Raw genomic sequence first — 58657 nt, forward strand, 5'->3', positions numbered from 1 at the left:
TAAGCTCCTAGGAGCAGGGTGTGCATTATTCTGCATGCCCTCAGGAGCAGTCTGTATATTATATATTAGATTGTAAGCTCCTAGGACAGGGTGTAGATTATTCTGCATGCCCTCAGAAGCAGTCTGTATACTGTATATTAGATTGCAAGCTCCTAGGAGAGGGTGTACATTATTCTGCATGCCCTCAGGAGCAGTCTGTATATTATATACTAGATTCTAAGCTCCTAGAAGCAGGGTGTGCATTATTCTGCATGCCCTCAGGAGCAGTCTGTATATTATATATTAGATTGTAAGCTCCTAGAAGCAGGGTGTGCATTATTCTGCATGCCCTCAGGAGCAGTCTGTATATTATATATTCGATTATAAACTCCTAGAAGCAGGGTGTACATTATTCTGCATGCCCTCAGGAGCAGTCTATATATTATATATTAGATTGTAAGCTCCTAGAACAGGGTGTGCATTATTCTGCATGCCCTCAGGAGCAGTCTGTATATTATATATTAGATTGTAAGCTCCTAGGACAGGGTGTACATTATTCTGCATGCCCTCAGGAGCAGTCTGTATATTATATATTAGATTGTAAACTCCTAGTAGCAGGGTGTGCATTATTCTGCATGCCCTCAGGAGCAGTCTGTATAATGTATATTAGATTGTAAGCTCCCAGGACAGGGTGTACATTATTCTGCATGCCCTCAGGAGCAGTCTGTATATTATATATTAGATTGTAAGCTCCTAGAAGCAGGGTGTGCATTATTCTGCATGCCCTCAGGAGCAGTCTGTATATTATATATTAGATTGTAAGCTCCTAGGAGAGGGTGTACATTATTCTGCATGCCCTCAGGAGCAGTCTGTATATTATATACTAGATTCTAAGCTCCTAGGACAGGGTGTACATTATTCTGCATGCCCTCAGGAGCAGTCTGTATATTATATATTAGATTGTAAGCTCCTAGGACAGGGTGTACATTATTCTGCATGCCCTTAGGAGCAGTCTGTATGTTGTATATTAGATTGTAAGCTCCTAGGACAGGGTGTACATTATTCTGCATGCCCTCAGGAGCAGTCTGTATATTATATATTAGATTGTAAGCTCCTAGGACAGGGTGTACATTATTCTGTATGCCCTCAGGAGCAGTCTGCATATTATATATTAGATTGTAAGCTCATAGGAGCAGGGTGTGCATTATTCTGCATGCCCTCAGGAGCAGTCTGTATATTATATATTAGATTGTAAGCTCCTAGGACAGGGTGTAGATTATTCTGCATGCCCTCAGAAGCAGTCTGTATACTGTATATTAGATTGCAAGCTCCTAGGAGAGGGTGTACATTATTCTGCATGCCCTCAGGAGCAGTCTGTATATTATATACTAGATTCTAAGCTCCTAGAAGCAGGGTGTGCATTATTCTGCATGCCCTCAGGAGCAGTCTGTATATTATATATTAGATTGTAAGCTCCTAGAAGCAGGGTGTGCATTATTCTGCATGCCCTCAGGAGCAGTCTGTATATTATATATTCGATTATAAACTCCTAGAAGCAGGGTGTACATTATTCTGCATGCCCTCAGGAGCAGTCTATATATTATATATTAGATTGTAAGCTCCTAGAACAGGGTGTGCATTATTCTGCATGCCCTCAGGAGCAGTCTGTATATTATATATTAGATTGTAAGCTCCTAGGACAGGGTGTACATTATTCTGCATGCCCTCAGGAGCAGTCTGTATATTATATATTAGATTGTAAACTCCTAGTAGCAGGGTGTGCATTATTCTGCATGCCCTCAGGAGCAGTCTGTATATTGTATATTAGATTGTAAGCTCCCAGGACAGGGTGTACATTATTCTGCATGCCCTCAGGAGCAGTCTGTATATTATATATTAGATTGTAAGCTCCTAGAAGCAGGGTGTGCATTATTCTGCATGCCCTCAGGAGCAGTCTGTATATTATATATTAGATTGTAAGCTCCTAGGAGAGGGTGTACATTATTCTGCATGCCCTCAGGAGCAGTCTGTATATTATATACTAGATTGTAAGCTCCTAGGACAGGGTGTACATTATTCTGCATGCCCTCAGGAGCAGTCTGTATATTATATATTAGATTGTAAGCTCCTAGGACAGGGTGTACATTATTCTGCATGCCCTTAGGAGCAGTCTGTATGTTGTATATTAGATTGTAAGCTCCTAGGACAGGGTGTACATTATTCTGCATGCCCTCAGGAGCAGTCTGTATATTATATATTAGATTGTAAGCTCCTAGGACAGGGTGTACATTATTCTGTATGCCCTCAGGAGCAGTCTGCATATTATATATTAGATTGTAAGCTCATAGGACAGGGTGTGCATTATTCTGCATGCCTTCAGGAGCAGTCTATATATTATATATTCGATTGTAAGCTCCTAGGACAGGGTGTGCATTATTCTGCATGCCCTCAGGAGCAGTCTGTATATTGTATATTAGATTGTAAGCTCCTAGGAGAGGGTGTGCATTATTGTGCATGCCCTCAGGAGCAGCCTGTATATTATATATTAGATTGTAAGCTCCTAGGACAGGGTGTACATTATTCTGTATGCTCTCAGGAGCAGCCTGTATATTATATATTAGATTGTAAGCTCCTAGAAGCAGGGTGTACATTATTCTGCATGCCCTCAGGAGCCGTCTGTATATTGTATTTTAGATTGTAAGCTCCTAGAAGCAGGGTGTGCATTATTCTGTATGCCCTCAGGAGCAGCCTGTATATTATATATTAGATTGTAAGCTCCTAGGAGCAGGCTGTGCATTATTCTGCATGCCCTCAGGAGCCGTCTGTATATTGTATTTTAGATTGTAAGCTCCTAGAAGCAGGGTGTGCATTATTCTGCATGCCCTCAGGAGCAGTCTGTATATTATATATTAGATTGTAAGCTCCCAGGACAGGGTGTACATTATTCTGCATGCCCTCAGGAGAAGTCTGTATATTATATATTAGATTGTAAGCTCCTAGGACAGGGTGTACATTATTCTGCATGCCCTCAGGAGCAGCCTGTATATTGTGTATTAGATTGTACGCTCCTAGGACAGGGTGTGCATTCTGTATGCCCTCAGGAGCAGCCTGTATATTATATATTAGATTGTAAGCTCCTAGGACAGGGTGTACATTATTCTGCATGCCCTCAGGAGAAGTCTGTATATTATATATTAGACAATTAACCATATATTCATCAGGTGCATAGTAATAAACCACTCTACCCAAGTTTGGGTCCCAAAATATGAGAAAGTGGAAGTATATGCCACTCCATACGATAAATATGCATGCTACCACAAACCACAGGAGTTTTGTTGGCAATAATAAAAAGGCAAATATTTTATTAAACATATACAAACATAGGACATACAAGAAGGAACAACCCGGCATGAAAAGTGGGGCTGCATAAATACATATATGTAGATACACCAATCATAAAGAGTAAAAGTAACAATGGATAAAAACAAGTGCCGCAATATTGAACCCTTCGTGGGATAGTTGTCAGAGTGCTGTATACGGTAAAAGTCTAAAGAAAATCTAAAGTTCTAAAGAACATTTTGTATATTTAGTGTAACAAATCGTATAAGCACATAGACTCCTAAGATCAAAATTCAAATCATGATATTGCACGCTTACCCATTGTTAAATAGCAGCCACACAAGAAAAAAATCCCCAACGCACGTTTCGCTTTGAGTATTTGATCGCTTCCTCGGGGGGAATGCAAAAAAGGACCTTCCATGCCGATTTAAGTATGTTCAGGACCTGCGATCACATGGTCACAATGGACCAATCACGTAATGGTATATCGGCGCATGCGCACTGAGCCGTGTGCGTCAGCCGCACCGCCCACGGCTATCAAGGCAGACTGCACGTGTCCGGAAGAGCAAGGTGAGTAACCATAGCTCCCAGACAACAAACAGGCTCCATACAGATGCCGGGGGCGGAGCGGGGACAACAGACAGCGCAGTACACACGCGCACACCATTCAACACAGATTAATGGCAACAACTAATACATATATTTGTAGGAGAAGGCACCAAATGACAATTGTAAATCCAGTCAAAGTGGTATGAATTCATAAATTGAAGGATGATGCCAATTCATGATGCAGGATAATAAATCAAGCTATGGAAGAAAAAGAAAAAAATAAATATACACAGGACAAGTAGCATAATAAAACATAAAAAATGTGGAAACATAAAATAATAAAAATGAATATACCAAAGGGTTACTGTTGTTCACAAAAACGGGGCGAAGCTTAACGTTTCGTTAAGACCATTGGGAAACATAGTTCCCAGTTCTATTATCCATTTGGCCTCTCTCTGAGCTAGAAGTTTTTTTATATTGCCTCCTCGGATGCCACCATGGATGGCCTCAATTCCCCGTACCATGAAGGTTTTGGGGTTACTATCATGATGTTGCCTAAAATGGCGTGGGATAGTTACTACTTAAAACCTATGGTGGAAACCTTACCGTCATTTGTTAGGGACACGACGGACGTGCTGGGAAGGGTGGACGGGATCTTTGTGGAATCAGATATGTTGTTGGTTACTGCGGATATTGAATCCCTTTACACCTGCATTGACCATGAAGATGGCATTAGAGCGGTCCGCTTCTTCCTGGGGAGTTCAAACTGGGACAGCCAATTGGGTGATTTGGTCCTTGAGTTGCTCCGGTTTGTGTTAACACACAATTTTTTTGTTTTTAAAGACACTTTCTATTTGCAGAGACGCGGCACTGCCATGGGGGCGGCCTGTGCGCCCGCGTACGCAAACCTTTTCCTTGGTTTTTGGGAGAGGTGTTTGTTTGGTGATGCGGGGGCGCGGGGCGCCGACCATGTGCAGTGCTGGCTAAGATATATCGATGATCTTTTCATTATTTGGCAAGGCACCGCCTCTGAGCTGGAGCAATTCATGGACCAACTTAATGACAACCCCTTTAACATTAAACTGACCTTCCAATATAGTGCTAAAAAAATTGATTTTTTGGATATTTCCCTTGAGGTAGACGAACAAGGATATATCCAAACTGATGTCTATCGTAAATCCACATCAGTGAATGCATTATTACATGCCGATTCAGCACATAATGTTTCTACAGTCAGGGCTGTCCCAGTTGGTCAATTTCTCAGGATGAAGCGGATTTGCTCTTCTGAGGCTAAATTTGAGGAACAGGCTATGGACCTTTTCCAACGGTTTGCGGAGAGAGGCTACAGCAAACGTTGTGTTAAACAAGGGTATAGGAGAGCGAGGGCTACCTCACGTAATAAATTGTTAGGCCCCATTATTAAATCAAAGGAAAATTTTGGACCACCTACATTTATCTCCACATATAATCAAGACTGGTCACTTATGAGAACAATTATGCAACGACATTGGTCGATCTTATTGACTGAACCTTCATTGGCTCCGTATATTTCAGCATCTCCTCTTATGACCTCCAGGAGGTGCAGAAATATTAAAGATATTCTGGTTAAAAGTCACTATGTTGCGCCTAGACCTAATCCTTTTGGGTCAAGGGGACCAAGAAAGGGATGTGTGCCATGTGGTCACTGTCTGGCGTGCACCATTGTCTCTCGCAGTACTGAGTTCTCTAACTCCTCGGGAAACCGCAACTATAAGATTAATGAATTCATCTCATGTGGAACCTCTAATGTTGTATACCATGCAACCTGCGGGTGTGGAAAAATATACATCGGACTCACATCTAGAGAAATGCGGGTTAGGATTAGGGAGCATGTGAGAGACATTGGTGCAGCAAGGACGGTGACAGACATCCCTTCTTTAAAAACTATCCCACGCCATTTTAGGCAACATCATGATAGTAACCCCAAAACCTTCATGGTACGGGGAATTGAGGCCATCCATGGTGGCATCCGAGGAGGCAATATAAAAAACTTCTAGCTCAGAGAGAGGCCAAATGGATAATAGAACTGGGAACTATGTTTCCCAATGGTCTTAACGAAACGTTAAGCTTCGCCCCGTTTTTGTGAACAACAGTAACCCTTTGGTATATTCATTTTTATTATTTTATGTTTCCACATTTTTTATGTTTTATTATGCTACTTGTCCTGTGTATATTTATTTTTTTCTTTTTCTTCCATAGCTTGATTTATTATCCTGCATCATGAATTGGCATCATCCTTCAATTTATGAATTCATACCACTTTGACTGGATTTACAATTGTCATTTGGTGCCTTCTCCTACAAATATATGTATTAGTTGTTGCCATTAATCTGTGTTGAATGGTGTGCGCGTGTGTACTGCGCTGTCTGTTGTCCCCGCTCCGCCCCCGGCATCTGTATGGAGCCTGTTTGTTGTCTGGGAGCTATGGTTACTCACCTTGCTCTTCCGGACACGTGCAGTCTGCCTTGATAGCCGTGGGCGGTGCGGCTGACGCACACGGCTCAGTGCGCATGCGCCGATATACCATTACGTGATTGGTCCATTGTGACCATGTGATCGCAGGTCCTGAACATACTTAAATCGGCATGGAAGGTCCTTTTTTGCATTCCCCCCGAGGAAGCGATCAAATACTCAAAGCGAAACGTGCGTTGGGGATTTTTTTCTTGTGTGGCTGCTATTTAACAATGGGTAAGCGTGCAATATCATGATTTGAATTTTGATCTTAGGAGTCTATGTGCTTATACGATTTGTTACACTAAATATACAAAATGTTCTTTAGAACTTTAGATTTTCTTTAGACTTTTACCGTATACAGCACTCTGACAACTATCCCACGAAGGGTTCAATATTGCGGCACTTGTTTTTATCCATTGTTACTTTTACTCTTTATGATTGGTGTATCTACATATATGTATTTATGCAGCCCCACTTTTCATGCCGGGTTGTTCCTTCTTGTATGTCCTATGTTTGTATATGTTTAATAAAATATTTGCCTTTTTATTATTGCCAACAAAACTCCTGTGGTTTGTGGTAGCATGCATATTATATATTAGATTGTAAGCTCCTAGGACAGGGTGTGCATTATTCTGCATGCCCTCAGGAGCAGCCTGTATATTGTATATTAGATTGTAAGCTCCTAGGACAGGGTGTACATTATTCTGTATGCCCTCAGGAGCAGCCTGTATATTATATATTAGATTGTAAGCTCCTCTTGAGCAGGGTGTATTTTTCTTTTCCTTCCCACCCAGGGTCGGCTCTCCTGAGCTTATAATACATGCAGATATACAGCAATATGCAGCAGGACAGACGTGATCCAGGGAAATATCCGATTGCCATAACTGGGGTCAGGAAGGAATTTTTTTCCCCCCTGAGGCAGAACTCTCCAGGGGGTTTCTTCGCCTTCCTCTGGGTCTTTGGGTCCAGTGGCTCTCAGCCGGTCCTCAATGACCACAGCCAGTTCTGTGGTCTCTATGGGGCCTGACCTGAGAGACATTGCGATCATAGTTTAATTTCTTAAAGGGCCAGTAATATTTTTATTACAATGTTGCTTATTGCTATTCCAATAAAAAATAAAAAGAAAGAAAATGAAAGTGTCATGTGAGTTTTTTTGTTGTCTTTTTCTTTTACACAGTTACAATGATGGGAGTGATCATTACTACCCTCAATATTCCTCAAGTAGAACCAGGAATTATGGGGGGGGCATTTACAGACAGCAGACCACATATATCTCCACCCATTGTGGTATCATAATGTCAGCTCCTGTCCCAAGTTACATTACAACTGTTATGGGGGCCGATCTCTGTGATGGGGGCAGGGTACTAAAATAGTATATGTGCTACACAACAAACTACCCGAGAGAAGACTGAAGACCGGGACACACAGCGGCCGAAGACGAGACACAAGCAGTGTCGGACTGGGGTGCCAAGGGCCCACCAGTAACCAACTCCAGGGCCCCACTCTTCAGCTTCATGCAAATGTCACATTATCCTCAATCACAAATGTATATAACAATGAACTGGGTAGATTGTTAAATTAATAAAATGCTGCCTTTGGCCGTACATAGTGAGTCAAGTATATTGTGCCAAGTGCTGATCATATAAGTGGGTGGTGGCTAATCTTGCACAGTGGCCCACCGGAGGATTCTCCTGTTCTCCTGTGGGCCATTCCAAGCCTGTCTGGAGCTCTCATCTCCAGGTACACCCAATGCTGAATGAGCCAGAAGGCTGTGTATTTACCTTCTGGACTCCACCCTGGAGTGGAGATATGGTGAACAGCCTCCCACACTCTTCATCTGTTCTCTAAACTTAGCCCTTAACATTGCCAATTAACCCCTCTCAGCACTTAGTGTGCTGGAGCATTTTCCTAGGTTCATATCACTGAAGCTAATAACCTCAGTGAAACATATCTCCACTCCAGTACTTTGCTAGTGAATTTGTCATAACTGGTAAACATGAACAGCACAATAATTGCATCCATGTATGGCACAGGTGTCTTCCACATAGAGACCCAGAAGCAATTGGAAAGTAGTTAAAAATTCGATCTATGTAACCAGGCAATGAAAGCACTAGCAGTCTTAAAGGGAAAATGTCAAGAAAATCCTTTCTTAAGAATAGTACTACAAAATCAAAACAGCTTCTGGACTTAATACACACAGATGTTTATGGTCCAATGAGTACTCAAATTCCTGTAAAGAAGAGATATTTTCTCACATTTATCGATGATTATTCCAGATACACAGTTGTCTATCTGCTTCACAGAAAAGATGAAGTTCCAGAGAAACTTGAAATATAGCAAATTTGGGAGAATACCAAAAATTCTGCGTGCAGATAATGGAACTAAATCTACAAGTAATGAGACATAAAGCATTTTAACGAAAAATGGAATTGTATTTCAGACAACTGTACCATACAACCCTGAACAAAATTTTGTAGCGGAAAGAAGGAATCCAACACATTGTGAAAGTGGAAGAAGTATGCTATTTGATGCAGATTTGCCAACAAGATATTGGGGTGAAGCAATCATGACAGCTTGCTATCTTCAAAACAGACTACTAGGTAAAGCTACTGAGAAAACTTAATTTTAGTAATGGAACAGCAAGAAGCCTGAACTATGTTATGGAGACCCTCTTTGTTATTAGGGAGAACTTTGGAATAGACAGCAAAGGGTCTTCACATTGCCAGTGAGATTCAAATTAACATACTTCATCGATGAAGGGAGAGAGACAAAATACATGCGACATGCATTGTCAGCAGGTAGAGTCTTCTGTGTGGCAACTAAGACTCACCACATTTATCAGCTAGACAAAAACTGAACTACAATTTTTAAATACAACTGAACAGGAAACCAAAATAGACAATCAGTGATAACACACGTCCCTTGGCCCAACGTAAAACCTTCTTGTCAGGGAATTCACAGGAAACCAGTATCTTAGTCAGACATTCCATGATGCAAGTTTTTTTAAGCAAAGGCTTTAGACATAGAATAGATTGTTTTCCTAAATAATAATAATGAAGCTAGATATAAAAAATTAACCATAACACCTCCTCCCTTTTTATTATTTTACAAAACAATGTATTCATCAGCTACTTCCCCATGCTATAAAAGCCTGGAGGGGGCGAATCCTGTTCACCGACAAATATCTTGCTTGTAAATCTCATCATATATGTTTATAGGAGAAGTGGTATTATATTTTGCAGGCCTGTGATGCTTAATCTTGCGTGTTTTCTTGCATAGTCTCTTAATAGTCTTAATAGCAAATATACTAATCCTGGCAACTATATACAGTAGTAATATCAAAATTCCTATTTGTAGAATACCTTGTAGGATGCCCATTAGCCATCCACCTATACCCTTGAACCAACTGACAAGATTAAGAAATGAGAAAGTGTCGCTCCACCAGGAATCTTTGTTGACATGATGTTCTTGGAGCCACGCATCCCTCATTTCTCTAACTATCTCTATCTTGGTCTTTACCTGGAAATTTCCTGCATGGTCTATGTAGTGGCAACAGGTAGGGCCTATTATCTGACACATCCCGCCCTCTCTAGCAGTCAAGTAATCTAGCCCTATGGTGTGTTGGTTAGTAACTGCAATTAGTAGTTTCTGTACAATATTAGATGTATTGAGAACGTCAAGAATCTGGAAGATCTGGTCATCTAGATAATCAGTCGCTTCTACCAACTTATCCCACATTTTCATTATGAATGGGTAAATGAATAAGACACTAAAAAATTTGTTAGCCACCCCCCATTTCAACAAGATGTGGTTTACCATTTGGCCTGGGCTTGTCGTCTGCAGCTCGTCTGTACAGTGTGTGTAGAGGGATTGATTTAATATCTACTCTTGTGTGTAGTACTATAAAAGTAGAAGGTGTCAGAAAGGCCAGTGTGCAAACTCCTGTGAAATTGTTGGGTAACCACTTGTAAGCCTGATGTCCACATACAATATATAAACTCTCTGGTGCTCCAGCAACAGTGTTGTTGAACAGACTAGCAATCCATTTAGATAACAAGGTGGTGCTTAATTTTTCCATAATTTTTCCCTGATACTGAGTGTCATTTGAGGTAAAACCTGATATTAGATTTTGCAAGTTGACATTTACACAATGAAGCTTAGGATTGAGAGTGGCATCAACCGCTATACACTGCGTAGTAGTGGTAGCAGATCCATTATACTCTGAATAGTCAGCTGAAACGAAAGGAAACCCTCTAAATTTTATCTGAATACAGCTGCAAGAGGTAAAGTTTGGATAACAGGAGAGGTCGACACGACTGGTCGCCCAAGGCATTTCAGTCTGACTTAGAGGCAGACCACTCCTTTTAAACAACAACCATGGCTGTCACCCAAGCAGCTACAGTTAGACCTACAGCCTTCTTTTTTCTTGTAGTTCTTAGTCTAATAGGAAAAGTGTAGTTACTTAAGTAAAACATTTCTTTCAAAGTCACTGGAATAGCTAAATAAGGCATAGTATTGGAGGATATTGGACTATGGGTGCATATCCAACAGTTCTTAGGACGGTCATTAGAGTTCATGTCTTGGAGTAAGACTTTGTGATGCTTTGTCAGTTTGTTATCCCAGATCTCTTTAAGTACTTCATGGAGCGTTAAGGCCCCGTCACACTAAGCGATGCAGCAGCGATCCCGACAACGATATGACCTGTCAGTGATCGTTGCTGCGTCGCTAATACATCGCTGGTGAGCTGTCAAACAGGCAGGCTCACCAGCGATCAGGGGAGCAGCGATATCGTGGAAAGAATCGTTCCAAGATGTCCTGCTCCCGGTTACCAGCTTGCTGCTGAAGCAGGAGCAGGCTCGTAACCATGATAAACATCGGGTTACTAAGTGTGCGTGTGCCCCTAGTAACCCGCTGTTTACCATGGATACCACTCTGCTACCGTGCTCGGGAGGTTACCGTTCACCTTAGCAGAGTCGTATCCATGATAAACATCGGGTTACTAAGTGCGCGTATGCCCCTAGTAACCCGCTGTTTACCATGGATACCACTCTGCTACCGTGCTCGGGAGGTTACCGTTCACCTTAGCAGAGTCGTATCCATGATAAACATCGGGTTACTAGGGGCATACGCGCACTTAGTAACCCGATGTTTATCATGGATACGACTCTGCTAAGGTGAGCGGTAACCTCCCGCGCACCGTAGCAGAGTGGTATCCATGGTAAACAGCGGGTTACTAAGTGCGCGCGTGCCCCTAGTAACCCGATGTTTACCATGGATACCAGCCTGATCGTTGGTCCCGCTGGTCACACACAGCGATGTGTGCCGGCCAGCAGGAGGCCAACGACCAAAAAATGGTCCAGGACACTTTGCAGCGATCAGCGACCTCACAGCAGGGGCCTGATCGTTGCAAAGTGTCACACATAGCGACATCGCTGGTGAGGTCGCTGTTGCGTCACCAAAACCTTGACTCAGCAGAGATCTCGCTAGCGATATCGCTATGTGAGACGGGGGCTTCAGGGCAACGGGTACGGTTGTTATCACCATAGTCCAAACAAACAAGGTCATCATCTTTGCTGCTGCTGGGGTTCAAAACCTTTTTACAATGACTGGCGTGGATCCAAGTGTCCTTGCCTTGAAGCTTGACAGAAGTGGCAGTGGTTAACAGCACTTGGAATGGTTCACTCTATCTGGGCTCCAGTGGTCTCCTCATATGTCTCTTTACCACGACCCAGTCTCCAGGTACCAAAGTGTGTGTTCCGCTGAGGCAATTGGGGTCTGGGACAGAGGAAAGAACATGATTATGAGTAACAGTCAAATGTTTATGCAACTCCAGAACATATTCAGTGGGAGAACCATAGGAGGCCTGCAGCTGCTGTGGGAAATACAACCCTGTGTTAGGGACACTAACAAACAGTATTTCATATGGGGACAGCTTCTCCCTCCCCCTTGGGGCGGTCCTCACTAAATACAATGCAATGGGCAAACAATCTACCCAGGACAAGTGTGTTTCTTCCATGCACTTTTGGATTTTTAGTTTCAAGGTACCATTGAGGCGTTCCACCTTCCCACTACTTTGTGGATGATAGGGAACATGGAAGGCCTGTTCTATCCCAAGAGTGACCATGATTTGTTTCATTAGTTCCCCAGTAAAGTGGGTTCCTCTGTCACTTTATATAGTTTCGGGCACCCCATATCTACAAACCACCTCACTGATAATTTTTTAGCAGTAGTTTTTGTGTTTGCTTTAGTCACCGCCCAAGCTTCTGTCCACCCAGAGAAAAGGTCAATGCATACCAAGGCATAGTTGACGCGCCTCCTGGGCCGTGGGGTACTCGGTAGCCGGGCCGGTCGTTGCTAGGGTAGATGTCACAGTGGCGGTGACCCACTCTGTGACCCAGGGCGGTCAATAAAAGGGGATTTATAGTTTTTATATTTAATGTTCGTGACGCCACCTGTGGTATACGGCTATAAGGAGCCGCCACTGCGGAGCAGTCCTCTGGAGCTGTTGGTAATGCAGCAGAGTTGGTTCAGCTCTCCACAGGTAGATCTAAGCTCCAGGGCGGAGCTGTGGTGATGTTAGATGAGGTAGATGTTGTTGTGCAGTGTGGTGCAGGGGATGATGGCGCAGCAATCATTCACAGAGACAGTGGGGTTCAGTCTTCAGGGTTTTACTCACAGTTGTTAAGTTCCTCAGGTTACACTTACCAGATTATAACCGCCCACGTCATCCTGTGTTCACCAAGGAAGGGGTTCAGCAATCCCTCAGATAATTCAAGAGCACTTAACGGGACCCCTTTCTGTGTGCCTTTCTCAGTCGTCTTCCTGCGCTGGCTCTCACCCTCCTGTCCTGCGCCTCACAATCAGTGTCCCAAGCCGGTAGCCTCGGATCTTGTCGCGCGACCTGCAGTCCCCTGGACCCTTTGTGGCCACCTTTTCGGCGATGTAATTGTGGCTGTGGAAACTGCACCCTAAAAGTACAGAAGCCTCCGGTTTCTAGCTGAATGTTGCAATTCTCACTAGTTAGGGGCCGGTCCCCCCTGCGGCTTGATCCCTCCAAGTCCTGGTAGATTTGGGCGTACGGGTGGCCTCCAGCACTTCCCATACCCCTAGGATCCCCTCATTCCTTCTGGAGCCTTCCTTCCTGCTCCTCTCCTCAGTCAGTCTCACCTCCTGGGCCTCTCAGACTAGGCCCGCTCCGCCTGAGCAAAGCTCCTGCAGAACTCCTGCTCTCACTCACTGTCCGCTCTCTGTTCTCCTCTGACTGTCTGCTCCACACCCAAGATGGCTTCCCTTTATATACTCCTTCTCAAGTGCTCCCCTATTCTTCTTCCTCCACCTACACCCACTACATAGTTCCACCCTCCAGCTAGGGACCAGGGACTGTGCTCTCCCTTAGGAGCAATCTCGCTCTGCCCTCTGAAGTGGAATGTAATGAATGCAGGTGTTTGGGTCCCAGGCAGTACTCCAGCCTTATCTGAGAGTGAGATACCACACCTCTGGGTGAGATGCAGTACCTCTGTGGCGACTGAACCCTCAGGGGCGCCACATACCCCCCTGGTAAAACACAGCACGTCCGCGTGCTGGAACAAAGTAAAAACAAAGTATTTTAAAGACATGCAATTTTTAGATGCATCACATAGAAGAATTCTCAAAACGTTTTCTTCCCTTTATGGGAGGCACATTTTCTTGAACGTTTCAGGTTTCTATTAGCATATTAAACATTATAAAAGCACTTTTAATAACATTCTTCTTCATACTCATAAAACATTTTTCCATATAAAAACTTTCAATCAACTACAGTGATATCTACAGCCAGCTGTCCATTTCACTGGTGTAAGTGCAACATGAGCAACATGAGGGACCTGTCCGAAAACCCTCAACGTAGGCCCTGGGCATGGCTGCAGGGCATAGGTGATCCAGCTGTTGGACCACGTCTTCTGCCACGCCAAACAGGTTTTTGTTCAGTGGTCTTTTAATATAAAACCAATAAGAAGCACCTTAAGAAGTGCTAACTATTTACAGATAAAAGTTTCTGGCTGCTCACAGTCCTCAGCCTGTCAGTTCTGGTACCCTTACCGGGTAGTTAAGTAAACACACACATAACTTTGTTAAACTTTCAGAATTCTGCTATACCCTTCCGGGAAGCTATATACAGTTTCACTTAAGTCACTTAGTAGTGGTGCTCCCTCCTGGGAGACACCTGTCCACTATAGGCTGGCCCAGCCGGGTCATCAGCCTCCAACTGCAGGGGCATGCCCTCCTCCACTACCCTGTAGACATTCAGGGCATACCACCCGCACTCTCCTCGGTGGTGGGTATAGGTGACCCGATCACCAGGGTACAAATACCACTCCGGATGTCCTTGCTGCAAATGGGCCTCCACGTCCCGTCGGTTGACGAATAGGTCGGTGCCAAGTTGTGACTTGCGGATGAACCCCCATCCTCCATCCAGGTCAAACTTGACCACCACTCCTTCCGCACGTGGTTCAGGCGTGGCTGGCTTTGCCTTGCGGGCCCGGGTCTTCTCTTCCATGTTACGGGCCTCAATTTTCTCCCAGCGCACCCACCTGATGCGCCGCTCCTTCTCCAGCTGCAGGAGCTCCCGCCTGCAATGCTCCTCCCGGCGTGCAGCCTCCCTACGGGTCTCCCGGGGAAAACCCATGAGGTCCCTCCCTGGGTTATCCCACAGGATTTGGTCTTCTTCCCCATGGGCAACTGAGGGCACAGGAGTGGGTAGCAACTCGAGGCTCCGGTCTTCTACCTCCGTGGACCAGTCCCAGAGCATGCGCCCGTACACCCAATAGGGTGTAAGGGCAGGGGGCTCTTGCAGGGGGCCCAGGAGCAGGTCTACGTCATCAGCACCCGGGGTTAACGGTTCCGGGCCCAGGAGCAGGTCCGCCTCACCAGTGCCCGGGATGAACAGTTCCGGACCCAGGAGCAGATCCGCCTCACCAGCGCCCGGGATAAACGGTTCCTGGCCCAGGAGCAGGTCTGGGGCGTGGCCGCCTGGGGACGGAGGTTCCTGCAGGGGGACCAGGGACGGAGCAGCGCCAGCCGCGTCCGGGACAGGGACATCACTCCTACCTGCTCCCGCGACCTCTTCAGCTCGGCCTGCCACTTCCCGGTCCGTGCGCAGCTCCGCCGGGGCTGGGGCGCTGCCGGTCACTTGCAGCACTGACTGCTGCCGGGTAATCATCTTCTCCACGAGCTCCGCTCTCCAGGCAGCGATTGCAATTTGTTGGGCCTCCTCCATTCTCCTGCCCAGCTCCTGCACCTCATCACGGAGGAATCCAGTGTCCTCCAGGAACAGTTTCATCAGGATCCCCTCCAGGGCGAGGGGTGATGTGCTCCTCTGCAGGTCACAAGATGGAGCTTCAGGCTGTCCTCTCTCCATCTTGCCTGCCGGGTGCGGTCTGTCCCCTGTCTCCCAGGTTTCTTCTCTCCTCTCCCCTTTCTGGGGCGGTCCCATGGCTGCTTGCTGTCGGCCACACCCGGAGGTAGCTTCCCCAGACTGATTGACAAGTCTAGGTATATGGCCACAGGCGCATGGGGCGGGTTGCGCTTTTGGCGCCATTCTGGGACCCGGCCCATGATGGGAGGTTCCTTGTTGTCCTTGAACACACACATAATGGCGCCCGTTCTTCTGGGGCGGGCGCCACATCCAGTATAGAACACAGTCTCTAGGCGCACAATACCCGGTGATAATGGGTCTGTTCGTATCCTGTTCGTGACGCCAAGTTGACGCGCCCCTGGGCCGTGGGTTACTTGGTGCCGGGCTGGTCGGTGCAGGGGATGTCACAGTGGCGGTGACCCGGTCCGTGACCCAGGGCAGTCAATAAAAGGGGGATTATTGAAAGGAGATTATAGTTTTTATATGTTTGTGACGCCACCTGTGGTATGCGGCTATATGGAGCCACCGCTGCTGTGCATATCCTCTGGAGTTGATGGTGACGCAGCAGAGTTGGTTCAGCTCTCCACAGGCAGAGCTTAGCTCCAGGGCAGGAAGTGGTGATGTGATAAATGTTGCTGTGCAGTGTAGTGCATGGGATGGCGCAGATAATGACCAGTCCACAACTTAATGGTGGTTTCCTCTTATCTTTACTTGCGGTTATTAGGCAGACCGGGGCGTGGGTACGAGCTGGTAGTAGAGGTCAGGGCGGCCTGGAAGCAAGTTGGGAATCCACCTGACCAGGTGAAGTTGGAGGCCTTCCTTTTGCGCTAATCTCTTTGGCCCTGCTGCTTGTAGCTATGCTGCGGCCCTCGTCCCTGAGTAAAACGTCTTTTTGCTCACCCGTATGGCAGGCAGCTCGGGCATTCCTGGAGTGTCGCTACCACGTGGCGGTGCTGGGCCCTATGTGCTGCTTAGCCTCCGGGCGTCTGATGGGGCCAGGAGACCTGCAGTCTCCTGCCCTCCGGTTTCTGCTGCTGGGCCTTCAGTGCCCCACAACCTCGGACTCCGGTGTCCGGTTCTTCTATGCTCCTCTCTGGGGTGAGCTCCCATGCAGCTCCACTCCCCAGGTCTTTCCTCATCGCTGTCCTGTATTCAACTCCTCACTAACTCTAACCCCCGCCTCCAGATTCCAGTTGCTAAGGGGAGAAGCTCCCCTTGCTGGTCTGGAGCCAGGAAAGTGTTGCATGCTAGTATATCTGACTAGGGGACCCATGCTGGCTTCCTGGCATGGCATCAACCTTTGTGAGTGAGGCAATGCCACTGTGGCAACCGGACTCTTGGGGTGCCACATATTCATAATTACCCACCTTAGGTAGCTGTATGTAGTCCACCTACAGTCTCTGAAATGGGTAATCTGGTTTTGGTGTGCATTTCTGTGGGACTCGAATAGGCCTACCAGGGTTATGTCTTGCACAAACTAGACATTCTTGAACATACTTTGCAGCCGTATTCGAGAACCCTGGGGCACACCAGTTTTGTAGCACCCCTGCACACATAACACCCTTGGAGTTATGCACCTTAGAATGTGCAAGGGCAGCCATCATGGGGAACAGGCAGCGTGGAAGGCAAATACGTTTGTTTACCTTCCATACCCCTGATACTGACAGTACGGCGCCCGCTTTGACCCATGCATTCTGCTTGTGGGGGGAAGCCTGGGTCTGGAAGACCTGCAGTAGTTCGAGGTCCATGGCCACTGGGGCCGGTGCAGGGGATGTCTCCTTATTTGAAATGGGGCTTCCTACACTCCCTGACTCTGAGTCTCCTGGAGTTCCCGCACCTGCCATAGCCAGTATCTCTGTCAGAGGTAGTCGTGCTGCTTCCTTAGCTGCCTGGTCGGCCAAGGCATTCCCTACTGCAAGGGGAGTTTGTTCCCAAGTGTGTGCTGACACTTTGACGATGGCTGCCCTTCGGGGAAGGGTGAGTGCTGTGAGTAGCTGCTCTACCGCTTATGCATTCCTTATAGGTTTGCCAGCAGAGGTCAAGAAATTACGGCTTCGCCAAATGGCACCAAAGTCATGTGCAACACCATAAGCATATTGCGAATCAGAAAATTCATTTATTTCTTTACCTTTTCCCAGATTACACGCTGCAGTGAGTGCTTTAAGCTCCGCCTCTTGTGCAGAGCAGCTGTAGTGAGTGGTTCTTGTATCACTGCCTTACCATTGTGGACTACCGCATACCCGGTGATGAATCATCCTTGTTCACTGTCCCAAGCTCTGGAACCATCTACAAAATACTCAGCAGGGAGATTCTTACACACAACGAAAAAAATAACAATACCAAAACTACTGCTCCACCTACTATTGCAATTATTTCTGCATGATCATATAACATTTCCTGAGGTAATCTGCAATTATTAAATAGCTGCTTCTGCAGTTTCTCTATCAACTGGGTTAGTTCCGGGACAAAAAAAGGAAGTCACCCAGGTGGGGGCGTAGTGGTGTGTTTTTACTATCCTGTTCAAAGGTTTTCCTTCTACACCTTGTAAAGGCACTGCGTGACAATTATATCTGCAATAAGTGTTACTTTTTATACTATATGTTTCCCGGTCTGGGTACACAGGCTGAGCAAGAACTTCAACTACTATGATTTTCCCTCTCTTGAGCTTACACAAAACAGAACACAGACACTGAGGACAACGATTCTGATTCATCAAAAACGACTTAACAATACGTCAGTCACTCAATGCACACTGCACAATCGCTGATATTAATCCTCCTGCTGTATTCAGGCTAAAAACTGCATTCAGTTACCCTTTCTTGAGGGTGCCCTTATCAATTTACTGGGAATTCAATACCCTCAGAGTACTACCTTACTATGAAGGATTCTTCTGTTATAGGCAATCACACTTCCCTGATCCTCTTACGGACCGATTTTCCTCTCCACCACATGTGAAGGAACACACCTAATGGGATCCCTTATCAAGCAGAAACCGTGGTCCCTTATTGGTCAATCAAAAATCATTCAGTCCCACATTCAAGGATCCTCATAGTTTACAATATCATACCAAACATTTATGACGTAGACAAAACAAACAACATAAAACAATGCTCCGACTCCTGAAATATACAGGAGAACTGCGGAGGTGCCTAAACCCGACATGCTGGGCAAGGTTGGTTACTCATCACTTCATCCAATTATAATTCAACCGTCAATTATACATCTAAAAACACATTGAAACATATAAGACAACAAATTCAATCACTGGCAAGGGTTCAAAAATGATTGTCTTCTTAGGATCACCAATTACTAGTGTTGAGAGAGTATGTTCTATTAACCCTTTCGCCGAGTACGCTCGGGCCGAGCTCCGAGGATTTATAGCTGCTCGGTGATATGGTTGAATCGCTCCCGTGTGCATGATTTGCAACTGTTTGACAGTTTTATTACATGTGAGGAATGTCTATTTCTTACACATTCCTCACATGTAATAAAGCTGTCAAACAGTTGCAAATCATGCACACGGGAGCTATTCAACCATATCACCGAGCAGCTGTAAATACTCGGAGCTCGGCCCGAGTATACTCGGACAGAACATACTCGCTCAACCCTACCAATTACCTGTCCTGGAGCCCTCTAGGTAGCACTGAATTATTACTAATACAAGGGATTACTTACCGCAGATTTTATTCAGTGATTCCCAGAGAGATCCTTGCTGACGGGTGCAGAGGAGGTCTGGTTGTGACAATCCCGGGTTTCGACACCATGTACTGTTATGAAGACCCTCTTTGTTATTAGGGAGAACTTTGGAATAGACAGAAAAGGATCTTCACATTGCCAGTGAGATTCAAATTAAAATACTTCATCGATGAAGGGAGAGAGACAAAATACATGCGACATGCATTGTCAGCAGGTAGAGTCTTCTTTGTGGCAACTAAGACTCACCACATTTATTAGCTAGACAAAAACGGAACTACAATTCTTACATACAACTGAACAGGAAACCGAAATAGACAATCAGTGATAACACACTTCCATTGGCCCAACGTAAAACCTTCTTGTCAGGCAATTCACAGGAAACCAGTATCTTAGTCAGACATTCCATGATGCAAGTTTTTTTAACCCGTGGTTTGCACGTTAATCACCAGGCCAATTTTTACAATTCTGACCATTGTCACTTTATGAGGTAATACCTCTGGAACGCTTCAACGGATCCACGCTTATTCTGAGATTGTTTTTTTGTGACATATTATACTTCATGATAGTGGTAAAATTTCTTCGATATCACTTGCGTTTATTTGTGAAAAAAACAGAAATTTGGCAAAAATTTTGAAAATTTTGCAATTTTAAAAATTTAAATTTTTATGCCCTTAAATCAGAGAGATAATGTCACATAAAAGAGTTAATAAATAACATTTCCCACATGTCTACTTTATATCAGCACAATTTTGGAACCAATTTTTTTTTTTATTAGGGAGCTATAAGGGTTAAAATATGACCAGCGATTTCTCATTTTTACAACAAAATTTACAAAACTATTTTTTTAGGGACCGCATCACATTTGAAGTCACTTTTGGGTATTTTCTGTCATAAAGACCACTCAAAATGACACCATTCTAAAAACTGCACCCCTCAAGGTGCTCAAAACCACATTCAAGAACTTTATTAACCCTTCAGGTGCTTCACAGGAATTTTTGGAATGTGGAAGAAAAAAATGAACATTTAACTTTTTTCACAAAAATGTTACTTTAGACCTAATTTTCTTTATTTTCGGAGGGGTAACAGGAAAAAATGGACCCCAAAATGTGTTGTGCAATTTCCTCTAAGTACGCAGATACCCCATACGTGGGGAAAAACCACTTTTGGGCGCACGGCAGAGCTCGGAAGAGAAGGAGCGCCATTTGACTTTTTGAATGTAAAATTTGCTTGAATAATTAGCGGACGCCATGGAGAAATTGCCCCATGCAATTTATTATGCAATTTCTCCTGAGCACGCCGATACCCCATATGTGGGTGAAAACCACTGTTTGGGCGCACGGCAGATCTCGGAAGAGAAGGAGCGCCATTTGACTTTTGAATGTAAAATTTGCTTGAATAATTAGCGGACGCCATGTTACATTTGGAGAGCCCCTGATGTGCCCAAACAGTGGAATTTCCCCACAAGTGACACCATTTTGGAAACTAGACCCCTCAGGGAACTTATCTAGATGTGTGATGAGCAAGCGTGTTCTGTTAATCCTTTTGGTGAGCATGTTAGGGTACTCGCCGAGTATTTGTGGCGTGCTCGAATGTTATGTTTGAGTCACTGTGTGTGCATGATTTCCGACTGTTTGAGAGCTTTAATACATGTAAGGAATGCCTAAGAAACAGGCATTCCTCACATATATTAAAGCTGTCAAACAGTTGGAAATCATGCGCACAGAGTGACTTAAACATAACACCAAAGCACTCCGAAGATACTGGGAAAACACCCGAGCATGCTCGTAAATCTAGAGTAACGAGTATGCTCGCTCATCACTAGTCTTAAGCAATCGTCAAGAGCGTGGAACACCAAAATGAACAAAGTCTTATTGGAAGAAGGACTTAAAAGAGGTCAAGCAGATCTGTGTTTATGCACAAAATGTACAGACGGAAAGTGGATGTATATTCTCTTATACAGTGCATTGTGAAAGTATGTGGCCCCCTTGAACTTTTCAACCTTTTGCCACATTTCTGGCTTCAAACATAAAGATATAAAATTCTAATTTTGGGGGGAAGAATCAATGACAAGTGGGACACAATCGTGAAGTGGAATGAAATTTATTGGATATTTTAAACTTTTTTAACAAATTAAAAACTGAAAAGTGGGGCATGCAATATTATTCGGCCCCCTTGAGTTAATACTTTGTAGCGCCACCTTTTGCTGTGATTACAGCTGCAAGTCGCTTGGGGTATGTCTCTATCAGTTTTGCACATAGAGAGGCTGAAATTCTTGCCGATTCTTCCTTGCAAAACAGCTCGAGCTCATTGAGGTTGGATGGAGGGCGTTTGTGAACAGCAGTTTTCAGCTCTTTCCACAGATTCTCGATTGGATTCAGGTCTGGACTTTGACTTGGCCATTCTAACACCTGGATACTTTTATTTTTGAACCATTCCATTGTAGATTTTGCTTTATGTTTGGGATCATTGTCTTGTTGGAAGATAAATCTCCGTCCCAGTCTCAGGTCTTTTGCAGATTCCAACAGGTTTCCTTCTAGAATGGTCCTGTATTTGGCTCCGTCCATCTTCCCATCAATTTTAACCATCTTTCCTGTCCCTGCTGAAGATGGCTGTGCTGGACTTCAGTGTTTGACTGTTTCTCTAGCCTGGTGCTTCGGTGCCTTTCTCTGTCAGTTCGCTTGGTCCTTCTGGGACCTCTAGTACTTTTGTCAGTTTGTCATTTTGTGTTCTGCAACAACTTCTCTGTTTAGGAGGTGTCCCATTTTTGTCCCAGTCCTTAGTTCTTTTTAGGGTCCCCTCCCTTAATTCTATAGGTCTTCGTTCAGACTAGCCGAGGACTAAGGCGGGTCTGTTCGCTAGGAACAGGCAGCCCGCTACATCGTAGGGACTCAGCTTAGTCTTACTGTAGGGACAGCTTTCCCCTATCTTTCCTTAGTTCATGTTGCAGATCATAACAGTAAGTCCAGCCCAAAAAATTAAAAGGAAAGAAATTCGGGGATCAGTATGGTTTCCGTCCAGGATTTCGATCAACGCCTGCAGGGATTGTCTCTGGAGGTGGCCGAGCTTCAGCAACACATGAGTAGCTGTTCTGGAGCGCATTTTGTGGAACCCAAGGTAGGACTGCCTGATGTTTTTTATGGTAAACAGCCAGATTTTTTTTCCTTTAAAAATGCTGGTTTGTTATATTTTCGTTTGAGACCAAGGTCCTCTGGGAATGAATCACAGTGCATTGGTTTTATGTCACTTTTGCGCAATGAACCACAGGGGTGGGCATTTTCTCTCCAACCTAATGATCCGTGTTTAAGGTCTGTTGAAGATGTTTTTTCTGCTATGGGGCTATTATATGATGATCCTGATCGAATCTCATCTGCGGAGGCAGAACTCAGGCGTTTGAATCCGGGGTCAGGTGATGTTGAAAATTATTGCACACACTTCAGGAGATGGGCGTCAGAAGTTAAATGGAATGATCCTGCGCTGAAATGTCTATTTCTTGCTGGTCTGAGTGAAAGGGTTAAGGATCTGCTTATTGCATTCCCTGCACCTGAGACTCTGCAGGATGCCATGCAATTAGCTGTTCGTGTGGACAGGAGGCTGAGGTGCAGGCTGAATGAGGTAAAGACTCCTGTAATGTCAGGTCCTAGTCCCCAGAAAATCAGCTCTGATGGCGGAGAACCGATGGAGGTTGGGGCGATGTCACTCCGCTCTCAGAAAAGAGACCGGAGGTTCGCTGAGGGATTGTGTCTTTATTGTGGTAAGGCTGACCATTTGATTAAGTATTGTGAGCGTCGTTTAAGTAAAGAAAAAAAAAAGGTCAGTTACGCCCGTATAGCTTGTTTACACTCTGCAGGAGTATTTCTTTCTGGGAGTACTACTTTTCAGGGAGATTTGATTGAATTTCAGGTATTTGTGGATTGTGGTTCAACACTTAATGTGATTGATAAAAGGTTTTTGGAAAGCCTTAAATTGAAATCCAAACCTTTGTCATCACCTATTTCTGTGATTGTAATTGATAACACTCCCTTGAAATGTATTACTCACAAGGTTGCTGCATTTCCCCTCACTATTAATGGAGTTCACCAAGAAATTTTGGACTTGGTTGTTTCAGATAATTTACCCTCTCCGGTTGTTCTAGGATTGCCTTGGTTAAAACTGCACAATCCTTTACTGGACTGGTCTACTAATGTGATTAAGTCTTGGAGTCCGAAGTGCCATGATAAATGTTGTAATGGTCGCATTGCGGCTGTGGAAAAAGGGGAATTAGCTGTACCTATTCAAGATTTTTGGAGGGTTTTTTCGGAGGAGGAGTCGCAAGTTTTACCTCCTCATAGGGATTATGATTGCGCCATTGAGTTTGTTCCGGGAGATACTCTTCCCAAGAGTCGCTTGTTTAATCTGACTATCCCTGAGAGAAAGGCCTTGGAGGAATACATACAGATGAGCTTGGCTGCTGGTCACATTAGACCTTCTAAGTCGCCTGTGACAGTTGGATTTTTCTTTGTTAAAAAAAAGGACGGGGGTTTACGTCCATGTCTGGATTTTCGTGAAATTAATAAGATTACCGTATGCAATTCCTACCCATTGCCGTTAATTCCTGACTTGTTTAACCAGTTAGTGGGGGCCAAGTGGTTCTCTAAAATTGATCTCCGGGGGGCATACAATTTGTTATGAGTGAAGGAGGGTGATGAATGGAAAACTGCTTTTAACACTCCGGTAGGTCATTTTGAGAATCTGGTGATGCCTTTTGGTCTTACCAATGCACCTGCATTTTTTCAGAACCTTATTAATGACATCCTGAGACGTTTGATTGGTAAGAATGTGGTTGTGTATTTGGATGACATTTTGATTTATTCGCCAGATCTGGAGTCCCATTGGCAGAGTGTACGTGAAGTGTTGCAGTTATTGAGTGATAATTCACTCTTTGCTAAGCTGCAGAAATGTGAGTTCGCTGTGCAGAAAATTAGTTTTTTGGGCTACATTGTTTCCAGCAAGGGCTTTGAGATGGACCCGGTGAAGGTTCAGGCTGTGCAGGAATGGCCTAGGCCTATTGGTTTGAAATCTATACAGAGATTTTTGGGTTTTGCCAATTATTACAGGAAATTCATTACACATGTGGTATCGCTGCGTTTGTAAAAACCCAATCTATAAAAATATAAAATCAATTAATCGGATCAATAACAAGAAAAAATTATCTAAACTTTTTAAAAGTTTACATAAAAAAAAACCTTTTCGCTCTGACCACCAAACCCCCAGAGTTTAGCCAGAATACTGTTTCATAGAAATCATGAAAGTCTCCTTTTCTGATGATCTATGGGGTAAATGCAGGTAAAGTGTTATTCCTACACTCTACATTTCTCCCCTATAGGATGTATAGGATCGAGAATAAGTAATCACTGGGGGTCTGACGGCTGGATCCCACCAGCTGGATGGTGAAGAGCTCCATCCGGAATAGATGGAAACAGTGCACAGGCCTCCATTCATTGGCTATCGACCTGCCGAGCAAAGCACTCACAGAAGTAGTGGTATGGCTGAAGCCCAATAACAATGATAACCTTCATGTACAGGTCTGATGTGGCGGGTGAAATTCAGCATACAAGCCATATGCAAATCAGGCTAGAAGTGCACAGGGGGCGTGTCAGTGCACTTACACTACGATTTCCAAGGTACCCCAGGAGGAGGATGCTTGTGGCCGCAGTGATTGCCGTCAGGTGATGTAAGGCTGGGTGCCCACGTAGCGTTTTTCAAGCGTTTATGCTGCGGAATTTCCGCAGCGTAAACGCTTGTTAAACGCTAGGTAATCCGCCCCCCATGGTCCCCAATGGGATTCCGCATGTTCTATGCCCATGCTGCGGATTTTTCCGCAGCGTTTATGCTGCGTACAAAAATCCGCAACATGTCATTTAATTTTGCGGAAGTGCAGCGGAACTCCCGCCATTGACTTGCATTGAAACGCATAGAAACCGCGACTGTACATTTTTACAAGCGGCTTCTATGCGTCTCTATGTGCGGATGGTACCCAGTTCTGGAGGAGAGGAGACTCTCATCCAGACCTAGGTACCATTGTACCTGTAAAAAAAGAATAAAATAACAAATAAAGTTATATTCACCTGTCCGGCGTCTTCTCTCTGAATGCTGGCATCGCTTGAGGACCTGCGGTGACGTCACAGTCATGTGACAGCAGGCCCTTCACTGCTCTGTCTCGCGATGTGCCGGCAGCCGGGAACCAGACAGGAACGAGCGCTGCAGCCACGCCGGGGCCTCGGGGGTGAGTATAGCTTTATTTGTTTTCATTTTTACGGTCACACTATATAAATCCATGCCTTTTGCATGGATTTAGGCTGCGTGCCCACGTTGCGGATTACAAGCGTTTTTGATGCAGAATTTCCGCAGCGGAAACGCTTGTAAAACGCTAGGTAATCCGCACCCCATGGTCCCCAATGGGATTCCGCATGTTCTATGCACATGCTGCGGATTTTTCCGCAGCGTTTATGTTGCGTTCAAAAATCCGCAGCATGTCAATTGATTTTGCGTTTCCGCAAGCGGAATTGCCTTTGTCCAATGCATAAAAAACGCAAGGCAATTCCGCATGTGGAAAACGCACGATAAACGCGAGAAAAACGCGCGATAAATGCGTGGAATTCCGCATGCGTTTTTCCGGGAGAGGACTTGCAAAAATGAAGCAGAAATTTTCTGCTTCATTTCTGCAACGTGGGCACATAGCCTTACAGTGTGACCTAGTTGTCAAGCACTTTCCAAGTGATGCTATCGCCTGGAAAGCGCTTGTCAGTCCGCATGCGGAAACGCATGTGAATCCGCATGTGGATCCGCAAGTATTCTGCAGGAAAAACGCATGCACAATCTGCATGCGTTTTTTCTGCCAGGGAGATGCAGAAATGCTGCAGAAATTTTCTGCTTCATTTCTGCATCGTGGGCACATAGCCTAAGGCTATGTGCCCACGTTGCGGACCTTAAGCATATTTTTTACGCTTCTCCCTGGCGGGAAAATCGCATGCGGATATTACATGCGTTTTTCCCGCCAGGTAGAAGCGTTTGTGAGGCGTCTTTGCATGCATTTCCGCATGCGGGTTATCAAGCACTTCTCCAAGCATCACTTGGAAAAGTGCTTGACAACTTGTTCAGAATGGTAAAAAATAAAAAAAAAACCTTTATACTCACCTTCCGATGCATTCTCTGCCCCGTCCGGAGGCTTGAGCGGCTCACGCTGTTGTGTGCAGGACCTGCGGTGACGTCATTGAGTCATGTGGTGGGTCACATGACTCAATGACGTGGCAGGTCCTTCAGACAACAGCGCGACGGAGGGAAAACATCAGAAGATAAGTATAAACTTTATTTTAGGCTGTGTGCCCACGTAGCATTTTTCAAGCGTATATGCTGCGGAATTTCCGCAGCGTAAACGCTTGAAAAACGCATGTATATCCGCACCCCATGGTCCCCAATGGGATTCCGCAAGTTCTATGCACATGCTGCGGATTTTTCCGCAGCGTTTATGCCGCGTTCAAAAATCCGCAGCATGTCATTTAATTTTGCGTTTCCGCAAGCGGAATTGCCTTAGTCCAATGCATAAAAAACGCAAGGCAATTCCGCATGTGGAAAACGCGTGATAAACGCGCGAAAAATGCGCGATAAACGCGTGCGGAATTCCGCATGCGTTTTTCCGGGAGAGGACTTGCATTTATGCAGCAGAAATTTTCTGCTTCATAAACGCTACGTGGGCACACAGCCTTAATGATATTAGATATAATATTGTTTCCACATAGTAACAAACAGTCAAGCGGATTATTCTCTGCGCCCCACAGCGCCATCTAGTGGCCGCAGGCCATGCTCACACTATGCAGGCGCCTCCCAGTGCAGCTGCCGCAGTACATTCTCTCGCTTCCAAGACTAAACAGTCAGCTAGTGGGCGTGGCCATGTTGCGTCACAGCTACCGGAAGAATAACGCTTCTTGATTGGCCGACAGTGATTCGTTGACCAATCATTGGGTGCGGGGGTGGGGCTATGAGGTGACTGTGTCATGAGCGGCCCTGGGACGAGCTTCCATTGCATTGTTTGCGGTTCCCCGGGGCAGGCGGACCACAGGTAAAAGCCGTACATCTAGCACCGGGCAGGGGGTGCGGGGCCTGAGCTGGGAGCCGGTGTGATAGCGGTTGCTGGCCGGGAGTGACGTATATCCGTGGCTGCCAAGGACAAGCAGGAGTGTGTAAGCTGCCCATATGCTGAGCAGCCTGCCCTGCTGTTCCCTCTCCCCTAGATGCGGCTCTCCTGGCCAGAGACCGGGGCTGCCGAGGTGCCGGCGAACGTCCCCATTCCTTATGGAGCAGCCGTAAACAATGAGGCTGCAGTGCCACACTCTGCCGGCAGGGGGAGCGCAGAGCTCTGTGGTACTCGCATCTCTGTCCATAGAAGTAAATGGAGCATGATGGGAACCCTGAGTATACTCCCTGCATGGTGCCCCTAGTGGTGGCAGGGTGTGGTGGGCGATGTGGTCAGCATTGTCCCTGTTCAGTGGTCCTTGATTCCTTTGTGTTTTTTTTTATTTTCTTTTTACTTGTATTCGCTGCCTTTTTTTTCCGGTAAGTTCTTCATGATGTCACACGTAGCTCATGAGATTTGCACAAAGTGATTGTCTATTTTTTACTTTAACCTTTTATTCAGAAACTTTTATAGCAAAAAGTTGAACATTTTTCAAAAAAAGTCACAAAAACACCTTTCGCATATCAGATCACTCCGGACGGGGGCAGAGGAGATTTGCGAAATTTGTACAACTTTTAGAAAATGTGCAAGGGACGAGTCAGGTAAAAACTGTAAACTCTACCCACAATGTAAAAACAAAGCAAACAACCATTGCATTGGCTGCACATTGAGGACCATCCTGCAGTCCTATGTAAAGCTGCAAATAGCCTCCTGTCAGCTCTGCTCCACTTGCATTCATGTGCACATGATTACTCGTGTCCATTCTGCCCCTGCCCGTAGCTGGGGGCGCCCGTGCTGGGATGCAACCATAGATGCCCATGTGGACGCCGGCCCCAGAAGAACAGTCACCTACTTGCTGTAGTTTATCTGTTTTGGAGAATGTTGCAGGTTCTCTGAAGGATTTCTTGTGGAGTCAAGTTTTGGGTTGCTAGGCAACCTGCAAACATTGTGGTTATGTGAACACAAAGGGAAACCTTTTGACAGGTGTCGTCTCACATTGGTGTAGGGTAAGGAGCGTTCCTCGTGAAGGAGCAACAAATGAACCTGACCCTTCACATAGTTGTGTCACATAGTTGCAGAATAAAAAGTGGATATGAAAGTGATATGTGGGTACTGCTAGTGACCAGCATTTGGGAAACACTGCTCCGTCCAGGCAGTTAAAGCCACAGTACACATTTAGACAACTATAATGCTGACATCTGTTTGGGATGTGACTTGTTTGCTCAGAATCTTCTCTTCTCCAGATGTCTACATCTCCTTTTATGCCAGGGTTTGCAGCACAAGGTTACTGCTCCTATACATCCCATTACCTAAAGCAAACATTTCATTTGTGATCAGACTTTGACCTGTACTCATCCACTGAATTGTACAACACCAGGGGGCATTGCTGTAGTGCAGGTTTGAGAGCTTGGTTGTGCTTGATGGCTCCTATAGATAGAAGTAAAACAACTAAAAAAAAAACATAATAAAGCAGGAGCAAAGATTAGAGGTTAAAAAAGCATATTTTTATTTATACAGAGCTGGTAATAGAATAATTAGATACATGATACAAAAAAAGACACAGGTACCAATTGCCGATACTTTACACATATACATGATTTTTTTATCTTAGGAAATGTGTGGGATCTCCCACAGGGGTGACACAGTGATAAGAAGTACCCACAATATGAGTAGCACATAATGATTACTTGTGAATTTGAAGAGACCATCTTGCTCATTAATTAGACCAGCCCAACTTGCTACCAAGAAAAGATATCCCCCCCCCCCCCCAACGCGCGTTTCACCTGTTACATCACTGGCTTGAGAATTAACACCTAGGTCTTTAATTGTGGTCATAAACATAGATTGAATGGTTGGCTCAGCTGTCCATCTAATGTATGTGTGTGTGTGTGTGTGTGTGTGTGTGTGTGTGTCGGTGTCACAACTCTTCACCCAAAGGCAGATGCTAGGGAGAAAGAAGGATCAGGCATATTGTGATCAATATGCCTGATGTACAGTGGGTACGGAAAGTATTCAGACCCCTTTAAATTTTTCACTCTTTGTTTCATTGCTGCCATTTGGTAAATTCTAAAAAGTTAATTTTTTTTCCTCAGTAAAGTACAGGCCGCACCCCATTTTGACTGAAAAAAAACAGAAATGTAGAAATTTTTGCAAATTTATTAAAGAAAAACTGAAATATCACATGGTCATAAGTATTCAGACCCTTTGCTCAGACACTCATAATTAAGTCACATCCTGTCCATTTCCTTGGGATCATCCTTGAGATGGTTCTACTCCTTCATTGGTGTCCAGCCGTGTTTAATTAAACTGATAGGACTTGATTTGGAGAGGCACACACCTGTCTATATAAGACCTCACAGCGCATATCAGACCAAATGAGAATCATGAGCTCAAAGGAACTGCCCAAGGAGCTCGGAGACCGAATTCTGGCAAAGCACAGATCTGGCCAAGGTTACAAAAGAATTTCTGCATTACTCAAGGTTCCTAAGAGCACAGTGGCCTCCATAATCCTTAAATGGAAGAAGTTTGTGACCACCAGAAGTCTTCCTAGACTGAGCAATCGTGGTAGAAGAGCCTTGAGAGAGAGAGGTAAAGAAGAACCCCAAGATCACACTGGCTGAGCTCCAGAGATGCAGTAGGGAGATGGGAGAAAGTTCCACAAAGTCAACTATCACTGCAGCCCTCCACCAGTCGGGCCTTTATAGCAGAGTGGCCCGAGGGAAGCCTCTCCTCAGTGCAAGACATGTGAAAGCCCTCATAGAGTTTGCTCAAAAACACATGAAGGACTCCCAGACTATGAGAAATAAGATTCTCTGGTCTGATGAGACGAAAATATAACTTTTTGGTGATAATTCTAAGCGGTATGTGTGGCGAAAAACAGGCACTGCTCATCACCTGCCCAATACAATCCCAACAGTGAAACATGGTGGTGGCAGCATCATGCTATGGGGGTGTTTTTTCAGCTGCAGGGACAGGACGACTGATTACAATTGAAGAAACCATGAATGCGGCCAAGTACAGAGATATCCTGGATGAAAACCTCTTCCAGAGTGCTCTGGATCTCAAAGTTGGCCCAAGGTTCACCTTACAACAAGACAACGACCCTAAGCACACAGCTAAAATAACAAAGGAGTGGCTTCAGAGCAACTCTGACCATTCTTGACTGGCCTAGCCAGAGCCCTGACCTATACCCAATTGAGCATCTCTGGAGAGACCTGAAAATGGCTGTCCACCAACGTTCACCATCCAACCTGACGGAACTGGAGAGGATCTGCAAGGAAAAATGGTAGAGGATCCCCAAATCCAGGTGTGAAAAACTTGTTGCATAATTCCCAAGAAGACTCATGGCTGTACTAGCTCAAAAGGGTGCTTCTACTCAATACTGAGCAAAGGGTCTGAATACTTATGACCATGTGATATTTCAGTTTTTCTTTTTTAATTTGCAAAAATTTCTACATTTTGTTTTTTTTTCAGTCAAGATGGGGTGCAGAGTATACTTTAATGAGAAAAAAAAATTAACTTTTTAGAATTTACCAAATGGCTGCAATGAAACAAAGAGTGAAAAATGTAAAGGGGTCTGAATACTTTCTGTACCCATTGTATATGCAGAGGGGGCCATAGTCTATAATGGTGCTAACAGTCACCGTGCGCTCTGATGTGCATCATTTTCGGGTGTATGCGTCTACTGGAGGCGGACACTCAGACGTAGGGTAGTAGACTGTGTCTGAGTGTCCGCCTCCAGTAGGTGTATACGCCTGAATATTATGCATATCAGATCACGCGGTTACTGTCGGCACCATTATAGTCTATGGCCCTGTCTGCACATACGCACAAATCCCTTTTTGCAGGGGGGGAAGGGACGAAAATGGGCAAAAACTCTGTGAATGGAGCTATAGGCTGTGTGCCCACGTAGCATTTTTCAAGCGTATATGCTGCGGAATTTCCGCAGCGTAAACGCTTGAAAAACGCATGTATATCCGCACCCCATGGTCCCCAATGGGATTCCGCAAGTTCTATGCACATGTTGCGGATTTTTCCGCAGCGTTTATGCCGCGTTCAAAAATCCGCAGCATGTCATTTAATTTTGCGTTTCCGCAAGCGGAATTGCCTTAGTCCAATGCATAAAAAACGCAAGGCAATTCCGCATGTGGAAAACGCGTGATAACCGCGCGAAAAATGCGCGATAAACGCGTGCGGAATTCCGCATGCTTTTTTCCGGGAGAGGACTTGCATTTATGCAGCAGAAATTTTCTGCTTCATAAATGCAACGTGGGCACATAGCCTTAGACTGTTCATCATCATTGGGACTTCCTGACTAGTTTTCAGCCACTTTCGAATGCAAGATTGGCAAAAGCCATCCTCATTATATATCATTAAGGTCATGATATGGCCCAGGACTATGACTCTTTTTTTAAATGGAAGCCATGATTCAGGTGTGAACAGAGCGGAGGAGACACATTATTGCTGAGCAGACATCGGAATCACTGCATATTTCTTCCGAACTTTCTGCTTTGGTTGGGTTTGGCGTTCTCACTGCTTTTAATATTTCTGCTTTGTATCAGTGAATGGAAATGTGTCTTTAGAGTCAGATGTTTAAAACACAAGTAGATCTAATGCTCTTTTCTCATAGCTGAGTGTTTGCTGCATTGTATTAGGGTGATACTAGACACTGTGGCTGGCTGCATGCATCTGAAACTCTGCCCACTGTGGTCACAAGATTTGGTTTCAAGATCTAGTGACCATCGGCCATCATGGTGGGTGAAGTATTGGATTCATGTAGTATCGCTCTTAGGCTTTAGGGGTTTTGTGCAGACCCATGATCTGAGGGGAAAAAATTGTGATTTGTCCTGTTTTTTGCTTCAAAGTTGCCCATTCAGGTGTGTGTGTGTGTGTGTGTGTGTGGGGGGGGGGGGGGGGGGTTGGGGGGTTGGTTACCACTCTGCCATCACTGAGCTGTTCATGGGAGAAGATCATGGGATCCTTATGGAGGCGCCATGCGGGGGCGCGCGGCCTGGGCCTTATGGAGGCGCCATGCGGGGGCGCGCGGCCTGGGCCTTATGGAGGCGCCATGCGGGGGCGCGCGGCCTGGGCCTTATGGAGGCGCCATGCGGGGGCGCGCGGCCTGGGCCTTATGGAGGCGCCATGCGGGGGCGCGTGGTCGATCTGCCTGTAATTATGGGTGTACTCTTAGACGTAGTGCACATGTTCCCCTCACTCCTTAATGGCTCTTGCGTCATGCCAGTATAAGATATGAAAAGCTCCTAGTCTTTTACGTGTATGTCATATTGTACAATTTTCCCAATTACACAATTTCCCAATATCTTAATTCTGGTTTTGTATTTCAGGAACTAATTAGAACATGTGGCAGAGTGTTGGTCTGACGTTTCTGGTCTTCGTGGCCACATTAATCTGTGTTCTGCTATTTATGCTGTGTGGTGAGTACAAAGTATTTCTTTCTAGTACTGTGTATGATCGTTCCCAGAAATCTGATGGGGTGCGTTATATAATGTGCATGTGGGCTTATTTAAGCCAGGAGATGGGAAAGCTGGGCGGAGGACTTGCAACTAGGCTGTTCTCAGACATGACATATTCTTTAAACAGTAGGATTTAATGTAGAATTTGTTTAACGGATGCGTTAGGAATAGTGATGAGCGAGCGTGCTTGTTTAACCCTTTAACCGAGCATGCTCGGGTGCTTGTATATTATGTTAGAGTCCCTGCGTCTGCATCATTTACAGCTATAAGACAGCCTCAACACGTGCAGGGATTGCCTGTTTGTTAGTCAGCCTCAACGCATGTGAGGATTCCCTAACAGCCATAAATCATGCAGACCGCAGGGACTTGAACATAATTTACGAGCACGCCGAAGATACTTGGTAAGTACCTGAGCAAGCTCGGTTAAAGGGTTAAACGAGCATGCCCCTGATCACGAATTAGGAACTTTTCATGACATAGCTGTTAAACATAAGCCATCTTTAGATCCAGATTTAACCCCTTCACAACATATGATGTATATTTACATCACATGCCTTGTTCCTGACTTTGATGCGGGCTCTTACTCTGAACCCGCATCTTTCCCCGCATATGATGACTGGTTTAATTGTTCGTCATGTGCCTTTAACAGCCGCAGATGAAGTGGTGGTCCGCCCTCTCCTTTAAACCTGCTGTCATGAGGCACGTGTCATTCCATGCCCCCAGTGGCACGCCCATGACATGATCGTGGCGCGGCAATAGGTACTCATGACAGTCGAGGGTCTGCTGAAGATCCCCGTGCCTGTCATTATGATTTCTCCTGTGAATGCTGGCTCGTGGGTGTATAGCACAGGCGATCACAGCTTTAAGGCTGAGTTCACACGATGCGTTTTTCATGCGTTTCCGCGGCGTTTTTGCAGTTGCGTAAACGCATGAAAAACGCATGGTAGAAGGGCAGCAATGTTCCCCAATGGAAATCCGCATGTGCTGGGCCCATGATGCGGATTTTTCCGCAGCGTAAACGCTGTGGTCAACAATCCGCAGCATGTCAATTAATTTTGCGGAAACGCTGCTCTTTTGCCGCCATTGACTTGCATTAGACCGCATGGAATCCGCATCACTGTATATGTTGATGCGCTTTTCATGCGGTCTAATGTGCGGATGGTACCCGGGTGTGGATGAGAGGACTCTCATCCAGACCCAGGTACCAAAAGAATAAAATAAAAAAATATATATATTCTCACCTTCTGACGGCCCGCGCTGCGTCCTGCCGGCTTCCCGGGCACTTCGCGTTTGAATGAAGAAGGACCTTCGCTGACGTCAGAGTCATGTGACGGGTCACGTGACGCTGACGTCGGAAGGTCCTAAAGTCTTCACTGCCGGCAGCCGGGACCGATGAAGCAGGACACCGGGGGCCATCAGAGGGTAAAGTATAGATTTATTTTTTATTTTTTGACATCACACACTATATAAATCCATGCCGGTTGCATGGATTTATATAGTGTGAAGTTGACAAGCACTTTCCAAGTGATGCTAAAATCGCTTGGGAAGCGCTTGTCAACCCGCATGCGGAAATGAAAGTGAAGACCGCTTCATTTCCGCATGTCCCTGGCAGGAAACCACATGTACAATCCGCATGCGTTTTTTCCTGCCAGAGAGATGCAGAAACGCTCAGGAAAAAATCCTGAGCATTTCTGCATCGTGTGCACATACCCTAAGTCTCCTAAGTGGACTATTAAAGAAAAAAAGTTCAAATGCCCCATTGAAAATAAAACAAAAAATACACATTTAGTATCGCTGCGATCATAAAAGCCCAATCTATCAAAATATAAAATAAATTAATCCGATCGTTAAATAGTGTAATGAGAAAAAAAAATATCGAAACTCCAGAATTACTTTTTTTGGTCACCACAACATTGCAATAAGAGGCGATCAAAACATCGTATCTACTCCAAAATGGTGTCAGTAAAAATATCAGCTCAGGGTGCAAAAAATAAGTCCTCACCCAGCCCCAGATCTCAAAAATGAAAAAGTTACGGGTCTTGGAAAATGGCGACAAAAGCAAAAGATTTTTTTTTTTTTTTTGTACAATTTTCAGATTTTTTTTCCACCACTTTAACCCCTTAATTACCGGGGACGTATTAGTACGTACTGCCCGTTCAGTGAGGGCTGCTGCGCTGAGCCCTCACTGAACGGAGCACATGTCAGCTGATTCTTACAGCTGACATGTGCCCGCAACAGCCGCGGGTGGAATCGCGATCCACCCGCGGCTGTTAACATGTTAAATGCCGCTGTCAATCTCTGACAGCAGCATTTAACGCGCGTTTCCGGGTAGCGCGTCATAAGCCCCGCCCATCGGCGACCCCGTCACGTGATCGCGGGTCGCCGATGGGTGGGCATGACAACCCAGGGTCTGCAGCAGACGCCTGTGGCTGTCATGATCTTGTCGCTATGAGCGCCACCTAGTGGTCGGCGCTCATAGCACAGGACCATTTCTGCTGCATGCAGGGGACCTGCTCGTCCCCTGTATGTAGCAGAGGCGATCGGACAGTTGCTGCTTCTAGTCTCCTATGGAGACTATAGAAGCATGCAAAAAGTAAAAAAAAAAAAGTTTTTAAAAATATAAAAAAATATAAGTTTAAATCACCCCCCTTTTGCCCCATTCAAAATAAAATAATAAAAAATAAACCCCACATACACATATTTGGTATCGCCGCGTTCAGAATCGCCCGATCTATCAATATAAAAAAAGAATTAATCCGATCGGTAAACGGCGTAACGAGAAAAAAATTCTAAACGCCAGAATTACATTTTTTGGTCGCCACAAAATTGCAATAAAATTCAATAACGGGCGATCAAAACATCGGATCCACCTCAAATGTTATCAATAAAAATGTCAGCCCGGCGCGCAAAAAATAAGCCCTCACCCAGCCCCAGATCCCGAAAAATGGAGACGCTACAGGTCTTAGAAAATGGTGCTATTTTTTTTTTTTTTTTTTTTTTACCAAATTTTTGGAATTTTTTTTCACCACTTAAATATAAAATAACCTATACATGTTTGGTGTCTATGAACTCTTAATGACCTGTAGAATAAGAAGGGCAGGTCAGTTTTAGCATTCAGTGAACGTGGTAAAAAAAATAAATAAAAAACAACTGTGGTATTGCACTTCTTTGCAATTTTACCGCACTTGGAATTTTTTTCCCGTTTTCCCGTACAGGATATGGTAAAACTAGTAATGGCGTTGAAAAGTACAACTCGTCCCGCAAAAAATAAGCCCTCACATGGCCATATTGACCAAAAAATAAAAACGCTATGGCTCTGGGAACAAGGGGAGCAAAAACGAAAATGCAAAAACGGAAAATGCTCCGGGGCTTAAAGGGGTTAAATAAAAAATAAACTATACATGTTGGTATCTGCATACTCGTACTGACCTGGAGAATCATATTGCCATATCAGTTTTACCATATAGTGCATGTGGTAAATAGCCAAAAAACAACTGTGGAATTGCACTTTTTTTGCAATTTCACTGCACTTGGAATCTGTCCCCCTTTGTCCAGTGCACTGTGTAGTAAAATCAATGGTGTCATTCAAATGTAGAATATGATTTTATTCACCCCCCAACACTTTCTTCCAAAAGGCAGAACCGCCTTTTTTTTTTTTTTTTTTCTCTCCCCCTTTCCCGCACAACCATATTTTGGCTTGCATTATGCGGGATGAGTTGTAATTTTGAATGACAGCAATAATTTTACCATACAATATAATGTCGAAAAGAAGAAAAATAAACACCATTTTCTCTGCCTATTTTTTATTTTGATTGAACAGTGATTGTAGTTTAGGAAAAATGACTTGACAGTATGATTCAAAATCCTGGGAATATGATGAAAAAATGCCAGCGTTATTTCTAAATAAAGTGACACATGTCAGATTTGAAAAATTTGGCTATGGGGTTAAGGCGATGTAAGCCAGCTGACTGATTCCCTTTAACCCTTAAAGACATATGATGTGCAGGATATGTCATATGCCGTCTCCTGGTCTTTGATGCATTGGTAACATAAGCTTTTTCTTTGCTCTCAGGTTGGTACGTTGTGTGGCATCTGTTCTTGTCGAAGTTTAAGTTCCTCAGAGAACTTGTGTGTGACAGCGGATCACTACAAGGAGATAGCGAGTCATCGTCCTCCTCATCATCATCTGTAGCAGAGTCTGAATCTTCATCCACTCCACAAAGAACCAGACCAAAGACTGCGCGACAGAGGAAAATCCCAGCCGATGACGCAACTTAACGATCCACGGACTTCATCATTGGGAATCTCTGACATTAGCATATGCACTGTAGGAAGCAACACTATGACTTTGGTAATAAAAGCCGAGCTTATATCACATCGATCATCAAATCTCTGTTAGAAATATGTATGAATCGTTGTCAATGGGTAGAAATCATTCATCGCATGACCTTAGCAATGGAGACATAACCTACATTGTAAAGCTGCAGCGATTCTCAGACTAGCTTCACTGCATTCACTTGGCTGCTCGAGCGTTCTCTGCTCTTCATCTACAAATGCTGGATTATTTAGTATGTCAGAGCGGTCTGTACGCGCCTCCATTGGTACCTTCTGGATTACCAAACACCAGCCTAAGACGCCTTGTATTGAAATCATTGATCAGTTCTAGAGCCATGATAACAGAGGGCGGCCTCCACCATACCGGTTTATGGTTTACCTGGCTGCTATTTCTGCCTTGTTCTTATATCATTTGTCTTGCTTTTTTCCTTTCTTCCCCAGCAAGATCAAAGCACTATGGGAACATCAGGATTATCAGCATCAGAGCTGCGACACGTTACACGCTAAATACGGAACAAACCGATCCATTATTCCGTCTGATACAGCGTACCATTGTCACCACTGATCAGCCTCAAGAAGTATCTTACTCCTTCTTGATCCTGGACTTTTTTTTTCTAATTTCACACTGGATGTGGCATCATAATGGGCATTTACATGGCCATTGTCAAGACACATGGTGGCTTGTTTGTCAGTGGCACTGATGCAATATTATTCCTTTCTTACTGTGAAGCTATCATCCACCAGTGACGATGAAGGTGTCATTTTTCCATTCTTGCGTTTACATTGCGTAATGTTACTCTTTCCATACAGAATCCAGAGCGGTCATATCTCCCAGGTAGACATGCATATTGGCGATATGATCACAGTAGTACTGTCTGTGGCTTTGTAAATCGTCATATCGATTCATTGTAATGTAAAGGTAAGTTATTTACCCTCATGCCATACTTCCAGTAACCATAGAGCTCTACATTTATGGATTTGTATTTTTTTTGAGGTTTTAAAGTACTGTAATGCATTATTATTAATGGTTTATGTATCTGTAATATTACAGAGCAGAGGTTCTTGGATAACACTTGACGTATTTGCAGAGCAAATTTTAACTAGTGTTGAGCACAAGTTCTCGTTACTGGAGTTTGCCTAGGGTGCTCGGGTATGTACAGAGTATCGCGGGTGCTCCAGTGACATGCTCGAGTCCCTGCAGCTGCATGTTTTGCGGCTGTTAGACAGCACACAAAACATGCGGGGATTGCCTGAAAAACACAGCCAATACCCACATGTTTTGTGTCTAACAGCCCTGAAACTTGTGGCCGCAGGGACTCAAACATGTCACTGGAGCACCCGCGATACTCTGTGCATACCTGAGCACCCTAGGCAAACTCCAGTAACCAGCACTTGCGCTCATCACTAATTTTAACATGTTTCCAAAAATCTGGGCAGGTTGCATTTTGTTATATGAAGGTGTAAGTTTGCATGTGTTATTATTTTACTGAAACATGGCAGATCAGGACAATGTCCAATATATAATAAGCTAACATTACTATCTATACTAACAAGCGTATAATGATGTAGACATGCGTATGATATCAATGGCCGAGGTCAGCGCTCATGAATTGGAACTACTCAATTACTGATTGATCAGAAACACCTCAATGTAAATAGTTCTGTGTGCTGGAGAGTCAGTCAAGCGGTTTTGTGTGTGTGGTTTGTTTTTGTTTGTTTTTAAAACTTATGTTTTGTTTTTAAAGTTATTCTTTATTTTTCTTTGGACGCCAACATATGCTAAATAATATAGGTGGAGAATAGGTACTGAATGCATAGTTCTGTACATCTGCTTTTCCCTTCCCATAAGATTGCACAATGCTCAACTTACTATTTTAAGGTAATTAAAAACACAAACTATATGCAAATGTGACTAATGGATAGCCCATGATTTAGAGCGTGTGCACATGACTATTAAAGATATGTGTTGTGCAGAGGGTTTCTCTCTATTAAATGTTCTATTTCATCTTTTTTTTTTTTTAACCCACTAGACCAGCGACAACCGACTTCTTGTCAATAATATTTTTTCTTTTTTTGTGCTGTGGCGTTTCTTCAATTAAATGGAAGTGATCATCAGAACATTACCTATTGATTAAATCAGGCTTCTGTGTTTGAATTTTTGGGCATTTTGTTTTATTTTTTTCTTGCATATCCTCTGTATTTAAAAGGAAAAAAGAAACATTTCGCATTGGCCACTGGGGCTATTTTATATCCTAACATCTTTTTTTGTACATAGGGTCACACGCTGACTATTGCAACTATCTTTTTAGTGGCCAGTGATGAAAATTGCAAGATACTAAAAAAAAAAAATATGTATATACATAATGTATATACCATAATCTCCTATAATATACTTGTAGCCTAAAAACCTGATTTAGACAATATTAATTTTTGATGATGGCTTTCCTTTAATACTAATAAAAAAAAAAAAAAAATCTTTTTGTACATTTTTAGACCAAATCTTGTATAAGGGAAGTTTAGATTTGGATGTATTTTTAATCTTAAGTGGGGTAATCCAAACACCCTGTTTAGGATTCAGGAACTTTGCCTTAGGAATACAGTTTAAACTATTGTTCTCATGGTGTCACGTTAATTATCGTGTCATTACCTGTTCTGGTCTGTGCCTCACCAAACGCACTTTATACTCTGTACCACTAGCGTTGTAAGAGATGAACTTGTACGTTAAGTGATTGCGCACACATGCGGACAGTGTGATGTGTGTGTTTTGCCTGGATATGACAGCTTATATTCCTTTAGTCTGTAATTATCCTAAAGAAATGACGGCAGATCCTTCATAGCAAGTAATGGCACCGAGCAGCAGAATTCTGCACTGTTACCTGCTGCGTCACTGTATGTTTACACCATGTGGCTCTTTGTTCTCTCATAGAGCATTTTATTAAGGCTCGCTGAGGAATGTCTTGTCTTAGAATATGCCTCTTCAGTGTTATAAACCATTATTAAAGGCGATGTACCTTATAGAAAAGACAGTAATTAAAGACCTGTGTGTTATTGAAATGTCAGATTTATTTATGATGTTACATTCATTAAAGGTAAACTGCACCCTCTCGTTTTTTGCTTTTATTTCTGTGTAATACATTTCTTTGCTAACCTTTTATACAACTGTTCAGTAAATTATGGGATTGGTTAGGGGTTGCAGTGGTGGGACCCACACAAATGCAAGTCATCAGCTTCTTGTTTGCCCACCCCAAACAAGTTGGTAAGGATTGGAGCTTCACTCCAGCTGGGGCTGTCAGACAGATGTCATCTACGGCAGGTGGAGAGAGTTCAGCTCTTGAGCTCTCTCTACATCTGCGGACATATATTTACTTCTGTTTTGCGTGAAATGGTTAATCTTCTGTACGAGAATTACTAATCCTGTACACCCATTCACAAGTTTGTTGTTTTTTTTTTGTTTGTTTTTTTTCAATTTTATACAATGGACTTAGTACATACAACTTGATCTCATCTTTCTTATTAGTATTTATTCCAGTTGTCTGAATTTGTTTTTTTGGTGTAATGCCCTAACTGTAGAAGATGTGCCTTTTTTAAATTAAAAAAAAAAACTTTTTCAATGGGTTATGCATGGCATATCCTCCTAACTTTATTTGCAATTACTCAAATGAATGGACAATGAGTATTCATCCGCACCACTGGCCTGGCTATATACATGGACGGCAGCTAGCTTATTCATATAAATGCCCTCTGTTTATAGAGATGTGGTACCTGGAGAATGTAATCCAATGTAACATGAGAAATATTACAAGGCAAATGCTTATTTATATATAAATGCGAGTGTACTGTGTTATGACTCGGCCATTGAAAACTTCTTTATGTGGCTCCTTCTCTTGCCTCATTCTGTACCCTGGAATCGCCAGTATGATCGAAAGAAAAATTAGTTAAACTAGCATTTAAACATGTAGTGTCACCTTTTTAACACCCTGCTGATGCTAAGTAAATGGTTTAGTACTTTGGCATGTAACTTTGGTAAATCTACACTTTAAACAGTATACACACCAGTAAAGAGCTTATTTGTATAATGTTGTAACACAATCCATTCATAGCTAATATGGCACTGCTGCTACTTGGTCTTCTGCATCCACTCAAATCACTCTGTCATGCTCAGATAGTACATAAACACTGTACGAACTTCACTCCAGCAGATTAAAAAGTGAATCTATGGGGTATTGTCAAGAGGAAGATGAGAGACACCAGACCCAACAATGCAGACGAGCTGAAGGCTGCTATCAAAGCAACCTGGGCTTCCATAACACCTCAGCAGTGCCACAGGCTGATCGCCTCCATGCCACGCCGCATTGATGCAGTAATTGATGCAAAAGGAGCCCCGACCAAGTATTGAGTGCATTTACTGAACATACATTTCAGTAGGCCAACATTTCAGATTTTAAAAACATTTTTCAAGCTGTTGTTATAAAGTATTCTAATTTACTGAGATAATGACTTTTGTGTTTTCATTGGCTGTAAGCCATACTCATCAACATTAACAGAAATAAACACTTGAAATAGATCACTCTGTTTGTAATGACTCTATATAATGAGTTTCACTTTTTGTATTGAAGAACTGAAATAAATTAACTTTTTGATGATATTCTAATTTAGTGAGAATCACTTGTACAGATTGAGGCTCTCAAAGGGAAAATGCCAAATGAGTACCCCTCGTCAAACTCCATATATGATGATTGATTGAAAAATCCAGAGAAAAACATGGAGTATTAATTATTCGGATAAAACAAATTTTTATTAGCAAATCTTAAAATTACAAATAACACACTGTGCATAAAAGACAAGAGACAGACAAAATTGTGCATAGCCTGGAGTTTCCATGATTTACATCTGAAAAAGTCCCACATGAGCACATAATGAGCAATGTACACCCAAAATACATAGTAAAGCAGAAACTATACATAATCAATCATGTGACTTCATACATGCCCATGCCTATATTCCAAAAGGAAACTGCTGGGGCATCGGGCGATAAACACAAGCCCAGGACCTGTGACCCCTGGGTGCAAAATCATTCCTCCGTGGAGGGTACGGTAGGAGGAGCATTAGGGCAGGATTCAACAGGGCTAAAAGCAGCCACTGTGGACAGTTACTCTAAGGAATAAGAGGAATGGATCTGACCAGATGGTCAGATTCATTTCGACATACAACCACGAGTGGGAGGCAATGAGGTCAGCCATGAGTAACTATTGGTCAATCCTTATTTATTATTTTCTTATCTGACTGTGATCTATTCCCCTGGTGCGGTTTTGAAACCGGAGCCACTGTACATCTTTAGGCTAAGTGCCCACGATGCAGAAATGCTGCAGATTTTTTCTGCATCTCCCTGGCAGGAAAATGCATGCGGATTTTACATGCGGTTTTAATGCCAGGTAGAAGCGTTTATCAAGCGTTTTTTGAATGCATTTCCGCATGTGGGTTATCAAGCGATTTTACCATCACTTGGAAAAGTGCTTGACAACTTGGTCACACTATATAAATCCATGCCCTGTCTCTGTGATCCGCGCTCTTCAGGGCGTCTAGTTCTGCCGTGCGCGGGTGCCATGGTGACGCGTTCCTGCTCCCGTGCACACGAATTGGCAGTGATGCCGCCGGTGGATTGCTGGGTCGCGGGGATTAGTGTGTATCGACGGATGCACTCCCGATCGGGCAGGGGAGGCTCCAAAAAGACCAGGTGATCCACGTCATAACTTTAATGAGACCACGTGACTTGCGTCACAGGTCCTGGCTAGACGCTCATTAGGGTTTGTTTATCACCCAGTGCCCTAATATTGGCTACCCATACATCACATGACACGTCACCATGGAGATTTAAAGGTCCTGGAAGAGCTGATGTGTATATCCCCCATGATGAACTGGCAAATACTCATAAGAAAATGCATGTAGGGGTCTTTCAGGGGAATTTTTCCAGTGCTGGCCATTCCCATTCAAGGTCTTCCATCTACTTTGGTATGTCTTGAGTTTTGTTACTAGATAATATTGCACAGTGATGCACAGTTTCATTTTGGAATATAGGCATGGGCATGTATAAGGTCACATGAGTGATTATGTATAGTCTCTGCTTTACTATGCATTTTGAGTGTACATTGCTCAGCATGTGCTCATGTGGGACTTTTTGAGATGTAAATCATGGAAATTCCAGGTTATGCACAATCTTGTCTGTCTCTTGTCTTTTTTTGCACAGTGTATTATTTGTAATTTTAATATTTGCTATATTTTTTTTATCTGAGTCATTAATACTCCATGTTTTTCTCTGGATTTTTCAATATGTAAAACAGACATGGCTACAGCTGTATCATATATTATACTTTTTTATTTGCCTAGAAGAAGTGTTCAAAACAGCTATATCCATTTGTCTCTTGTTTACATCTCAAGAACATGCAATAAAGAGAAATTGATTTGTTAGTGGTGAGTGTCGCTTTATCTTCATTTACTCCAGCGGATAATCTTATTGAACACCATCATGTAATGGCACCTACAGCGAGGAAAGTGGAAATACTGTAGCGAGAATTTTCTTCACTTTTTCACCTGCTCGGAAACAAAAAGCACCTGTGATACAGCTTCAAAAACGGCTCCTCAATTTACTGGTCATGGGGCAAGTCCACCAAATGAGATAGGAGGCCACATTCTCCTGACAACTTTAACAAATGTACCACAAAAACCTACAAAAGAAAAGCAGCTAGCCAAGAGGACCAGTGTGAGGAGAAAGGACAAAAAGCAGCAAGTAAACAAAGCCTACAAAAAAAGGGGTAATAGGTGAAAACCTCATGGAAGGATCCAAAGAAGATAAATTAAAAAAGTAATGCAATAATATATACAGCGTGTGAAATAAGTATTGAACATGTCACCAATTTTGTAAGTAAATAGATTTCTAAAGGTGCTATTGACATGAAATTCTCACCAGATGTCGATAACAACCCATCCAATCCACACAGGCAAATAAATCAAAACATAGACGTCCATAGATATTCTAATAAGAAATTATACAGGGAAAGCGCATTGAACATGCTTACTGAAATTTATTTAACACTTGTAACAAAAGCCTTTGTTGGTGATGACAGCTTCAAGATGCCTCCTGTATGGAGAAACTAGTTGCATACATTGCTCAGATGTGATTTTGGCCCATTCTTCCTCACAAACACTTTTCAAATCCTGAAGATTCCCTGGGCTCCTTCTATGAACTCTGAGCTTTAGTTCATTCCATAAATTTTCTATTAGATTCAGGTTAAGTGATTGGCTGGGCCATTCTAGCAGCTTTATTTTCTTTCTCTGAAACCAATTAAGAGTTTCCTTGTGTTTGTGATCATTTTCTGGCTAAAATGTCCACCCTCGTTTCATCTTCATCCTGGTAGAAGGCAGCAGATTTTTATCAAAAATGTCTTGGTACATTTGTCCATTGATATTTCCTTCAATTATGTTAAGTTTGCCAGTGTCGTATGCTGAAACACAGCCCCACACCATGATGTTTCCACCTTCAAACTTCACTGTTGCTATGGTGTTTTTGGGGTGGTATGCAGTGCCTTTTGGTATCTAAACATGGTGTGTATTTTTGGCATCCAAAAAGTTCAATTTTGGTATCATCTGATCCGACTATATGTCCCAGTATTTCACAAGATTATTTAACTGTTGTTGAGTGAATTTTAAACGTTCTTGAATATGCTTTTTGTTCAGCACTGGAGTCTTGCGTGATGAGCGTGCATACAGGCCATGAAGGTTGAGTGCATTACTTATTTTCTTTGAAACAATTGTACCTGCTGAATCTAGGTCTTTTTGAAGCTCTCCACGGGTGGTCCTTGGCCCTTGCACCTGGACATAGCTGATTTATGGTGAAATGATGTTCTTTCCACTTCCAGATTATGGCCTCAACAGTGCTCACTGGAACCTTCAGTTGTTTAGAAATTCTTCTGTAATCCGTGCCATCAGTATGTTTTGCAACACTAAGGTTGCAAAGGTCTTGAGTCAACTCACTGGTTTTACCCATCATGAGATGTTTCCTGTGTGGCATCTTGGAAAAGAAACCCCTTTTTATAATATATATACAAATAATAAGTGGCAGGATAGCGTTCTAGATACTGATAGATTTAAGCTGGTGTCATGACTTTTCATGGCTTTTTGCATCTCTCAATATTACACCTTACTTACGATAAGTTGTGGATATCTATTGTTTGACTTCTTTTCCTGTGTGGATTGGATGGGTTGCTACTGACATCTGGAGAGAATTTCATGTCAATAGCACCTTTAGAAATGTATTTGCTTAGAAAACTGGTGACAAGTTCAATACTTATTTAACCTGCTGTAGCTAACAACAGCAATGCGTCACCCTTTGTATTTCTAACGGATCTGAATGGCAAAATTTTGGCCTAGTACTACGGTTCATTTATATCAATAAAAATAAACATGTATAAGGCCAAAATTAGTAGAACCTTAGAATAACAGTAATGCATATAAATACAGATCAACAGTCCTAAATATGATTTGAGATAACAGAAAATACATAGAGGTGCAAGATTATCATAGTGAGTACAAAAGATAACAGGTAGATGTTACCTTAGACGCCCAACGCGCGTTTTGCCGAGACTTCTGCAATGGGGCAAATATTTATACCACCTAGTGATGAACAGATAATCTTTCTCCTGATAGCTGCCAGACATCTATTTTTTTTAATTTTTTTTTAAAAGGCTCTTTGCATGTTTAAATCCCTGTGTCGGGCTGGTATGTCCATTGAGCAACCCACATATTGATCGACTGAGTCATGATCTGCTCTTATGCCTTTATGAACATAAATATGTATAATATGGATGCACTTAAAATAAAAAACTGTGGCGTACTCACTTTCCAGCACCACCATTGGATCCAGCATAGGAAGCTTTGGAAGTGATGCCTACTCCTTTTGGAAGTCACAGAACCACTGCAGCCTGTGACTGGCTACAGCGCCAGGTGTAGCCAATGTTGTTTTTCTTCCAGTGCACCTATGATTTTGATTGGCTGCAGCAATCCTGTGGCCTCCGAACTGAGCAGATATCACTTCCAGAGCTGGTGCAGACCTTTGGGTTGGCCTGCTCTGGATTTGATTTGTCACAAGAAAACGAATATGTCAGTGTTTGTTTTATATTTGAACACATCCATATCTTACATTTCTTCTATATTGGATATCCTCTTTAAGCAATAGAAACAGAGGGACTGTGTGGGGGAGTACCCAACAAAATATGGATAATGTGCAACTTGAATGCTAAGAGGGCTAGTGGCAGGTCCCATGGCCTGCAAGAAATTACTCAATAAGTCAGTTTAAATCCCAGCAGTTTGATGTCCTGTTTGTTTTTATTTTGTCCTATTTTTCTGACGACTGGATGAAGAAGAAGTGTAATGAGTGTTTCACATTGGAGTTTTTTTACTTCACCCTTGCCATAGCCAGTATGTGACAAAAGGGATGGACAATACACCGTGCATTTAAAAAAAAAAAGAAAAAAAGGTGGTCAAGGTTAGACAGTACAGTTGTCTAAATAAGACTATCATGCTGTTCTGATTCATCTATCAATGTCGTTTTATAGTGATATTTTGTATTGATCACTCATATAGATATAAATGATTGATTTAAGACTTTTGGTATCCACCACTAGAGGAAGTTTCATTGCACAACATTTTTTAGTCTGAAGTTCGCAATGTCATCTTTTTCTACTTTAAGGGGCAACAATAAAACTAAAAGGGGTATTCCAATCTCCATGATCCTATCCCAATATGTAATAGGTGTATTAATAATATTAGCAAATAACTCCAATTAGAAATGTAGTATAGTTCTTTTGATTTGCTATGTCTCTTACCCCATGTGCAGGGCATTGCAGGTATTCATGATTACGACCACTCATATAGTGAGTGACAGTTAGCTGTTAGTGGTCATCATAACCATGGATACCTAGCTACTGCAATGCCCTGCACATGGGGTAAGTGATATAGCTAATTAGAAGAATTATACTACATTTCTAATTAGATGTATTTGATATTATTATTATTATTACACCTTCTACATATTGGGATAGGATCTTGAAGATGGAATAGGCATACCCCTTTAAGCTTCTTAGTGTCATACTCATGCGGTGGTTAAATAATTAAATTCTCATATATGCTCCCTTTTGGAATTGCTAATTATTTCCTAGCTGCTCCTGTTCAGGTGCTATTCTATGTAGTGGTTTGCACATCACTCATATATAAGACACATGAAGCACAGGCACCGCTCACATATCAGACATATGCAGCGCAGACACCATTAATATCAAACCCATGCTTCTCACACACGCACACCGCTCACACATTAGACACATGTAGCACACACCACTGACATATCAGACATATGCAGCACACACACCGCTTAAATATTGGACACATGCAGCACACACACAGCGCACATATCAGACACATGCAGCATACACACTGCTTAAATATTGGACACACGCAGCACACACTGCTGACATATCAGACACATGCAACACACACACCGCTGACATATCAGACACATGCAGCACACACACAGCGCACATATCAGACACATGCAGCACACACACCGCTGACATATCAGACACATGCAGCACACACACAGCGCACATATCAGACACATGCAGCACACACACCGCTTAAATATTGGACACATGCAGCACACACGCAGCGCACATATCAGACACACGCAGCACACACACCGCTGACATATCATAGCACACACATCGCTTAAATATTGGACACATACAGCACACACACCGCTGACATATCAGACATAGCCAGCATACACACCGCTTAAATATTGGACACATGCAGCACACACACAGCGCACATATCAGACACACGCAGCACACACACCGCTGACATATCATAGTACACACACCGCTTAAATATTGGACACATACAGCACACACACCGCTGACATATCAGACATAGCCAGCACACACACCGCTTAAAAATTGGACACATGCAGCACACACAGCTGACATATCATAGCACACACACAGCTGACATATCAGACACATGCAGCACACACGCCGCTGACATATCAGACACATGCAGCACACACACCAGCTGGTGATTAACTATAGCAGGAGAATGATGGACTGTTCACCTGTCACTATTGCTGGTCAGGAAGTGGAGCAGGTTGAGAGTTACAAATATTTGGGGCCACTTGGACAGCAAACTGGATTGGAGGTGCTATACGGAGAAGATTTACAAGAAGGGGAAGAGCAAACTGTACTTCCTATGGAAACTAAGGTCGTTCAATGTGTGCAGCAAAATGTTAGAACATTAGACATGTTCTACCAGTCTGTAGTGGCAAGTGCCATCTTTTTGGCATTCATATGCTGGGGAAGTAGTGTGTGGGTGTCAGATGCTAATAAACTAAATAAGCTTATCAAGAAGGCAAGCTCCGCTGTTGGCCGCCATCTTGCCACTTTTGAAGAGGTAGTGGAGAAAAGAATTCGGAAGAAGTGTTTGAGCAATAACGCACACCCATTCTATGAGCTGTTCATGAGGCCGAGGAGCACCTTCAGTAACTAACCCTACGAAGGTGTAAGAAGGGAAGATGCAGGAAATCGTTTGTGCTGCCTTCTATGGGGATGTACAACAACTACCTAAGTGTGAAATTCTCCAAGTGACTGGTGTATTATTGGCATTCTAATTGTACATTGTACTGACCGGTCATGAACAGGAATGTATGAGATTATACCTGCAAAATTCTACTGTTATGTTGTAATTCATGTCTATGTTCTGCTACGATACACTTTATTGATCCCAAGGGAAATTACAGTATCGTATATCAGACACATGCAGCACACACACCTGTGACATATCAGACACTTGCAGCACACACACCGCTGACATATCAGACACATGCAGCACACACACCTGTGACATATCAGACACTTGCAGCACACACACCGCTGACATATCAGACACGTGCAGCACACACACCGCTGACATATCAGACACTTGCAGCACACACACCGCTGACATATCAGACACATGCAGCACACACACCGCTGACATATCAGACACTTGCAGCACACACACCGCTGACATATCAGACACATGCAGCACACACACCGCTGACATATCAGACACTTGCAGCACACACACCGCTGACATATCAGACACGTGCAGCACACACACCGCTGACATATCAGACACATGCAGCACACATACCGCTGACATATCAGACACTTGCAGCACACACACCGCTGACATATCAGACACATGCAGCACACACACCGCTGACATATCAGACACTTGCAGCACACACACCGCTGACATATCAGACACATGCAGCACACACGCCGCTGACATATCAGACACTTGCAGCACGCACACCGCTGACATATCAGACACGTGCAGCACACACGCCGCTGACATATCAGACACATGCAGCACACACGCCGCTGACATATCAGACACATGCAGCACACACGCCGCTGACATATCAGACACATGCAGCACACACGCCGCTGACATATCAGACACATGCAGCACACACACCGGTGATATATCAGACACATGCAGCACACACACCGCTGACATATCAGACACATGCAGCACACACACCGCTGACATATCAGACACATGCAGCACACACACCGCTGACATATCAGACACATGCAGCACACACGCCGCTGACATATCAGACACTTGCAGCACGCACACCGCTGACATATCAGACACGTGCAGCACACACGCCGCTGACATATCAGACACATGCAGCACACACGCCGCTGACATATCAGACACATGCAGCACACACGCCGCTGACATATCAGACACATGCAGCACACACGCCGCTGACATATCAGACACATGCAGCACACACACCGGTGATATATCAGACACATGCAGCACACACACCGCTGACATATCAGACACATGCAGCACACACGCCGCTGACATATCAGACACATGCAGCACACACGCCGCTGACATATCAGACACATGCAGCACACACACCGGTGACATATCAGACACATGCAGCGCACACGCCGTTGACATATCAGACACATGCAGCACACACACCGCTGACATATCAGACACATGAAGCACACACACACCGCTGACATATCAGACACATGCAGCACACACACTGCTGACATATCAGACACATGCAGCACACACACCGCTGACATATCAGACACATGCAGCACACACACCGCTGACATATCAGACACATGAAGCACACACACACCGCTGACATATCAGACACATGCAGCACACACACCGCTGACATATCAGACACATGCAGCACACACACTGCTGACATATCAGACACATGCAGCACACACACCGCTGACATATCAGACACATGCAGCACACACACCGCTGACATATCAGACACATGCAGCGCACACACACCGCTGACATATCAGACACATGCAGCACACACACACCGCTGAAATATCAGACGCATGCAGCACACACACCGCTGACATATCAGACACATGCAGCACTAACACTGCTGACATATCAGACACATGCAGCACACACACCGCTGACATATCAGACACATGCAGCACACACACACCGCTGACATATCAGACACATGCAGCATACACACCGCTGACATATCAGACACATGCAGCACGCACACCGCTGACATATCAGACACATATCACTGCTGTGACGTTGCCTCATTGAATTCTGACATGTGTCGCACTTTGATGAGCGTCCGACGGCGGTGGTGACGGAGGACTGCGTGCATGTGATGCTGCGGTGCCTGGTAATATGACGTCCCTGACTGTGAGTCTGATCAGCTGTGATACACCTATTTAAAACATCCACTCCCTGACGAAGTGGAAGCGAAACACGCGTAGGAGTAGGTGGAGGGGGATGTGGTGTGCTCAATAGGTTGGTATTATAGCTTGATGAAATCCTTGATTATATTTCTGATCAATTTCTCATTTATATTTATTGCAATTGACTAATGATGACACGCTTTGGGCTGTATTGTATATGTTTCATCTCATATCTCTGAATTTATCAATCATATATTAATATTCATCATGTCTTTTTAGTAATTGGCTCTGGGCTTGTGCAATAATTGTTTAAACCCTATATATAACATAGTATAGTTTGCATAGTTATATTGTCCTCTTTTGGGATACTTACCTGGCATTGGCCAAATTCAATTTTCTTCATATCACTTTCAAATGTATGGGTATTATTCATGTGGTATTGCACCCAGCACTTGGCTATCAGAGGAGAGTCAGTTTTTCCAGCCTCCTTTTGGCCTGGATGCCATAGTTAGATTCCTTCGTGTGTGTCTATCTGATTTTTTTTGTCATTTATAGGCAAATGTTTCCATATACCACTTTTGAATATTTGATCAATATCTGGTAGTTTTTCAGGACAATAAAGATTTGATGCACATCCATCCCCCTCCCCCATTTTTTTCGTTTTTTTCACTTATCCCTTCTCTCTTTCCCATTTCTCCATGTTATATTGTAATTTTGTGTAGTGTATTCTCTATTTTTCAATAAAGTATATATTTTTATTCAACATTCATGTGCCTAATTCTGAATATTGTGTATAGGTTCAATATTTGATCTATTCGTGGGCTTATACAGTATTTTTGATTATACTTTAGTATTTCCTTTTATGTAGGTTGTATAGGTATAAGAATACAGACTGGGCCAAAGGGAGATGGTTGGGGTGATTGGCGATGCATGCGCTCACAGGAGGCCCAGAGAGCCCACCGCCCCTCATGTCATGTGACCCGCGATGTTATGGTCAGGTGACCGTGATGCCGGGAGGCAATAGACACAGGCAACGGAGGCCACCGGTGCGCAAATACGGTCCACCCCAACAAGGTGTACTGGGAAGAAACTAATGAATATGGATGGTGTATGAAGTTTGAGACAGGCATCGGTGTATTAACCGAGTTGACCACAAGATGGCATACAATTCGACTATACACTGCTCAAAAATTAAAGGGAACACTCAAATAACCCATCCTAGATCTGAATGAATGAAATATTCTCGTTGAATACTTTGTTCTGTACAAAGTTGAATGTGCTGACAACAAAATCACACAAAAATCATCAATGGAAACCAAATTTATTAACCAATGGAGGCCTGGATTTGGAGTCACCCCCAAAATTAATTAAAGTGGAAAAACACACTGCAGGCTGATCCAACTTTGATGTAATGTCCTTAAAACAAGTAAAAAATGAGGTTCAGTATTGTGTGTGGCCTCCACGTGCCTGTATGACCTCCCTACAATGCCTGGGCATGCTCCTGATGAGGTTGCAGATGGTCTCTTGTGGGATCTCCTCCCAGACCTGGACTAAAGCATCCGCCAACTCCTGGACAGTCTGTGGTGCAACGTGACGTTGGTGGATGGAGCGAGACATGATGTCCCAGATGTTCTCAATCGGATTCAGGTCTGGGGAACGGGCGGGCCAGTCCATAGCTTCAATGCCTTCATCTTACAGGAACTGCTGATACACTCCAGCCACATGAGGTCTGGCATTGTCCTGCATTAGGAGGAATCCAGGGCCAACTGCACCTGCATATGGTCTCACAAGGGGTCTGAGGATCTCATCTCGGTACCTAATGGCAGTCAGGCTACCTCTGGCGAGCACATGAAGGGCTGTGCGGCCCTCCAAAGAAATGCCACCCCACACCATTACTGACCCACTGCCAAACCGGTCATGCTGAAGGATGATGCAGGCAGCAGATCGCTCTCCACGGCGTCTCCAGACTCTGTCACGTCTGTCACATGTGCTCAGTGTGAACCTGCTTTCATCTGTCAAGAGCACAGGGCGCCAGTGGCGACTTTGCCAATCCTGGTGTTCTTTGGCAAATGCCAAGCGTCCTGCACGGTGTTAGGCTGTGAGCACAACCCCCATCTGTGGACGTCGGGCCCTCATACCCCCCTCATGTAGTCGGTTTCTAACCGTTTGTGCAGACACATGCACATTTGTGGCCTGCTGGAGGTCATTTTGCAGGGCTCTGGCAGTGCTCCTACTGTTCCTCCATGCACAAAGGCGGAGGTAGCGGTCCTGCTGCTGGGTTGTTGCCCTCCTACGCCCCCCTCCACGTCTCCTGGTGTACTGGCCTGTTTCCTGGTAGCGCCTCCAGCTTCTGGACACTACGCTGACAGACACAGCAAACCTTCTTGCCACAGCTCGCACTGATGTGCCATCCTGGATGAACTGCACCTGAGCAACTTCTGTGGGTTGTAGAGTCTGTCTCATGCTACCACGAGTGTGAAAGCACAAGCAACATTCAAAAGTGACCAAAACATCAGCCAGAAAGCATTGGTACTGAGATGTGGTCTGTGGTCCCCACCTGCAGAACCACTCCTTTATTGAGGGTGTCTTGATAATTGCCAATAATTTCCATCTATTGTCTATTCCATTTGCACAACAGCATGTGAAATTGATTGTCAATCAGTGTTGCTTCCTAAGTGGACAGTTTAATTTCACAGAAGTTTGATTTACTTGGAGTTATATTCTGTTGTTTAAGTGTTCCCTTTTATTTTTTTGAGCAGTGTATAAAAGAAAATGGATGAATGAATGAAACATTGGATGAAATAATATAAATAATTGCATAAGCTGAGAAAAATATGTAGATATGAATAAATGTGTGTATATAATAAAAAAATATATATAAGTTAATGTGTATATCATGAAAAAAAAAAAAAAATAAATAAAATAAAGTTTCAAATGAAAAACGTGTACTGCATGGTTATGTGCGTTATATGATATAGTGTGAAGTATGAGGTGTGGATGACTAAACCAGGTATGAGCAAATACATGAAAAGAAGTAAATAAACTCAATGTGGTTGTATCTATGTGCAAAGATAAGTTATGTGAAGTGTGGTTAACATACATTAAGCTTGAAGCTGGAGTCTATAGAAAAGCAATATGCGATGTGTAATGATAATACAGTTATGCATGATCTATAAACCTGAAGAAGATCTGAATATCGCCGCGAAGATACAGATGTTTACTGGAGACCGATGGTCAGACATCACATCAGAGGCATAGAGTCCAAAATCTTGGTACAAATAGCAGTGTTAATCCAAGTTCAGTATGTAACAATTTAACAGTTCTACAGTTTAAAGTAAAACAGTCCCTCCCCTGATCTGAACATCATTGAAAATCTATGGCTAGACCTCCAAATAGCCGTGCATGCAAAACGACCCAGGAATCTCACAGAACTGGAAGAATTTTCCAAGGAAGAATGGATGAAAATCCCTCAAACAAGAATTGAAAGATAGCTACAAAAAGCATTTACAAGCTGTGATACTTTCAAAAGGGGGTGCTACAAGTTACTAACCATGCAGGGTGCCCAAACTTTTACATGTAAATGTAGTGCAGGTAATTAAAGGGAATCTGTCAGATCATTTTTGCGTAGTATACTAATAGTATCCTGAAATAGGGTTGGGCAGCCCTTTCAGGATATGTAACTTTTATTTCTGTACATGGCCCCATTTGTTGCTGTAAGCCGTGAAAAAAATTATTGTTGCGCACTGGCAAGTCAAGCATATGTAAAGTCGCCAAGAGTGGTAGTCGTGACCGAGCTGATGCCTGATTATGCTATGGCACTTTACAGGAAAACAGTGTCCCAGTCCCAGTGTGCTGTCAGGGGTGGGGTGGATCATACTCACTTGTAGGCTGCAGGCCTCCGCTGTCTCCAGACCCCCATCCTCAGGAGCCGCCGAGCACAATTCAGGGGACTCCCAAGCTCATTGCAGCAATCATACGTTTACTGGTCAGTTCAAGTTTATGAGGTTGTAACAAGTGGGATAGGGCACAACACTTCATATTTCTTACTTCCTCAGTACATCACATATATAGCCCTAACACTCATTTGTCCTGGACTATTCCCAAACTCATTGACTCTGTCAGCCTCAGGGATTTCCTGTCCACTTCAGCAGTGCACCTGGGATCCATTACGTTCCATCTACACGGGTTGCTGTCCATCTTCCACTGTTTGCCAGAGGACACCATGTGCCCGCAGCCCCTATGCCAGGCCTTAGGCTCCGGATGTGACAGGAGTGTTCGCTTGGGATTCCAGTATGGCTTCCCACTACTTCTAACAACTGGTACATGCTGGTCCTAGCAGTCCACTGTTCTTGAATTTGACCTTGTCACAGTACTTCCCTTTCTGAGTCACTACCAGGAAGTGCCTACTTTTTACTAGTACTAGTCCCCACCTACTGTGGGCTCGTCCCAAACGCATTAAATATATCTTACACCTGTAACTTGAGCTAACTACAGCCAATATCCTGTAACAGTACATACTAAGCCTATTCATGTCCTATGTCCTAGTCTATCTTAATCTATACAGTTGTATGCTTACTCTATGCACATTGTGAACTATACACTACTCACATTGTATGTTAACTCTTCACATTACTTAAACACTGCACATTACTAGAGATGAGCGGTGTTCAACTCGAACTGTTCGCCAGTCTCAAATTCGAGCTGTTTTGGGCGATGTTCGAGTCGTTCAACGAACTCGAACGGTTTGCGAAAAATTCGGCTGTTCGAGGTTATGTTCGATAACTGTTCGTGCACCAAAAGCGTAACTGGATTTTTTCACAGTAATACTGTTAATCAATGTTAATAGACAGTTTCAGTAGCCCATCTGAAGCAAGCTGCACCACCTGTGTATCTAATAACATTTTTTTACTGCATTTAACCCAGTAAGTCCTTTTGGGCAGAGTAGCAGTGTCTCGTAGTCAGCGGAGTAGCCCACCTGTGAAGGAAGCTACACCGCCTGTGTATCTAATTCTAATTTTTACTGCATCTAACCCAGGAAATCTTTTTGGGCCCAGTAGCAGTGTCTGGTAGTCATTGGAGTAGCCCACCTGTGAAGGAAGCTACACTGCCTGTGTATCTAATAAAATTGTTTTACTGCATCTAACCCAGCCAATCCTTTTGGGCTAGTACCACAGTTTGGCCACTCAGCTCTGCTCGGTTTCCATCCATCGTTTTTTGTGCAAACAACTACAGAGTTGCCAATTAGTTAACCACCAAAATGAGTGCTAAAAGGCCTGCTGCTGGTGGAAAGGGGAATAGGCGTGTTGGAAAGGGAAAAAAAGGTTGTGTCCGTGGGGTAGGTGGTAAAGCAGTAACATCTGCAGAAGAAAGACCATCTTCCAGCCAAACTAAAATGTCTACTTCTTTTCGTGGACAATGTGATATGATCCCTTTCTTACGGACACGCCCATCGCTACAAATTTCAGATGAGGCACAAAAACAGCAGGTGCTTCAACGGATATCCAGTGCTCCTTCAAGTGAGCTCTCCTCCACCTCAACTTCAACATCACAAATACTCCAGTCCTCAGAGGTGTCACCCCAATTGCACTTGCTTCCTCACAGCTCACAAGTCTCCAGCTGCCCGTCTGAGTATGGGGTAACACAGATGGTTGAGTCTGCAGAGCTGTTTACTCATACTATAGCCTGGGAATCAGAGGTCGGCTCCAGAGCTTCTGTGAATCCAGACGAGGAAATGATCTGCACTGATGCCCAGAATGTTTATGAGTCGGATACAGGCCCAGATGAAGAAGGTTCTGAGCATAATGTAGACCCTCATTCCCAAACTGTAACTCCTGTTGGTGGAGACAATGAGGAAGACGATGATGAGACTCAGATACCTGATTGGAGCGACAACTTTTTGGTCAGGGCAGGAAGAGGTTGGCTCTGAGGACGATGGGTGTGAGAACACACAGGGTGATGATGACGAGGTTGGTATCCCACTTACTGTCAACCCACAGTCAGCCAGTCGATGAGGTCAGCAGAGGACGTGGAGGAGGATGCTATTGACAACGAAGTTAGGTTGCGCCTTCCTGGACAGAGACGGAGTACTAGAAGCACGTCAACAACTGCATCCTCAAACACAACTCTGCCTCTGACCACAAGTCGTGGTGGCTCTTCAGGTCGCATGGGCTCTAAGCCTTGCATAGCCTGGGCATTTTTTGAGAACGCAAAGGATGACCCAACTCATGTTATCTGTAACATTTGTCACCAAAAGCTAAGTAGAGGCCAAAAAATCCATAGTTTGAGTACTTCATGCATGAACCGTCACATGGATATGAAGCATAAGTTGCAGTGGGAAGCTCACTGTGCTACAATGCGGCCTAGCGGGCCGAGCCAACCACCGTCTGCCCCATCTTGTGCATCCACGGCCTCTTCATCCTCTATGACTGGGGGGACAACAGTCACGCATGTTTTTGGACGCAGACCTGTCACCTCTTTACCCGTAACAGCCAGTGTGATTGGCAGGCCGTCAGTTCATTTGGAAGTGGAAACACCTGCTGGTGTTGAGCGCTCTCCGACATCGAGAGCACCACCTTTGGATCAAGGCAACATAACATGTCCACCTGCATCTTCCTCACAGACCGGCAGTTTGCCGGGGACACCCTACTCAACCCGACTAAGCACAACAGCCAGCCCTCGGTCCCTCAGATGTGGACAAGTAAAAGACCATTTCCTCCTAGCCATGACAAAGCTAAGAGGTTGAATTTCACCATCTGCAAGCTCTTGGCTACAGAAATGCTGCCTTTCCGCCTGGTGGAGAGGATTTTCGAGACCTTATGTCCGTCGCAGTGCCCCAGTACCAGCTGCCCAGTCGCCACTACTTCTCAAAGAAAGCTGTGCCTGCGCTACACCAGCATTTCGCACACAACATCACTGCTTCCTTGAGAAACTCTGTGTGTGACAGGGTGCATTTCACCACAGACACTTGGACGAGTAGGCATGGACAGGGGCGTTACATGTCGCTGACTGGGCACTGGGTAACTATGGTGACAGCAGGACAAGGGGCTGCTGTTCAGGTCTTGCCGTCCCCACGAGTTGTGCGTCAATCCTCTTTATCTAGAAGTTCCTCCACTGCTTCTGCCTCCTGAACCTCCTCTTGGTCCTCCACCTGCACCCAAAGCCTGTCTGGTAATGCCACCCGCGTTCTAACTGCGCAGAAGGAATCCTGCACACCTCCTTACTATGCTGGCAGCAGGGCTCAATGGCATCAGGCGGTGTTTACTTTGAAATGTCTGGGAAATGTGAGTCACACAGCTGAAGAGTTGTGGTCAGCTCTGGAGACTGAGTTTCATGAATGGTTGTCTCCACTGAACCTGCAGCCAGGGAAGGCCATGTGCGACAA

At 44.1% G+C, this 58657-nt stretch overlaps 1 protein-coding gene across 1 annotated transcript; it reads left to right on the top strand.

Annotated features, from left to right (window-relative positions):
• Positions 1-27418: 27418 nt before the first annotated feature.
• Positions 27419-40569, top strand: SMIM13 (small integral membrane protein 13). Its single transcript, XM_073678771.1, has 3 exons — positions 27419-27542; positions 33002-33091; positions 37203-40569. Exons 2-3 carry the CDS (start codon positions 33016-33018, stop codon positions 37406-37408), a joined length of 282 nt encoding a protein of 93 aa, XP_073534872.1. The 5' UTR covers positions 27419-27542; positions 33002-33015; the 3' UTR covers positions 37409-40569.
• Positions 40570-58657: the final 18088 nt, after the last annotated feature.

The sequence above is a fragment of the Phyllobates terribilis genome, unplaced genomic scaffold (genome assembly GCF_046119375.1).
Source record: "Phyllobates terribilis strain yellow unplaced genomic scaffold, ASM4611937v1 Scaffold_4__5_contigs__length_816908805, whole genome shotgun sequence".
Lineage (NCBI taxonomy): Eukaryota > Metazoa > Chordata > Amphibia > Anura > Dendrobatidae > Phyllobates > Phyllobates terribilis.

Excerpts from the sequence above, each read along its gene's own strand:
- SMIM13 (XM_073678771.1), top strand. The coding sequence starts at position 33,016 with ATGTGGCAGAGTGTTGGTCTGACGTTTCTGGTCTTCGTGGCCACATTA. Across the intron at positions 33,092-37,202 it reads TCTGCTATTTATGCTGTGTG|GTTGGTACGTTGTGTGGCAT; the intron begins GTGAGTACAAAG and ends CTTTGCTCTCAG.